At 36.6% G+C, this 72,089-nt stretch overlaps 1 protein-coding gene across 3 annotated transcripts; it reads left to right on the top strand.

Moving 5' to 3' along the window:
- The first annotated feature begins 22,362 nt into the window (after positions 1-22,362).
- Positions 22,363-61,175, top strand: LOC149842643 (uncharacterized). 3 transcript variants are annotated; one of them, XM_089999340.1, is made up of 7 exons: positions 22,363-22,453; positions 22,700-22,956; positions 23,180-23,382; positions 27,582-27,689; positions 59,006-60,303; positions 60,486-60,558; positions 60,879-61,175. In XM_089999340.1, exons 2-7 carry the CDS (start codon positions 22,830-22,832, stop codon positions 61,035-61,037), a joined length of 1,968 nt encoding a protein of 655 aa, XP_089855466.1. In that variant the 5' UTR covers positions 22,363-22,453; positions 22,700-22,829; the 3' UTR covers positions 61,038-61,175. The 3 variants fall into 3 exon arrangements, with proteins under 3 accessions (XP_089855466.1, XP_089855467.1, XP_089855468.1); XM_089999341.1 differs by having other exon boundaries at positions 22,372-22,453; positions 22,653-22,956; XM_089999342.1 differs by lacking the exon at positions 22,363-22,453 and having other exon boundaries at positions 22,584-22,956; positions 60,486-60,593; positions 60,879-61,021.
- Positions 61,176-72,089: the final 10,914 nt, after the last annotated feature.

The following is a 72,089-nucleotide window of genomic DNA, read 5'->3' as shown; positions in this document are numbered from 1 at the left end:
TTTGACAAAGTTATGAAAGATTTGGACATGTAGAAAAACTTCAAACTTATGTCTAAGGAAGTAAATTCAATAATATCTAAAGAAATCATCCACAAATATTATATAATATACATATCCACATTTTGACATAATCGGTGTTGAACCTCAAACATCCGAATGTACTAACTCAAGTGGTTTAGTGGAAACATAAATCCTCTTTTGAAATGGTATTTTTTTCATTTTATTAAGAATACAATATTTACAAGTGAAATTTTCAACATTATAAAAAAAATCAAATTTTAAAAAATATTGAATTTTGGATACATTTAGATGACCTAATCTTTTGTATCATAAATCCAAATCCAATTTTTGAACATTACAACAAAGTTTATTCTTGAGTATTTAAAAAAAAATCATGTAGTAAAGGCCTCCTTCTCTATGCCCTCTAATCAACTTCCCTGACTGGCAATCTTTCTCTCAACAACCATCTAATGAGAAGGCGACATTGCATCCATGGTCCGAAATTTGAAAAGCAGACAAAAGATTTAAATTTAGTTTAGAAAGATATCTAATTTTTGAAATTGAATTTTTTTTGGAGTTTTGAAGATTGTTTTCAAAATTTCCTATTCCTTTGATCTCCAAAAATGTACCATCAGCAATGAAGATATTTGAAATGTTTGAGTTAGTATGACATTCAGATAAAATATTAAGGTTGGGAGTCATATGAAATGATGCACCAGAATCTAGAAGCCAAGTAGGCTTATCGGAATCAGAGCAAGATGAGACCCTGGCTCCAATTGAGGAAAATGATCCTCTAAGAAAAGGTTGAAGTGCCTCCACCAATTAAGATAACAACATGTTTTCAATTAATGTGTCTTGTGGATTGCTCAAGTCGTTAGTCTCTTGAGGTGAACCAACTGAACCCATATTTTTTTCCTCTCTTCTTTCAATTTGGAACATAATGACTTGATGTGTCTCGATTCATGGCAACAATGATAAATCATTTTCTCTTGTTAGAAGTGCTCCATATCAACTTGTTTTTGTTGAAGCTCGATGTTCAAAGGGCAATGCCACTTGAGTTCAAGAATGGGGCCAATTTTTCTCAAAGTTCGAATAGAGCATTGTAATATTCTCTAATGCTCACACTCCCTTGTGTCATGATTCTAATTTTATCTTGAAGGTTGCACACATCTACAGTATCCTTGAGAGAATACATGTTATTTAGGTATTCTCATACATCATTGGCATGCTCAAATTTAGCTATACTATAGCACTTCTTAATGTCTATGCTATTAATGAGTCAAGACATGATCTTTGCATGGCCCAATCTCCATTCCTTCAATTTTTTCTTATAGTTGTTTATGGCTTTGGTCATCTCATCATCTTGTAGTGCAACGTTCTTCTTATTCTCTATTTTAGTGAGAAGTAGCTTAGGATCTGGATCGGACCCATCCACTAATCCTCATAAACCTTTGCCTCATACGTGGAGCTTCATAATTGAAAACCATATTACATAATTAATATCATTTAGCTTAATGGGGACAATGGTAATACTCACCTTGTCCTCCATGTTTATAAAAGAGAAGTGAGAGGAAAGAGAAAAAGAAAGAAAAAGAGAGAGGTAGATCGAGAGGAACATGTCCACTTGAGTCACCACGAATGCCACGAATACACAAACACTTTTGGAAGCTTTCCCACGAACACGTGATGGCCAATCTTCAAAAGTTCAAGAGCATTATGGCTTTGATACCATGTAAAAAATAGAGAGCCTTCAAGCATGAACTAAACACCTACAAAAGAATCCAAAGTGGACAAGCACAAATGCCACTGAGGGCACACACACACAAATGACACACAAAGTAGGCACAAAGAATATAAAAAGTAATATTTTATTGATCCACAAGTATGCAAAATGCATACCTACAATAGGGTAAACATCCCTTGTTTATACACAAGAGTGAGCAAACTAGTTGTTAGAGAGGTTCTAACAACTAGTCAACAGCCTATTGACCATAGAAAATACAAGAAAAATAAAAGAAAAATAAAATACAAAAAGGATACTATATATATGTATATATCTATATGTTAAAATATATTGTATATATATAATTGATATATGTATATTTTGGTCTTTGTGTATATACAGTCTAATAGGGGCTATATTATACACTTTATTTTCTTTTTAGTCTTTTTATTTTTGTTTTTGTTTTTTATTTTGGATTTTAGTTTATTGTTGAGAAGTAGTCCAACTATTCGTTTAACTGCTTCCAACGATCATATTTCTAACCATTGGAGGCAATCTAACGACTGTTGGACTGCCTCCCTTTTTCACCCCTTTGTGTTGTGTGTATTGCTCTATAAATAGAGCCCATTGTAAAGAGTTAAATATGCTTTTTAAGCATATGAGTTGTGAATACAAAAAATCTCTTATTTCTATTGTGTTTCTGTGAGATTTATTTTCTTTGTGAGATTGTATCCAGTCCATTAGAGGCCATATTGTGATCGTGTACTTGTATAGCCCTTTGTTGGCATTGTGATTGTGCACTTTTTGTTTCATTTCATGGTATCAGAGTCTTTGGATCTTGTAGTATTGAAAATTGTCTTAAGTGTGCTCATTTTTGTGGTGGTGGTCTTTTTCAAACTTTGTTCTTCAATTACAAGTTTTATTTTTCAACATGAGTGAAAGAGAATCCGCCTTTGTCATCTCCTACAAGCTTAACGAAAACCACTACTTGATGTGGGCTACCGCAATAGAAAACCATATCAAGGGGGAAAAGCTTTGGGGTTTTGTTAGTGGAACCACTCATGAACCTCAACTAAAGCTAACGAGAAGAGGAGATCAAGTCAAAGTCCTTCCTGAAGAAGAAAATAGAAGGTCTTGCAAGAATATCAAGAAAAAATAGAGGATTGGGAGGCCAATAATGCTCAAATACTCTCATAGTTTATTAATACCATGGAGTTCAAGATTGCAACTAACATCATTAAGTTAAAAAAGGCTTGTGATTCATGGATCTTTTTAAGTAGCACATTCATCCAAAAAGATATGGCGAGACTATGTTATCTCCAAGACAAGGTACGTACTACCAAATAAGGAGATAAGAGAGTAAGAGATTATTATGGTCTTGGAGAAAAAATTGAGGATTGAGAGGCCAATAATGCTCAAATACTCTCATGGTTTATGAATATTATGAAGTTCAACATTGCAACTAACATCATTAAGTTCAAAAAGGCTTGTGATGCATGAATCTTCTTAAGGATCACATTCATCCAAAAAGATGTGGTGAGACTATATTATCTTGAAGATAAAGTACATACTACCAAACAAGGAAATAAGAGCATAAGAGATTATTATGGTCTCTTATCTCATATTTGGGATGAGTTGGCTATGTTGGAACCAAAATGGGAAGGCCCGACTATTGAAATGAGAAAACAACAAGTTGAAAGATAAAATCTTTTCTTTCTTATATAGTTTTCGACCGGAACTTAAGCAAGTTCGGTCCTCTTTACTTCATAGGACCTCTGCTTCCTCTATAAGTGATGCTCTTGCCCAAATATGCCAAGAAACTATACTTAGAATGCATAAGTCTAGTGATGAGATGCTTGTCGTATCAAGACTTGGAAGTTTTATAAAAACCTATAAATCTCCCCACTTTGAGAAAAAATATAATGAAGGACATAATGGGAGAGTATATAAAGAAGGATATAAGGGAGGAATGATTGTTTGTCACTATTGTAAAGAATCGGAACACATTGTCCCAAATTCAAAAAAGTAGCCACGGTAAGTGAAGAGTCCCAAGAGTCAAAGAAAGGGAGCAACTTCAATGATTTATCAATTGCTCAAATTGCGGAGGTCATTTCTCAAATACTAAAAGCCACTACCTCTATATCCGGTGTCACCATCTCTTCCTCTTCTTTTCCAGGTAAGTTCTCTTGGATTTTGGATTCGGAAGTGTTTTTTCATATGACTCATAATGAGTCTCAATTATCCTATTGCACTAAATCATATTTTTTATGTGTGTCAACCGTCGATGGTACTTCTTTAAAAGTTAAAAGTATAGGAAATCTTAGTAATGATTCAAGAAAAATTTTGTTTCAAATATTAGGGTTATTTTAAAACTTGATTTAAATCTTTTTTTGGTTTCTCAAATTTTTGATTATGGGTGTAAAGTAGTTTTCTCATCTAAGGCTTGTTGGGTGCAGGATGTAATGCCCACAAAATCTTGGACTTATAACTTTTTAGGAAAATGTTGAAAGCCTTGTAATCAATCCTTTATCACAATTTGAAATAGCAGTTCAACAGAAAATAATGTTTGAAATAACAAGTCCACGGACCTTGGGCGCATTACAGATGAACCTCTTTCATTATACAACGGATTTGTAACTACATACATACATTGAAACCAAATAGATTCAAAGCAAGGTTTTGAAGTTTATACGAAAAATAAAATCTCAAAGAATCCTTATACCAAGTTACAACAATGTCCTTAGCAGTGAAATGTTAGGGAAAGAGTCTCATCTTGACATCATTACACCATCCTGCCATCACTTGTCGTATCGACCTAATCATCACCTATACCTATGAAACGGGGTCAGATCGATAAAAATATGGTAGGTGCATAGATATAACAATTCATAATAAGACTAACACATGCGTAGTTTCATTCGTGATATGCAGTTGAACATAAATAAAATGAACATGAAAACATTGTTTTGATACTAATTGTCTTGAGAGTATGCATAGAAGAAACGTAGAAACAACTGAGAGTGCCCAGAGGTTTGTTATTCTATATATTTTGATACCCTGGACAACTAGCTGAGTCAGCTTCTAAGGGGAAAACCTATGACTGAAAGACAATTCTCCAAATGCCACTTATTCAAGGGGATGCATCCATACTTTTGCAAAAGTCATTGGGACCTACCACCTAGGATAATTTTGGTAGCCCAATCCCCTAACTCCGATGATTGGGAACACCGAGTCATTTGCTCGAGGAGTGTAGTTGGTAAGAACCTTTCCATCAGAGTTTTTGTACCATCTCATTATCTCCCTTGACGAAACTAAAGAGACTAATGAGTATGTCAGGTTTTACTTTAACTGACAACCCAACATTTTGCCTGTGAAGGCGATCATCACTATTTATGTGATTTTTCTTTCATCATTGTGCATTTGCATGCTACAAGGTTATCATAAACCTCTTATCCAATCGTCGTAGTACTAACATGTTGTGCATGTCTGATAGTACTGCTACGATAAGAGGGGTATCAATTTCTCAGAAAGAAACCTCAATTTTATTGTGTTGTGAAAGAAATGATGTAACCATTTTAGTTTAATTTGACATGCTCTGGTCTTTCAAATCAACTCGAGCATCTTGCCTATGAAAGCGATTATCACTATTTATGTGATTACCACTTTTATATCATTGTGTAATTTGAATGTTATGAGGTCGCTATGAACCTCTCATCCAATTATCGTAGTACCAACATGTCGTACATGTCTGGTGATACTACTTACGATAAAAGGGTATTGGTTTCTCAGAAGAAACCCCAACTTTAGCAATTTTTATTTTTCCGTGCTCTCGACTGGGGTTATCGAGGTCATATCGGATATCATACAAAAGTTCGTAAGTACTTCTTCATGTCGCGCCAGTTTAGGGAAAAATTAGTTGTAAACAGGCAAACTTCAGGTGTTCATTTTTGCTTTTCAAAACCATGCATATTCAAATACTGAAATCTCGCAAGATATCTCTTTTTCTTTAAAGCTTTGGCGAACATGCACGAATCTGCATCTTTAAAAAGAACAAACGTAATACAAGGTAGGGAAGAGTACACAAAATTGTGTACCTTACAAGGTTGTATATATATATGTATTATATATATATCACAAAGTGCAAGTCTGTGCACCTTTCAATACGATGGCAATATATAAAGCAAGACTCAATGTGCAAAACCACACATCAATTTTAATGAATTGTGTACACAGTGCACAAGGTACGAAACCATGCCTTCGCTAAATAAAATGTGTAAGTAGTATATGAGGTACAAAACTGTACCTCAGCTAAATAAATGCGTAAGCAGTGCATGAGGTATGAAACTGTATCTCAACTAAATAAATGCGTAAGCATTAGCCTGTGCATATAACAGTGCGGCGACAAAGTAAATGACATAAAGCAAGACTCGATATGTAAAACCACACATTAAGTTAAATAAATTTTGTAAGTAGTGCATGAGGTACAAAACTGTATCTAAGCTAAATAAATGCATAAGCAATGCATAAGGTATGAAACCATACCTCAGCTAAATAAATGTGTCAGCAGTAGCCTGTGTATGTAACAACATAGCAGCAAAGTAAATAACATAAAGCAAGACTTGATGTGTGAAACCACATATCAAGTTAAATATATTGCATAAGCAGTGCATGAGGTACGAAACCATACCTCAGCTAAATAAATGCGTAAGCAGTAGCATATGCACGTAACAGCATGGTGTCAAAGTAAATGACATAAAGGTAAATGGACAAGGATTCACAAAATTGTGTCCTTGAGTTAAAAGCATGAATATATATGTGTGTGTGTGTGTGCTTATACATACGTTTTAGAATTGTCCTGCTATTATCTTGTTATGTAACTTTCCCCTAGCTTGGAGATTGTCGGATTTGCTGACAATTTCGAGCATAGGTTATAAATGGCTCATGCCTTGGTGCGCATGTTGAGCCTGTTGCACCGATGGGGTGCGTTCAAAGTATTTATCCTACTACAAAAATAAGAATAAGGGAATTCCTTTTTAAAATTACACATTTGTGCCAGGTTTGTGTCGCAGGGGTTAAACCCGACCCTAATTCGAGTCGACTGGCTGAAACAGGTCCAGAATCGAGGTGAGTTGAGTACAGACCCGATGTTAGCTAGGTTTGGCTCTGCTGAGTCTGACTGGCCACAGGCGGGGAGGGACCAAGTTGGGCTCAGTAAAGATCAAACTCAACTCGATCGAGTGGGTTGGGCGTGCCACAACCGGCCCAAACTCGGTTGGACCCCCAACCGAGCTGGTTTCAGTTCTGATTGTCTGAAGAGAGAAAAAGAAGGGGAAAGGGGTGGGCTCAGCTGCTAGGCCGAGCCTGGCCCTATCCTTGGATGGGACCAAACTTATGCTCAGTCTTCTGAGATAGAGGACCGGGTTGGGTTCGGTCTAGCTGTCGAGCCTGACCCTGTCCCTAGACGGGATTGAGCTTAGGCTCATTCCTCTGAGATAGAGGACCCGGTTGGGCTCAGTCTGGCTAAGATAACAAACTAGGTTGGGCTTGGTTTAGACCGAGCCCAACTTGGGGTGCCCTCTCAATTGCAGCATCCTGCTGCAACTGAAAGGGTTTGGAAAAAACACGGGGGCAAAAAGGCCGCCCCTCCTGCTTGCACAAATAGAGGGGGAAAGGAGGGGCAGAAGGGTCGGTGCCCTCCTATCGGCATCATACCGAAGAGGAAAAAAAAAGGTAGCAGGATCGGTGTCGTCCAAAAGAGAAGGGGAGGCAAGAGGGTTGGCACCCTCCTGTCGGCGCCGCTTAGGGGAAACGGGGAAAGGCAAAAGGGCAGGCACCCTCCTGCCGGCGTCGTTGCCGGGGAGAAGAAGGAAAGGGGGGGAAGACGTACCTAGAGGGTAGAGGTCAGCTGCTCCCGACAAAGGGGCTTCGGCGAATGAGAGGGGGGAATGGAAAGTAGAGAGAGAGAGAGAGAGAGAGAGAGAGAGAGAGAGAGATGGGAGAGAGTGAGAGAGACAGAAGAGTGTAGGGAGAGAGTGAGATCGGGGAGAAAAGACGAAGGGAGAGGAACGAGGTCATAGGGGGAGGCAGGTTTTGCGTCTTTGTTTTTAACCAACCCCCCCTTGTGGGGGTGTTTAAATAAGGCACTCGGGGGGGCGGGGGGGGGGGGGTATTGGACTTGAATCAGGGTTGGATCCAAACATTCATTTTTTTTTTGAAAAACCTGAATCTTATACAGGATCTCCAGTCAATGAAGTTGATTAGACATGGCCATAGAAGAGGAGACCTTTACTACCTAGATTCTTTATGTCTACCTAAAGAATCCTTTTGTAACTATATCCAAGAAATTAACTTGGATCTTTGGCATAAAAGACTAGGACATGCAAGTGTATTCAAACTATCACTTTTTTTGTTTTTGAAAAAAAAAATGTAAGGAAAGAGAATTCGTATGTAATGATTATATACTTAGAAAATGCAAATGATACCTTTTGGATCTAGAAGTTTCTTAACTAATGAAAATTTTGAATTAGTGCATTCGGATGTATGGCATTTCGCTCCTGTTATGTCAAAAGGTGGTTATTCATACTATGTTATATTCATAGATGATTATAGTAGGCACACTTGAATCTACTTCCTTAGACTCAAATCTGAAGTTTTTTTCGTGTTTGAAAAAAAATTATAATCTTGTTAAAAATCAATTCAACACAAAAATTAAAACCTTTCACTTCGACTCAGGAGGAGAGTTCCTTACAAATGATTTACAATCATATTTAAAAACTCATGGTATTCTACATCAAAAATCTTGTCCAAGGACTCCTCAACAAAATGGAATTCCCGAAAGAAAATATCCTCATATTATTAAAACTACTAGAACTTTAGTTATTTCAAAAGAAGTTTTGGGCAGAAGTCGCCCTCACCACGGTTTGTTTAATAAATAGAACGTCTTCTCAAATTTTAGAAAATAAATCTCCAATTGAAAAACTCTTTAAAATTTTACTCGATTTGAAAAGATTAAGAGTTTTCGGATGTAAGTGTTTTGTACTTCTTAAAAAATACAACAAACTCTCTCCTAAAGTTGTTGAATGTGTTTTTCTTGGGTATGCTAAAAATAAAAAAGGTTATCGATGTTATGATTCTAAAAATGATAAACTTTATGTATCTAGAAATGTTACATTTCTAGAAAAAAAGGGATTTGATCTTGAAAAAACTAAAGAAGAATCCAAATATGCCTTCTTGTTTGATTTATTGCCTAAATCTATCATTGAAAATGATGGTGAAGATAATGATAATGTTGAGTCAAATAATGAATCAAATGAAGAAAGAGAACCAAGTCATAACATTATACAATACTCTAGATGTGATAATGGGGAACATCCATGTGCTTTTGAGAAGTATAGTCAACCAAAAAATGTAGAAGAATGTAGTATTAGAAGATCTACAGGTACTTCGCTGATCATTTTGCTCTTGTATGTTGATGATATGATCATCACTGAGAATGATAAAAGAAAAATTAAAGAAATTAAAATTATGCTTAAAAAATCTTTTGATATGACTGACCTTGGTTTTTTTAGATATTTTCTAGGTATTGAAGTAGCATACTCACCAAGATGATACATTTTGTCTCAAATAAAGTTTGCAGTTGATATTGTTATGCGATCGGGAATCACAAACATAAAAATATGTTGACACTCCTAAAGTAATAAATGCTAAAATGAGAGAGGATGATGGAGTTTTACTAGATGATTCGACTCTTTATCGACAACTTATTGGGTCACTAATGTACTTATCCATTACTGCAAATTAGTTTCAACATGCGCTCATGTTTGTTCATATGAGTGTTGTGTTAAGAATAGTTCGATACATCAAGAAGACTATATCTAAAGGTCTACTTTTATCCTCTTCATCATCTTTAAATCTTATTACTTATACTGATTCTAACTAGGGAGGAGATCCCAATAATCGATACTCAATCACAAGTTTTTGTGTGTTTTTAGGTGATTCTCTCATTTCTTAGTGATGCAAAAAGCAACAGAAAGTATCTTTATCCTCCATAGAAGGTTAATATAGAGCAATGGCTACAACAACAACCGAGGTCGTGTGGATAAGATCTTTACTCTCAGACATATGTGTTGATATTTCAGAATCTTCAAAGTTATACTGTGACAACAAAAGTGCCATATATATCTCCAACAACCATACATTTCATGAAAGAACAAAACATATCGAGATGGATTGCAACTACGTTCGAGAAGAATACTTGAAGGGGATGATTATTTCACCATATGTTCAGTTCGAGTTTCAGATTGCAGACTTCTTAATTAAAGTTCTTCCTCTACCTCGATTTTTGTTTCTTCTTAACAAACTTTTGGTGATCTCACCGTAAGTTTGAGGGGCAATATTAAAATACATTGTACAACAACAACTACGCCTTCATCCCAAAACAATTGGGGTCAGCGATATGAACCAAAAAAGAAAATCATTCTGGGTCTTCCACATGAATCCTTCTCCTCCAATCATTTCTAACCAATGCCATGTCCTCGGTGAGGTTCAAAGCATTCATAGTCTTTCCTATCATCTTCATTTATGTCTTTCTAGGCCTACCTCGACCTCTTTTAACTAATATATTTTCCCATTTCTCCATCCTTCTAACTGGAGCATCATTAGACCTTCGTCGAATATGTCCAAACCACCGTAAATGATTTTCTCTCATCTTATTTTCAATGGGTGCAACGCCTACCTTCTTACGTATCTCCTCGTTTCGAATCTTATATTTTATTGTATTTCCACACATCCATCTAAGCATACGCATCTCAACTACACTCATTTTTTTAATATGATGTCTCTTGGCAGCCCAACATTCCGTACCATATAGTAAAGCGGGCCTAATAGTCATCCTATAAAACTTTCTCTTCAACCGCAATGGCATTCTACGATCGCACAACACTCCAGTTGCACATTTCCATTTCATCCACCCAACCTTTATCCTATGATTTACATCTTCATCATTTTCTCCATACTTTTGAATGATTGATCCCAAATATTTGAAACAATCATCCACCGGTATTTCTTGCTCACCAAGATTCACTACACTCCCATCACTGCTTTGTTGCTTACTAAACCGACATTTCATATATTTTGTCTTACTCTTACTCAACTTAAAAATCTCTTGCTTCCAATGTCTGTCTCCATAATTCTAACTTAGCATTAACCCCAGTTCTAGACTCATCAATCAAAACAATATCATCAACAAACAACATACACCACAACACATTTTCTTGAATTGATCTCGTAAGCTCATCCATCACTATAGCAAATAGGAAAGGGCTTAAAGCAGATCCTTGATGTAACCAACCGTTATAGGAAAATTGGTTGTCACCCCTCCATAAGTGCAGACATTGGTTACTACTCCTTCATACATATCTTTAATTATACTAATGTACTTGAGAGAAACACCTTTCTTCATCATTGTCCACCAGAGAACATCCTTAGGTACTCTATCGTATGCCTTTTCCAAATCAATAAAAACCATATGCAAATCTTTGTTCCTCTCTCTATTTCTCTCAATAAGTTGTCTAAGAAGATGTATAGCTTCCATAGTTGATCTTCCAGGCATAAAACCAAATTGATTCTCGGATATCATGACAACCTTCCTCAACCTAGACTCAATCACCCTCTCCCAAAGTTTCATAGTATGACTCATGAGTTTTATACCACGATAGTTTGTGCAATCTTGTATATCATCCTTATTCTTATATAGAGACACCAAAGTACTCTTCCTCCACTCATTAGGCATCTTATTTGTCCGCCAAATCTTGTTAAAAAGATTTGTCAATCATTCTAAACCTTTCTCTCCCAAGCATTTCCAAGCCTCAATAAGTATATCATCTGGGCCAACTGCCCTTCTTGATTTCATTTTCTTCAAAGCCTCTGCAATTTCTTTCTTTTGAATCTTGCGCATGAAGTCACGATTCATCTCATGAAAAGGAATAGAGAAGTCTCCAAGATCCTGAGCATGACTTCCATTAAATAGCTTATCAAAATAATTTTTCCATCTCTCCTTAATCGCCTCATCTTTGACTAGAACCCTTTGTGTTTCATCTTTGATACATCTAACCATACCCAAATCTCTCAATTTCCTATCTCTCATCTTTGCAAGCCTATAAATATCCTTCTCGCCCTCTTTGGTATCCAACTTGTCATAAACCTCCTTATATACCTTATCCCTCGCATTTCGAACTACTTTTTTAGCTTCCTTATTTGCTATCATATACTTCTCCAAATTCTCATTATCACGACTCTTACTTAGATTTTTATAACACTCTTTTTTAACCTTAATAGCTAATTTGACATCCTCGTTCCACCATGATGTATCTTTACCTAGCGGTGCACCGCCTTTAGACTCACCCAATACCTCCTTAGTTACCTTTCTCATGCCACCCACTGTCTTATTCCATATTGATTTTGAATCCTCCTTGAGACACCAATCAGCTTCCTTAACTATCTGCTCTACAAGAATTCCTTGTTTAGCTCCTTTCAGTGCCCGCCACTTAATTCTAGGATCTATCCTATGTCTATCTCTTTTGCGGCATTGTTTAATTCTAAGATCTAAAATTAAGACTCTATTCTATGTAGCTACACTTTCTTCCGGTATAACCTTACAATCGATGCAACAACCCCTATCTCTCTTTTTAAGTAGGAAAAAATCTAACTGACTCGTATTAACCCCACTTTTAAATGTTACTAGGTGAGACTCCATCTTTCTAAACCAAGTGTTTGCTAATATCATATCATAGGACAAACCAAAATCTAAAATCCTTTCTCCACTTTCGTTTCTTTCTGCTATACTATAGCCTCCATGGATACTCTCAAATCCATCCCTACTAATGCCTACATGTCCATTAAGGTCACCGCTGATGAAAAGCTTTTCTCCATAAGATATCTCTTGTAGTACTCCATCTAAATCTTTCCAAAATTGATGCTTAATAGAATCATCTAATCCTACTTGAGGTGCATAAACACTAATAATATTAATAATATTCGTACCTAATACTCATTTAATAAGTAAAATCCTATCACCCTTCCTACGGACCTCAACTACATTATCTATAAACTCATGACTCATAACAATCCCTACTTCATTTCTATTCCTATTTATTCCTGTATACCAAATCTTATATCCCCAAGGTTCTATCACTTTTGCCTTCTCACCTACCCATTTGGTCTCTTGTAGACATAAAATATCAATCTTTCTCCTACACATAACATCTACTAACTCTACCAACTTACCAGTTAAAGACCCTATGTTCCAAGTGGCTAACCTAATTTTATGGTCTTGGACTAACTTCTTTACCCCCACCCATCCAACAAAGTGAGGGAACCTTTCCTATTTGACACCACACCCGGATGCTGGTGTGACGCGTCGCTTTCGGGCGACGACCTAGCAACCCTTGCCCATTTATCACTGCCTCCGGGCCTATAGAGTACAGTGTGTCGCTCAGTAGGGAACACCCCAACAAAAATCTCATATTGGTTCATATTTATAGGGTATGACTAAGTTTTTATGCTGGCTGTCACTGGCCTACCGCAACCCTCCTCCTTTATCCGGGCTTGGGACCGGCAATGTATAACTAAACAGTTATACACAGGCGGAGTTATATATATATATATATATATATATATATATATATATATATATATATTGTATAAATATATGTATATTAAGTGCATTTTGATCTTTGTGTATATACCGTCCAAGAGGGGCTATATTATACACTTTATTTTCTTTTTAGTCTTTTTATTTTTCTTTTTGCTTTTTTTTTTTTTTGGATTTTAGTTGACTGCTTGCAGTCTGCTTCCAACAGTCTTTTTCACCCCTTTGTGTTGTGTATTGCTCTATAAATAGAGCCCATTGTAAAGAGTTAAGTATGTTTTTTAAGCATATGAGTTGTGAATACAAAAAGGCTCTTATTTCTATTGTGTTCTTGCGAGATTTATTCTCTTTGTGAGATTGTATTCGATCCTTTAGAGGCCATATTGTGATCGTTAACTTGTGTAGCCTTTTGTTGGCATTATGATTGTGCACTTGTTTTATTTCACTATACATGTATACATATAGATAAATACATACATATATATAATATATATACATTTTAACAATCAACACGTCCTCCATTAATAGCAATGACAACAAAATGAGGCATCCTATCACCACAAAGCAAACATTAAGTTCATTGCCTAGAAAAACATGAAATAATATCATACAAAAAAAGGAAACATACAGAATCACAAACATTCAAACTACAAAACTATTAGAGCAAACACAAGAAGAGAAGTTGGCAAGAGAGGGATTAGGGCAAGTTATTGAACTTCATTCATCTTCCACAAATGAGAGAAAACAACATTATATGGGGGTTGACCCCTCCCGACAGAAAAAGAAAAAAATTCTTGACTCAACACCTAACTAATATACACAGACAAGAATACCCCTATAAATAATAGTGTATACCATAGTCACAGTTATCAGCGATATTTTGAAAATATCGAGATATTATCGCACTATGTTCATTAAACACTATTATAGATAAAATATCACGATATTATGAAAATATCGAGATATTATCGCACTATGTTCATCAAACAATATTATGGGTAAAATATCATGATATTTTGAAAATATCACCAATTTGATAATATTATGATATTATCAATTATTGTTATTGTTTTTACTTATTTTCTATATCTTAAATGTGTTTTTCTTCTTTATTTTGTATTTTTTACTTATTTCTTTTAGTATATATGTGTTTTATTAATTAAAAATGATATTTTCTTACTTAATTTTGTTCTTATATATATATATTTTTTATTTTTTTATGCCTCAAGATTTTTTCAAGATTTATCACCAAACCTATAATATCACGAGAAATATCCTCGCCGAGATATAGCTGATATTGATATTTGTGACTATGGTATATACGTAAGAGAGGGCAAGAACAAAAATAACATGTAAAAGAACATATTACATTTCAACACTCCCCCTCAAACTTGAGAAGATGCTAACGGATTCATTCCATGTTTGGAGAGAAATGTTATAAAGTGAGTTAAAGGAAGACTTTGTGAATACGTCGTCAATTTGTTCTTTGGACCCCATATGCATGAGAGAGATGATTCCATCTTCATAAGTGTTTCTTGTAAAATAACAATCAATCTCAATATGATTTGTTCTCTCATGAAATTTAGGATTTTTGGCAATGTGAATTGCATTCATATTATCATAGAATAGGCAGATTTTTTCATGAATAACACCAAGATATTTTAGCAACCATCTAATCCATATGAGCTCAATTGTAACTTGGGTCATAGCTGTGCACTGTGCCTCGACTGCAAATAAAACCACCCTTTGTTGTTTCTCGCTCTTCCATGAAATTGATGAGTTCCTAAGAAACGTACAAAATCCAATGATAGATAATCTATCTCTAGTAGAGCCTTCAAAATTCTCATCACAATAGGCTCTAAGATCATACAAAGTGGAGGAGGAGAACATCCCATATTGCATAGTATCCCTAACATACCTAATTATTCTCAAAATTGATGTAAGATGCACTAACCTTGGTGCACTCATAGATTGAATGACGGTGCAAACAACATAAGAAATATTTGACATGGTTATTGCTTAGGTATATCAAGCTACCAACCAATTGCCTGTATAAAACAGGATCATCTAGTGCTTCTCCATCCAAAGCCTTTAACTTTGCATTGGCTTCCATAGGGGAGTCCACCTTCTTAGTATCATCAATAAGTTTTGCTTTTGGCACTAATTTTGTAGCATATTTATGTTGAATGCCACCTCAAGACCTAAGTACTTCAGAATTCTCAAATATTTTAGCAAGCTTTATTTTTATGTTTTTAATCTTTTGAACATCATCCCCTATGATAATCATATCATCTACATATAAAAGAAGTATGCATTCATCTTGACTTGAAGATAATACAAAATTACAAATAATGTTGGATCATGTTGACTTTGCTCAAAACCAAGTGATTTAACTACTAAGCTGAATTTTTTAAACCAAGTTCTTGGAGCTTGTTTAAGCTTTGACCCCTTACTTTTACTATTTTTTGGGCAATGTGTAAGTTGATGATGCAATATGCTTGTAGTGGTGCCAGGACGGATGTCATCGCTCTCTTCTCGAATACTTGGCACACACTAGAGTCATCTTTAGGATGAGAGTTGTGTGTATTTCTACCCTTTTTTCCTCTTGTAAATCTTTATATATATGTATTCAATTTAGTTTATTTCAATGAAGTTTATTCAGAGATTTCTCTAAGCTTCATTCTTGGCTTGTGTTTTTATTTTCTAAGAAAATATATTTCTCTCTCGCATCTTCTTCCACTCTCAGTATCAACCCGGAGGAAACACTTTTTCTTCCTCCCTTGTCATCGACCCTCCATCCATCTCATGCTTCTCTATACAATCGATTAGGAGAGAGAATCTCTCTTCCCCAACTTTGCATGTCCCTCCTTCACATGGTGTGTGTCCCTCTCCCGAGCCACATCTTGCTTTGTGTGCCCAGATTCGTAAAACTGATCTCCATGAGAGATCAACTTCTAACAGTGGTATTAGAGCACCGTTCCTGAAAACCATGGCGATCAATCAGCTGTAAGGACTTTCGGCAATAAGGTCCCAAGCCCTTCACAACTTTGCATGACAGATCCAATCACAATCAATGATGATCTGCATCAACTGCGATGATCTGCATCAACTGCAATGATTTACACCCCAAAATCTTTTCTCTGATCATTCCAAAGAGATCACATCGACATCAGGTTTTTCAATCTGTGTACTTCTAAATTATTTTCTGAATTGTTAGAATCCAACCTCTGGTGAACCTGATCTGACTTTTGAAAGTCAAGACAAATTTTTCATGTTCTTGGGAAGGATCGGTGCATGCCTGCATCCAAGCCTGACTTTTCAAAATTCATTAAACCCTCTAACAGTCCCAAAAAAATCTCAAAAAATTACCATAGTTAGTCCTATCTATCCTAAACTAAACTTAATTTACAAATAAAAAAAATCAGATCCTGATCTGTAGATGTCATTTTACCGAAACCTATCAGATCCAATATTAGATTCTAACGACCTAATGTTTTTTAAACTTCAAAAAAAATCCTAGATCTGATCCTAAGCCCTAACATCCTGAAATTTTTATTTTAAGAAAGTTAGCTTTTAAACTCAATTTATAGATCTTAAAAATTCATTTGGATGGCTGAGATCTGGTCCGATCTTTGGAACTTGTCAGAACCAAGAAAAATTAACTGAACCTATAACATCCTGACCTAACCCAGAAATTAATTAATCCTGACCTTAGAAAATCCGGAAAAAATTTCCAAAAATTTGTTTTTAAATACTTGATACCTCAAACTTAGAACCTCCTTTAAACCCTAGCCTACCGCTTTGCACCACCAAAACATGTTGCATGTTATACTAACATGGAGGAAAATCACATTGTCTTCATACACAAATTTCACCTCATTCAAACCCAACTCTCTTGGTTTCTTTTACAGCTGAGAACATGAGATTTAGACCTCTTACCAGAGGATATTGAGTTTGCTATGAAACAAATCCAAGAGTTGTATGAGTCTATTAAAGAACGTTGACTTTATGATAATGATATCAACACGGTAAGGTATATTGGTGCCATCGATAACACCTTATAAAGAGTTCATTGGACTCTTTCTAGTGTGTAGTTAATGAAATAGATTACTGCAGTACAAATCTTAACCAAGAAACATGAGATGTTAATCATCACACTCAAGGCTTATGAGGATCAATGTGCACACCTAAACCTGGGTGAAGATTTTATGCAAGAAGGGCTAAAAATTGTCACCTCTTAAGTGTTCGATAAAATGCCCGAGTTGCTTCCCATAGTTGCTATGAGTGATGACTCATCAACCATTGCCAAGACAGTCAAGTCTGATGGAGATCAGTGTGAAGGGATGGAAAAAGGCATGACTGAAGGACAACCCCCAATGATCGTTGTGTGTGCACCGAAATGCAAGAGCACGATTCAGTTGTGGGCAAAATGAGTATTGATCTAACCTTGCTGATTGTTTCTTCTATCGAGCATCATGACTAGTTAGTGAAGGTCATCATGCTCCATATCTTCAACACATCTGGACTAGATCAAGCTCCTTCAAAATGGATCTATATTTTGTCTCAACTAGTCATTTTAAATTTGTTTGACATGTTCTACTTTGGAGGTTTTTCACATGACTTTGGTTGGATCAGAAAGAATGTTCACGACTTCAGTACACAAGCTAAGGTAGATCCTGCTTGATTCATTCAATTTATAGAGCAGCCCTGAGATCTGGTTTCATATTATGAACCCATAACCCACAAGGTAAAACAAGATTAAAAAAAGAGGAGGAGGACCGGGTAACAACTCAGTGCCCAGAGTTCTCGCCTTGAGGGCAAGGCAATTTTGAGAATGGTAGTTTGTTGCAAACACTTTCCTACCCTAGGTCTAACCAACCAGATCCACCCTAGCCAAGACCCATCCAACTAAAGTCCCGCCCAGTTGGGCCTGCACAGAGAGAGTTTTTGTTTCTCCTAAGACAACAAAGAAACCCGCCCAGCCTAGAGTCTTGCCCAGGTTGGGACTCTGGTGGGATGCCCCCTAGAGTCCTCTCTAAGATAGAAATTGTGTGTATTTTTATTTTTTTACCCTCTTATAAATCTATATATAGATGTATCATATTTTGTTTCTTTTCAATAAAGTTTATTTTAAGATTTCTCTAAGCTTCATTCTTGGCTCATGTTCTTGTTCTCTAAGGGAACATATTTCTCTCACCTCTTTTTTCATGCTTGTCATTGACCTAGAGGAAATGATTTTTCTCTCTCCCTTGTTGTTGACCTTCCATCTGCCTCACGCTTCCCTGTAGAACTAATCAAGAGAGACAAATCTCTCTCTCTTAATGTTGTACATCCCTCCTTCACATGGTGCATGTCCCTCTTCTGAGATGTTCCTTGCTTCGTGTGGCTAGATTCATAAAATTGATCTCCATGGGAGCTCGTATTTTAACATGGGGGCATGTCCAAGACCTATCATAGGCTGAAAGCTCTCTTTTATTGGTCGAACAAGGAGGGTTGTATTTAAAATACATACATCAATATATGGTCTGTCAGGCCAATAATTATGAGGCGATAAAACTGCCCAGGTTGTTGCGGCCTTTGCCGATCCCCGAGCATACATAGCAGGATATCTCTATGGACTTCACAAAAGCCCTGTCCTCATGTGTGCATAAGAAGATCATTTTTATAGTGGTGGATATGTTTTCAAAGTACACTCACTTTATCATATTGCCACTAGAGTATACTGCTCAAATGATAGTGAAGCTATGTGTGAGTTATGTGGTGAAACTCCACGAGATGCCCAAGAGTATAGTAAGCATTCGGGATTTGATATTCTTGAGTCGGTTTTGGTCTACCTACTTTGATCTACAAAAAACGGACTATAACACCACCCACCACCCTTAAACGGATGAGCAAACATAGATCATGAACAAGGTGTTAGAGACTTACGTTTGTTGCTTCGTAGGAGACCGACCAAACAAGTTATACAACTTTTTGCTATGGACAGAGTATGCCTACAACACTAGTCATCACTCTTCCATATAGATGACTCAGTTCGAGGCATTATATGGGTTTTCTCCCTCATCGATGGCAACATACGAGCACAAGTATATTGCATTTTTCGAAGTGGACCACAATTTGAAGTTGCGAGATGAGATTTTTGCCACATTGAGGCAAAATAGAGCAAAGGCCCAACAACACATGAAGCAGATCTAAGACATGGTCATTTCAATTGGGTGCGGTTAAAACGAAGGCATAGGGATCAAAAGACTCTCTTGGGCCAAGAATTTCACAAACTTGTGCTAAAATACTATGAACTATACTGGGTTGAATAGTGAGTAGGGAAGTTACCCTATCATCTGGCACTCCCTGAAGAGGTAAAAATGCATCCGGCCTTTCATGCATCTCACCTCAAACCATTCAATGTTGAGCCTCCAACCCTTGTGGATGTGCCTCATGAGGAAGACCGTGTACTCCAGCCGACTGCTATCCTGAAGACTAAGAGGTTGGAAAAATATGATCGGATGATGCGATAACATCTAGTTGAATAAGATCACAGTGTAAAAAACTCAACAACGTGAGAATGAGAATTTGACCTGAAAAGAAGGTTCCCAAACTTTGGACCTTGGGGGCATAGTGTATTGGAGCATGGTGGAGCTGTTATGGTCCTAGATCTAAAGAAGATGACAAAATCATTGCTCCAAGATTCAAATGTCACCTCATCAATTCAAAGGGTATTTCCAACTCTGAGTAAGGCCCAAGGAAGAAATGTGGCAACTAATATGACTCTTTTCTTAGAAGAAAAGTCAATGGACACATGTCTACACCAAAGTGAAGGAGAACAAACTAGTGGGGCCAATATGGAGGCACCATCTTGGAAGAAGGAAAGTGGGGGACGTCTTCTCCTCTCTAAAAAACATCTCCTCTTTCGAGAAAAAAAGAAAAGGAGATAGAGTCTAGCCAAAACATGATTTCTTTTTCTTAATTTTTATTTTTAATTTTCAGTAACCAGGCCTAGTGAAAGTCCTATTAGAAACAGACTAGAATCTCTTATTTAGTTTAGTTCTGGTTGCCAATTAGGATAACTTTTGGCAACTAAAGGGTGCTTAGGTTAATTGGGTTAGCTTTTATTTTTTTATTAGAATTGGACTCTAATTCATGCCAAAAGCTATAAATAAATGTTTGGGATCCCCTTGTGAATTATTATAATTTTGGAATAGGAATTCTCCCTCTCTCCCATCTTTCTCTTAGGCATCTAAGATGTGTCTCTCTCTTTCTCTTCTCTTCTTTCTTTCCATCTTCTTGATTTACGTGAAGACCAGGCCCTCTAGACTGGTTGGTCATCCCTTCTGAAGAGCCCAAGCTCTTAACGCCTAGGCTTGTGCGATCTCATTTTCTTGGCAACCCGACCGGTGTTCTTTTGCTGTGAACAGAATGCCAACACTCCAGAATGTGTGAGTCTCTTTCCCAACTAGGTACATACCCGTAAGTGTTTCCTTGCCTCATACCTTAGCCTCAGCCAAGCCCTCACCTATTTTTTCAGACTGAAAACCCCAAACTACATCTTGCATATTAGAAAATATGTGTAGTCTTGACCTCACCAGCCCACTCCAAAGCCTTACCTACTATCCCAGACCTCTACACATATCCCACGTCAAACCTAAAACCCCTAAACCAAATTCTATAAGTTTTGGATAAAGACTCCTAGCTGAAACACTCATTAAACCCAAATCTTACCTACCTAGCTAATCAATTGACCTAGTCCTACCGTTCCTCTTTGTTCGTAACAACGAGGAACCTATGACCACTTCTCCACCGTGTGGACAAGGGGGATGAGCCAAAGATATGCAACACATAGGCTACATGGCGCCTCACAGGTTTGATCCGCTCGAGTCTGTAGGACTCCAATTAAGGAACTCATCCATTGCAAATCTGGATCTCCCAAGTATGGCCCATCCACTCCAAAAAATTCGGAGGGTGCAAAAATCATTTTTTTTCAATTTAGTGTACTTTCTAATTTACATCCAAACAAACCCATCACAATGAAGTTGCAGATCCAACTGAAATATGAATTGCCTTATACTTGATTTGCTGAAAACAAATGAAATCTTTTGGTTTTCAAGTGAAATGGATTGTTGCTAGAGTCATTTCAGATCTAAAAGTTAGAGCCAACTCAATGCAATCTCATTTGTGTTTGAGTTTGATTATCACGGGCAAAAATTTTCTATGAGCCAGTGCGGTGCCAAACAACCAAATATGGCTAGCCTAATAGCCTAGGTCTCACACAAACTCCTTTTGCTACTATCAAAACGATAATTGGCACTGTGCACCACCCCCATTCACAACTGCTTAAATGGATGTCTAGCCTCACGCACCACCCCATGCACAATGACCTAGCTCAAACAACACCATCACACATTTTCTTTATATGCAAGCCATAACAGTCTTCAATGAAGTGCAAAAGTGGTCATTGTTCGAGTTTCGAGGAGGGGGCGACGCTCACGCCCCTTCGAACCAATAACCCAAATTCAATATCAATGTCGTGCCCCCATGATCATGACACAATTTCCTGAAAACGTCACTCAAAATAGGTTGCAAAGATCATAACGGATGGAGAAAAGATCATTTTCTAACCCTCAGCCTTGCATCCAAATGATAGTTATACATCATAATAAGCAATAATACCCAAATCACTTACCGACGCCTAATCATTCACTCGCCTAGCCACACATCACCATATGCGGTTGGAAATACCTAATGTAATCCCTTGAGAAATTAACCCTGGCTCATATGTACCCTCATGTGAACCAAACGCTAAGCGTGAGATATCTTATTCAAATAAAGAGATACTTAACCAAATCTTTAAATGCAACTATCTTCTCATCCATTGGCTTAACACTTTACCCAACACTCTGCTAGACGGACCGAGCCACTCGACCCGATAGCCACCTGTCCAAAATTAACCGAGTCAACCCAGACGAGATAAATGCTCGGCTCACACTCAGGGTTCCCCGAGTCCCGAGGCGAATCTTGCTGCACAAGGAGAGGAGAGGGCTCGACTGTTTGAACTTCCTCAGTGAATATTTTTCTCTATAAAATAGAAGGTGCCATTTTGTTTAATTTTCCCTCTTCGTTTTTTTTTTTTGAATTTTTGGTGCACAGACTCTTCCAACTCGAAATTTCGGTTTTTTTAGGTTTTCGTTCTCTTTCTGAGCTTCAAATGTTGCGAAGATCTTTTTTTTATATTTTTGTATTTATTTTTTGCCATTCTTTTTCTCTTTTGTTCCCCCAATTTTCTCGAAGAATTTCATCAACTAGATGATTATCTTCTTCCCCATTTTGGTTAATAGCGATTAGTAAAGAGGGGTATGGAAATTTCGAGCTCCAGAGGGTCGCCGAGACGAATTTCGTGAGGAGGAGAAGTAGAAGTATAAGTAGGAGGAATTCGTGTGAGAAACTCGGTTTTCTTGTTCCAATTCCATGGAAGGAGGGAGGGAGAAAGACGCCGGATTCTTCGCCGTGCCCAACGAAAACTTATCCCTTGCGTGGTCGTGGATCCTCGAAACCCTAGCCGACGCGAAGGAGGTCGAAGTCCCGCTGCTTCAAGGCAAATCGTGTTCCTGAATCTCTAACTCTCCTTCTTTCCTTTCAATCTTGAATTGTGTCTGCATTTCTTGTGCTTTCAAATCCTTGTTTATTGAGTTGGGTTTTGTGGGAGTTCCTTTGTTGCTTAATGGTGTTCAAATTCAATGCCCTTCTCCTATTTGGAATGCTGTTATTTTTTTCTTCATTGCCCTGGAATGCGAATTGACTCAAGTTGTTTGCCCCAGCTTTGGTTTCTAGGGTTCCGGGATTCGAGAAAGATTTGTTTAGTAATGCCAGGGAAAGGATTTCTTTGAGATGTTTGGAGGAATTATCACATTCAAGATCTCCGAATTCTGGTCGTAATCGGTGTGAGCTGCCAGCTTTGAATTTGGACAGAATTGGTGCCTCCGAACGATGCGAGGATGCTGTTCTTCGCTTTTCCAAAGAGGTAAACATGAAATCCGTTCTATTATGCTTTTTATTTCTTCCCCATTCTGTTCCAAATCGGGTTTTACGGTCGATTGCTTGAATTTTCTGTACTCTATAGCTATTGATTGTTGTCGTGGATAAAAGAACCAATGTTCTGTTGTTTGCTAGAATGGTCTGTTTGAACCTAGTTGATTGTGGTATTCATGGGAGAAGAAAAATATTGATAGCATGGTTGCCTGGATTAGTTTTTCTCTACGAATTGATTAATTAAAGAGAAAACATTGCAAAAGTTTGAGCTGTCACAGGTAAATGTTGGCAGATTTTTCCAACAGTCTCCATCTTTCTTGTTAAACCGCTGCCGACCATGCATGTCAGAATCACCATGCTGGCTTGAAGTCTAGATCTTATACACAGTCACCGTATCACTGTTCGATCAAAAGGCTTACTTTTGACCTTGAATGAGGCGTGCATCCATGTGGGCACGTCCAGTTTGTTATACGGCATAAGACCCATTTACCTGTTCTGAAGGTTAAAGGGGTTCTTCTCAATCATATTCAAAGATTGTTTTTGGATGTTTTATACTTCTTGTCTGAAGAAATTATCACATTGCCAAAATCTCCCTTACTGGTAGACCCTTTCCATATTAGATGCCCTCAACCTATGTTGAAGTTTAGTAGTAACACATAGAAGTGGAGATTAAGGATGCAACAACATCAATTCATATTCAGGTAGTAAACCTAATGCTCATTACATCTTTACATGTAACATTGGTTCAAGCAAAAGGAGCCTAAACCTTTCGGCATAGCCAAAGGTGCTAGGCAATGCTTAGGGGGTGTTTGATCGTGTGTCGGACGTGCAGGACACCACGACAATCAAACGTTGGACGTGCGGAAGGTGCGGCCGTCGTGTCCATGGAACAGTGAATCACCGTTACACCCCTCCCCCTATTACGTCTTGAACAGGACGACGGGGACGCTAAAAAAAAGGCGGGGGTGGGGTGGGGTGGGGTGGGGGGGGGGGGAACTCGACCCCCTCTCTCTCTGTTCCCTGTACATCAGCCGGACAATGAGGCTGGCTCTTTCTCTCTCTCCCCCTTTTTCTTTTTCCTTTACCTTCTTCGTTCCTTTCTCTCTCTCTCTCTCTCTCTCCTTCTTTATTTTTGATTAGGGTTTTGATGAGGGATGATTAGGGCTTTGATTAAGGTTTTCTTTTTTGCTGATTAGGCTTTGAATCAAATAGGGTTTTCCTTTGTTTTGATTAAGGTTTTTTTTCTTCAATTTTCTTTGATTAAAGATTTGAATCAAATATCTTTAATTAGGGCTTTTGATATTTAATTTGGTTAGGGGTTTTCTTTGATTTGATTAGTTTTTTTTCTTTGATTAGGGCTTTCAATCAAATTTCTTTAATTAGGGTTTCTTATAGTTAATTTGATTAGGGCTTTTCTTGTATTTGATTAGAGTTGTTTTCTTTGATTAAGGTTTGAATTAGGGCTTTTTATATTTAATTTTATGGTTTATTTATGGTTTCTTTGATTTTATTATTTATTTTCTTGTAGTTTATGGTTTTTTGGTTTATTTACAATTTATTTATGACTTATTTTCTTGCATTTTAAGTTTTTATGATTTATTTGTGGTTTTTTCATTCGTATATAATAAAAGATGAATTCTTATTTTTTTCTCAAATTATTCAAAATTTGAAACATTTTTTCATACTTGGATCCAGTTTGAGATTTGTAGTCGAGAGTAAAATCCACAATTTTTTGATAAACTTTCATAATTAATTCTAATATGACACTGATTAAAACATTTATATAATTATATATCAAAAAATATCAATTCTTATTTTTTCTCAAATTACCCAAAATCTAAACATTTTTTGTTTTTAGATCCATATCCGGATCTAAAATCCATAATAAACATGTGAAAACACTCAATGTGGGAAAATCAAGTCGTACAATCCAAAATGAAGTTATTTGACCCATTATCCATATGTGTCCAAGTTCGCACATCAAAAAAATCTAACGTCGGGCACAAGGAACACAACTTCTTGTCCAGCCGAAACAAACGTTGGACGTAGTACAATTGTTACATAATAGATAGAACATGTGTTCTGTCTATTATGTTCTTCTGTTCCGTCTAATCTTGGATAAGCAATCAAACACACCCTTAGGCTTCTAGGAGGGACATATATGACACTAACAAAATAGAAAATTAATTTCTAATTAACATTTTCTTCTCATTAGATGCACGATCAAGATATAGTATTATAAGAAGTTAGAGACTGTTATAACATTCATAACATCTTGTACGATCTATGATGATGATGTGTGTGTGTGTGTGTGTGTGTGTGTGTGTGTGTGTGTGCATCTAAGAAGACAAGAGTTGACATTAATCTAGAAATGTGTAGTTTTATAAACAAGTCTATGAAATGCTGAATAAAATTTATGATTTAAATAAAGAAAGGTTGAAGAAAATTTGTTATGATTACCATGATTTCCTCCAATCTTAATATCCTTTGCCTTTTTCTTTTCCATAGCCACCTATCTTTTGTCCTTTATTGAAGTGAAACCGTCACTCTGGCTCCTTTCCTATGCAATGCAGTTTCAAACTATTTGAGAGTACAGAGTAATCAGAAATTAGCCAAAATAGCTCCTTGTTATCAGATTTCTGCAGCATCTATGCCTAACATTGAAATACAGACACCATCTAAGAAGCACCTGTTCTTTTTGTAAGTGACTATTGTGACAAAGTGAACAGGGTTGTGTTTTTGCACCTCAATAGCTGATTAATTGGTTAAATGCACTGTAGGTTGCCTTATACTTCATTGTGTGACACCTTGTCACCTTCCCTATTTGCTATTTGTCTTTGATAAAGCTTTCCTTTTATCCATTTTATGGAACCTGGAAAATATCATAGGCATTTTATTGGACTTTACTAACTATCAATTTAGGAAAAACAAAGAATTTAGGGAACACGGTAGGAAAATATGAGTGCTGGATTGAATGACAACATATTGATCCCCAAGTATTGTTTTGTAATGGTGTTATGTCCATTACATTCGGATAATAATATAGGTTCTTGAATATCATTCTCTTAGTCTTTTTTTGTAGGTGTCCTGATGACCTTGATCATGTCCAAGGGCTACTTTCTGATGGTTTTCTAACAGTGGATAATAGATGGAGAAACAAACTTTGGAATGAGGAAGACAAAAGTCAAGTAGAAGCTCTGCCTATATGAGTGCTTTTATCAATAGTATTTTGTTGGTTGTGTTAAATTATGTACCTAAATCTTGTAATCTTGTATATTTTATATATATAAAGGATGATGCATATACATATATGATATATATGTATATGTATCTATCCACTTATATATATAATATATATATATATATATATATATATATATATATATATTTCCTTATTTTAGTCATAGGAGTAATTTAGTTTTTTTTACACTTTTACGCACATTCATTTTCTTGAATGTGATTGTAATTTTCTTTTTCTTTTCTTTCTTTTTCTTTTTATTTTTGTTTTTTCCCAAAAGTCACCTTGGGGGCCCCCACTCAAATAGACGTTGGGCCCCTCCAACGGTCACATTTGTGACCGTTGGAGGGGCTCCAACGTCTATGAGTGGAGCCCCTCCAAGGCTCCTTTTTGGATTTTATAAATAGGGGTTCTCCCCTTGTAATTCTTAAGGCTTTGGGTCAAAGCCCAAGTGATTAATAAAGATTTCCTATTCTTTTATGCTTTTGAGCATTTGTGAGATTTAGTGGGTTGTGCTTTTGTGCACAAGTGTTCTAAGAGTTCTTATTGTGCATGACTGCAAGTGTTCTATCATCAAGAATAATAAGGTCTTGATCATAGTATCTTATTGAAGATACTTTCACAGGTTGTGCCATGGTTTTTTGTTGAAATTTGTACTTTATGAATACATTTGCAAGTCACTATGTCCTTGTTGGTTGGATGGCAAATGATAGTCGGCATGACTTTATTGAGTGCTGCAAATGTCTGGTTCACAGAATTGGTCTATTATGGGTCTCTAGAAACTTGTTGAACAGTGCAAATTTTGAAAATAGCCATGGGAAATCTCACAAGTTTGGTCCAAAACTTGGGGATTGTTGGATATTAATCCTTTTTTCTAGAGTTTTAATCAGTTTTTTATTCTCTCATCCATTATTGTGAGCTTACTAAGTTTCCTGTGGATATGATTGCATCAGGTAATCAGGCTAACTGATAAGCAAAAGCAGTTGGAGCTACTCAAACCTGACCTCCACCAGTTTATTCACCAAAGAAGAACTTGCTTTGGCAAATCTCCTCTAGAGAAGGTAATGTGGCATTTATAAGCTAATTCTGATTACTGAGGTTGTTAGCTCGAATGAAAAAATGATGCAGCTTGAGATGATCTCTGGTGCAAATGCAATCAATTCTAGCTCTTTAGCTCGCACACACGTTAGAGGCTTCTTAACAGACCTGCGTGTCATACACCGGAATCCGACACAAACACCGGCGATCAGTCAACTTTCCATCAGCGCTCCTGTCCTAATTCGAAGATCCAGGGGATGAGGATCAGATCTAAGAAATCCCCGCCGGAGAATTTGATCTGAGGCGGCGAAAATTTATGCAAAATGGACAGAAAATAGTCTATCACAACTGCAGCGAGGCCAGGGTTATGTGTGCATGGGACGATCGTGCAGGGGACAACGAATCACCTTTGTTTGAATCAAGGGGTAGATCAATGCTTTGGATGCCTCTAATCTCAAAGGAAGGAACTCCGCCAGTGAATTTTGCTGGCGTTGGATGGGATTGGCCCGTAATGGTCAAAAGTGACCTGTCGGTTGCTATTAGGGACTGCACTTGGGGATGAACACACGATCTCTTGTGCATTTGAGCAATTTTCTCAGCATACCTGAGCTAGATCTTCTCAAGATCAAAATTAAGAGAGATTCGCACGATCTCTGCTTGAGAAATTGGTCTCTGGTGGCAGGGGATAGATCAATATAAGGAGATCGACCGACTGCGGTTAGCGGCAAGGCCTTGGAAGGGTCTATCTATGAATCTGACGCATGATCCACAAATTCTCTTGACACTCTACCTTCTGATTACCTTCTTCAATCAAGGATGATCAAGCCCAAGTCTATTGGAGGAATTGTTAGAATCCGGCAAGTAGCAAGTAGGAACGATGATCGGCCTAGGCGCGGCAGCAGCAGGCTTGCGGCATGCTCAATGCCTATCGGCAGAGCTCTGACAAAGCTTCGGCGATAAGAGAGATCTCAAGCTAGTCCAGAGAGTGCTCAATTGAGCTCTCAATCTTGGGGATTCTACACTAAAGGATTTTTGGGATTTTTATCTCAATTATTTAAATTTTCAAAAGATACAAGAGTTGGCGCCAAGCAACCTTATATAGGTGCATGCCCAATTAGCAGGTTTGGATCACCACGGGTCGTGTCTTGGCCCAAAATGATCTAAATGGATCGATGTACAAGAGAAGTAGGCTGAGCTCAAGGTTCTATTGAACCAAGCCACTTAGGCTCAAGGCATCAAGTGTCGAGCCACCGGGTGCGGCCATAACAGTTTCACCACGCTTCCCATCCACTTGCCCACAAGTGTTGAAGTGGGGATACTTCTTTCTTAGTTGATCTTCCCATATCCAATCCAGATCGTCCATGTCCCATTCAATGAGTTACTTCCTCCACATTCTCCTGGTTCAATTCATTTGTTTCATCTTGAGCACCCTCACAGGTTGGGGTCTTGCAACTTCCTCTAATGGCACTTCTTTTCCTTGTCAAGGAGAGTCTCCATGGTATGGTTTAAGCTGGCTTACATGAAATACAGGGTGTACCATGGCTGTTGGAAGCAATTAGAGTCTATAGGCTGACTTTCCAAGCCTTTTCTCCATCTTGTAAGGCCCATAGTACTTAGGCAATGGTTTGGAGTAGGGTTGGTCAAAGAGAGACTTTTGCCCTTTAGGTAGTCTCTTTAATAGGACCTAATCACCTTCTTTGATCTCTCGATCAGCCCTTTCTCTATTGTAATCTTGTTCCATTTGTTGTTGAGATTTGGAGGGATTCCTTTTCACAACTTGCATGATTTCATCTCTTGTGCACAATTGTTTGTTGACCTCATTACTCTTGAGCTTCCATGCTCATAAGTAAGCCAATCCGGTGGAGGTTGCCCAAAATGTGCCTCATATAGGGACATTCCAAGGCTTCAATGAACTCTAGTGTTGTAGGCATATTCTGCCTAAGCCAAGTATTGTCTCCATTTCTTAGGCTTCTCACTCGCCTAGCATCTTAGGTAGGTCTTTAGAGTGCAATTTTATGACCTCTGAGGATGGTTGGCCGAATTGTAGCACATTTGTGTCCCTATGAGAATAAAGTATTCTCTCCAAAATGAGCTAATGAAGGTGTGATCTTGGTCATGTATGGTTTGTGGGATTCCATAAAGCTTTCCCACATTCTCCATGAAGGCCTCGACAATCGATTTCACCGTGTATGTGCTTGGTAAGCCAATAGCGTGCGAACTTTGTCAATCTATCAACCACTACATCGATCACCTCCTTCTTGTTTGAATTGGGAAGGAACTCCACAAAGTCCATAAATATGTCTTTCTAAGCCCTATCAGGAATGGGCAAGGGATTGAGGTGACCGGGAGGCTTTGTTGCCTCATACTTGTTGTGTTGGCATACCGGGCACTCGTGCACATATGCCCTTACATCTCTTTTGATCCTTCTCCAATAAAAGTGGGATTTAACCTGACATCCCCATGTGTCCATCCATTGGAGAGTTATGGTACTCTCTTAGCAAATCCAAAATGAGTGTGGAGTCTTTTGGAAGCCATATGCGCTCCTTGTAGAGCACTGGGTTGGTTCCCTTGCACTCTATGGTGGGGCTGCAGGTTAGGGTCCTCTTTGAGGTCCCTTCTTATTGGATTTCACTGTTTGTCCTTTGATCATTACATGTGCAACTTATTACATTGGTAGCAATAGAGGAAAGAGTAAGGAGCCACCCATCTTCATGGCACCTTGAAAGTGCATCGGCCATGATGTTTTCTTTACCCTTCTTGTACTTAAGTTCAAAGTGATAACCGAGTAGCTTGGCCAAATATTTTTGTTATAGGGGTATGGAGATCCTTTGCTCTATTAGATATTTAAGGCTTCTATAGTCTGTCTTCACAATGAAGTGCCCTCCTAAGAGGTAGGGCCTCTATTTCTCAATGGCATAGACTATGGCTATCATTTCTTTGTCATAGGTTGAGAGCCCCTTCTTAGTAGTTGGGAGAGCCTTGCTTAGAAAAGCAAGTGGGTGCGCTCCTTGGCTGAGAACCACCCCAATTCGAACCTCACATGCATCTGTTTCAACTTCAAATTCTTTGAAGTCGGATAAGGAAAGCATGGGGGGCTTCACTCATGGTCTTGAGCTTTCCAAAGTCTTGCTCGGCTTGAGGTTTCCATGTGAAGGTCTTCTTGAGCATCTTCGTGAGGGGAGCTGCAATACATCCATAGGACCTTATGAACCTTTAGGCTCTTCCAAAACATTTGAGAATTGACTGAGCAAGGATTGAATCTCGGTTGGAACAGTTTTCTTACACTCACATGGTGTGGTTTGGCTAACCGGTTGCACCACAAATAATGCAGCTTCACCCAACCCTTTGTACAAGTTTAGCGCTCCCTTAGCTTTCACCTCACTAGTAGAGGGAGGAAGGCTTATTAGCCCTCAACTATGTCACATGGGTGCGGGGGTGCAGCACTTTCAAAAACCTTGGGTGCGAGGGTGCAGCAGGGAAAAAATGTAAAAAATTATATATATATATATAATTTTGAAGTTTTAATAGTTAACATTGTTATAATATCATTCATCATGCATGCAATATATCAACTTAAATATCAATCAAATAAGTAAATCAATTACATAAATCAACCTAAATATCAATCAAATAAGTAAAGCAAAAAAGAACTAAATTAGATACCAAAAGTATATCCTACAATGTATATGACGATGAAGTAATGAATCTTAATAATTTTCTTCTTCATCATCAAATGCATCATTAGAAGGAATACTGGGCTAAGCTAAATCCATGTTTGTCATGTTAAAATTATGCTCTCCCTCGAAGTCACACTTTTCTGGGTTTATATCTCAAAATTTGGATGTTCCTTGTCTGCGTTACAAACCTAATTTGAAAATGTTAAATACAATACAAGTATATTTAAATGAAAAATTAAGAAATAATCAAATAACTAAGAGAGCAAATTAGTACATGTATTCATCATTGGTTCACGAAAGTAATCGAAGATTTGAATGAACATATACTAAATCCTTTGCACGCTTGCTGGTGAGTTTGTTTCTCTTCATGTTGTGGATTTGAGAATATGTGCTCTAATTTCTTTCACAACAAGATGAACTAACAGGCTGCGATAGCAATCTTAATGCAAGACGTTGGAGAAGAGGTGTTTCTGATCCAAATGTTGACCATCATGTGATAGGATCTATATTATCCTCCTCTCTCACGAATAATGCTGGTCCATATAATCTCGAAGATGAAAACTTTCCAAACTCTTGTGTGACTTGATGTAGAAGATATGCTTCTGAAAAAAGTCTTGTCATACACATATTTCTATGTCTTGATAGCTCTGGGTCTAAATTTGGAGGGACACGACCAATACCACCTGCCCACCACTTATTTGCATAATATTTTGGATTAAGAGAATGTGCAATGCAATGCAAAGGAGTGTTGCTCTTATCCCATCTTTTGACTAAAATTGAATGAATATGGTTAAAAAATTATGAATCATCCAATGCAAGATTTTTTTCTTAATGCTTGAAAACTATAACTTGTATTTTTTCAATCGTATTATCCCATATTTCATAAACTCTGTGAAGCATGAGCTCATCCTTATCAACTTCTCTTAACATTTTCCAAATAGGTTGCGTAAATTGAAGGAAGTATATTACTCTATCCCAAAACTCATCATCAAGAATGAATTTCTTAATTTCTTAAGCTTTGATATCATCATTAGCATGATAAAATGTCAAATTTTCATCAGTCACCGTGTTAATCAAAGCATTCTTCATTTTTTTAATCATCTTCACCATCACAATGATGGGCGCAAAGCGTGTTTCAGCGACCTTCAACAATTTCAGGTCAGAATGCTTATTAAATATAGCATTAGCATGATGGTGGTTAACAACAAAATTCCTAATGCTTTTGACATTTCTTTCTAAATCTTCATTCCATGAACAAAAAGCATATGCTTATGAATTTTCTTCTTCTTTGAGGTTGCAGATGCTCTTTAGGGTCAGATTTAAGTTGTGTGCTACACAGGGAGTCCAAAAAATATGAGGCTATTCACTCTCCAAACTCAACGCTGCACTTTTACAAACTGAAGCGTTGTCTGTAAGGATTTGTACTACTTTCTGATCACCCACTTCTTTTATGACTTTTATAAACAACTCCTTCAAATACTCTGCATTTTTTATATTCCCTAGATGCATCAACTGCTTTCAAGAATATTGGGCCACTAAACGAACAAGCAATGAAATTGATCGGTAGCCGCCTTTGAATATCTGTTCATCCATAAAAAACAATAGAAACTCCATTTTGCTCCCATGAATATTTTTTAATCTCCAACAACCTCTTCACATTTGCCCTCTCTTCTGCAAGAAGTGTGGTTCGTATTTTTTATGAGCTTGGAGGCACATAGCCACTCAAATTACAATTTGCCAAAGATGTTACTAAATCCTTCCAATAAGGATTTCTAGCCGCATTAAATAGGAGTGAACTAAAATAAAAATACCTCCCTACTTTTCTATCCATATCCTCCCTCTACCTTCTACATTGACTTTTTTTTTTCCAGCATCTTCTTGGTGGCTTGCAAATGACACACTAATTGCACAAGAATCACTCATTGTCCTTCTCTTCTCATATTCTTCTTGTATTTTCTTGTATTGTCTTCGCATTGCCTCGTTAACTTTTCTACATCCTGAAACGCCATGTCTGGTATCTTCAACAAATGAGCCTTCACTCTTGTGTAAGACCCAACAAAATCTCTTTCACAGAGCTTGCATCAAAATCTCTTGTTTCCACCACCTCCTTCTCCAGTTTTTGCAAACTTATCTACATGTACCTATAGTGGCCCTACATCATCACTCTCACTACAGTTATCAACACAACTAGCAGCATAACTCACATGTGAGGATGAAGATGACGCAAGTCCTTTCCCTTTATTCGTCATTTTGTCCTGACAACACAAAAAAAATTATATTAAAATAAATTATGCAGACAATCAAGATTTATAATATCGAGTCCAATGATGAGTTGTGGAGCCTGATTCAGAGTTTTTGCCCTTACTAGGGGGTTCGGGGGCTCCCCCCTCCCCCAATACGGGTCTTGCTGCGCGTTCAGCAGGCAGGGCTCATAGGGGGGCAACCCCCCCCCCCCGGGAGAAATTTTTTTTTGGGAGGGGCTTGCCCCCTCCCCTGAAATCAGAGGGAGCAGGCTGGGGGGCTCGGCCCCTCCCTTGAAATCAGAGGGAGCAGGGAGGGGGCTCGGCCCCTCCCCTGCCGACCCAACAAGAGAGTGAGAGGGAGCGGGGGGGGGGGGGGGGGCTCGGCCCCTCCCCTGCCGACCCAACAAGAGAGCGAGAGGGTACCTGCGACGAGGGAGAGGAGGAGGTGGCGTCGGGCTCCCCTATGAGACATCGAGAGGAGTCGAGCGAGAGAGCGGAGCTGCGTGGGAGAGGAGAGGAGAGAAAATTTTGCCCTAATCCTCTTTCGCAATCCCTTTTAATTGGGCAACATAAAAATTTGTTTACGTTAAAAAATTGGATGAAAACGACCTTGGGTGTGTTGACCGCACCCGGGGTTGTGTTGACTGCACCGGGTGCCGCACGCGCACCCGCGTCACGTCACATCGACGCGGGTGCGGCACCTGCTTTGCCGAGTCCCTGTGACTTAGGCCCTCAATGTGACTTGTGACTTAGGCTCTCAATGTGATTGTAGCACCACCCTTTTGTAACACCATGTGCATCCTATCAAAATCCCATGTAATCGTGCCTAGTGATCTTAGCCAACTCATGCCTAAGACCACATGGCTAAGACCACATCAACTCCTTGCATAGGTAACATATAGAGGTCAACCTCAAACTCAACACTTTGGAGCTTTATAGTAGTGTCATGACACCTCAGAACACTTCAAATTGCTCCCATCACCCACCATGACATCAAAGGTGGGGTGCTCCTTAACCTGGCACCCAAGTGTGTGCACAAGCTTATTCCGAATGAAATTATATGTAGGCCCAGTGTCTATGAGCACATTAACCCGTTTGCTTCATCACACTCTCAATTCTCACGGAATGAGGTACCATAACCCCATACATGGCATGGTATGAGATACCCAAGCCTTGGTCTTCAAGCTCACTCAAATCAGGTTCATCATCATCAACCATATATTCGCCATATTCATCATCATCCACTACCACAAACATTCACACAGATTTACATTTGTGCCTCGGTTCCCATTTCTCATCACCAGAGAAACCAAACCCTTTTTTCCTCCTCTCATCCATGTTTGAACGCTTAATTTTCTTAGACATTGGATTTTTGAAAACCGGTTTGCAGTTGGGAGCTCACTCATTGCTTGAGCTAGCTCTGTCGTGCATCTCAAAGGGTCTAACTGGATTCTTAATGGCCATGATGTAATGAAATATGCGAAAAAACAAAAACAAGAGCCTCAATGGGCTTACAATAACATAAACACAAAGTGCACAATACAAGATGCCAACATAAGCAATATAAACAACCACTAAGGGCAATACGATGGTAAGATTAAAAATAAATAACATTTTATTCATAATATACTCATAAAATGAGTTAGAATGCTTTAGAAGAGCATTAAATAACAAAAGGGGGGTTCTCCCTATTTATACACAGGAGGTAGTCTCAAATAGAACTGCTGGACTGTTTCAATAGCTCTATTGACTAGTCAACTCTATGTTGACTAGTCCAAAAATAACCCAACAACTCTGTTTGATCTTTGACCAAATAGTTCTTACAAAAATAGAAAAGGACAAAAAGAACAAAATAAAGTAAAAGTATTAATGTGCCTCTAATGGGCACAACTTATTACAAGGACTAAAATGACCAAAATTCCCCTAATGGGTTTACTTATTGCATCATTATAAATATATATACATGCAACTTAACACTCCCTCTCAAACTTATATTGTGATAACCGAAAGTTTGAAAATGCAAGTCCTTGAAGGTCTTAATAAAGTCTTCAAAAGTTTTCATTAAATACAAGTCTTCATTGATAATCTTCACCAAATGCCTTCATAGGCTATCTTCATCTTCATGAAATGATGCATAAAAAACTGAATTTCTTTCTCAACCTATATCATCTTTAAGAACTTGCAGAGAGAATAAAAACAAAGGTTCCAACTAGACAAAGGAAGATATCCTAACTAAATAGTTTTGAAAGAAAACATTTTAATACAATAGTTAAAAAATAGTTATGTAAATAGTTTTAAAATATATTTTGAACCTATTTTAACACAAATTAAAGTAGATGGATATAATATTATAGTATATATATAAATATATATGGAATGAGGATGGTTAAGTTCCCCAACAAAATATAAAGGAACTATAAACTACACAATTTTTAAAAACAAGATATGCACCTTAAGCAATAATTCTAAAAGATTAGACAATCATTAAGAAAGACAAGAGTAGCATACCTCAAAGAGAAATTTTATGAAATCAAATTTAGACAATCATGAACCCAAAATCAACATATTTTTCAAGAAAACATAAACATTGATCATAAGAGAATGATATTTGCAAATCAACACCAATTTGCAAAAAATATGAAGAGATTTAAAATCTCACAAATATCAAGTGATATTTTGTAAAGCTCAACAATAGTTCGACTTCCACAAGCAATCACTTCACTAGACTTCAAAATCTCAAAATTCAAGTGTAAAACAAGAGCACAATCACAATACCACTTATGGGCTAAACAAACACACAAAAAGTATGAATAACCAATGGGTGCACATAACTCACCACATTGAAAAACATCTCTTGTCTACATAAGATGACAATCAAAATTCAAGTGTATCAGCTATTAGAATAAGAGCACAATCACAATGCTACTTATGGGCTAAACAAACACACAAAAAGTATGAATAACTAATAGGTGCACATAACTCACCGTATTGAAAAGAAACATCTCTTGTATACATAAAACAATACTTATATAAGAAGCATGATAGGAGAAAACACACGAGGTAAGAGAGTTTGTAATGAAAACAAGCTAATGTCACCAAGAAGAATAAATCTATCAATTTTAACAATCTTTCAAAACACCATGATTTCAAAAATAAATAGCCAACACAGATAAACATAATTATAAGCATCCAACAAAATAATAATGGCCAAATAAATAAACGAGTGATACAACACACTCATAAAACCAAAGATCAAACAATCATCAATTAGAGCCAAACTATAAGCCAACAATCTAAAATGACAAAAAAAAATGAGGTTCACACAACTAACCCCAACAAACATCTTTGGTTCGATCAAAGCCAACTTGAATTCAGAGGCCAATCAACTACCACTCAGGCCTAAGATAAGTAACAACGCGTCACTCATAACCTTTGGAAATCTAGACTGATAAGATGACAAGGTGTAGACATAACTCACCTCAACAGCTAACCCTGACCCAATAACAACAAGGCCAAAAATAAATGATGTATCATATAAAATTTTACGATGGACAAATCAAATGCCATAAAAAAGGCAATATGGGCTTATGAAAATCAATTTCCAAATAAGTGAGTTTATTTAAAAGAATTGATTTGAAAAACAAAGTTTCAAATAAAAACCAATGAAGGTAGATGAAACATAAAGTAATCATATGCAAACAAGATGTCAATTGATAATTTTTGATAAACCTTGTGTAAGCAAAGGCAATAAAGATCACATCAATAACTGTGAGCATGAACAATATAAGCAAGCTACATAGAGAAATATCTTGATCTAGATTAAAAACCAAGAGCCATTATGAGACAACAATGACATATAACATTAAAAAACGGCCAAAACACATAGAGATTCTCAAGGAACCATACAAAAAACGAAAAGTATAAATAAGTACAACTAATCATGAATACTCAAAAAGAGATCAAAATTCATGTATATGCAATAATCTAATAACTTTAAAGCCATATATCCTATACAAAAGCTATGGAGGATAAAATAAGATATGCATAGGAACACCATGATTTCACATAAGACTAACATACCCAAAATATATTTTGAATTAGCATGCCTACACAAGAGCCAATAAAACAATAGCTCACTTAAAAAGAGATTTTAAGAAAAAACTCTAATTTCAATTTAATTTGAGAACACATCCAATTTTTTAACCTAAATTACTCAAAACAATTTTGAAATGTCACAATCATTAATGACACATAAAAACATGCATAGACATATGTCCGCGACACATAAATATAAGGATGATATACCAATATAACAATCTCATAAGAGCATACAAAACATCTATGAACTTAAAATCATGATGACTCATGATATAAAACATACAAGAATTTAAAAATTCTTAAGGAGCACATCTCAATGAAAGCACCACATAGAATTCAACAACCATGCTTTGACACGTGTATAAAGTCACCAATAATCATAATGGTGTTAAAGAAACCCAAAATAAATAAATATATATATATACTGTGAATGAACACGTACCCAAGAACATATAATTATATATTTTCGTATTAAAAATAATAATAAGTTAAAGAGCCATTAAATAATATTTCATTAAAAGACATTTCATAAAAACTCTAATTCCGATTGAATTAAAAAACACATTTTACATACCCAAGAAATAACCATAATGTTTTAAACAAATTTTGAAAATATGTCAAAAATACCTTTTAAAGATTAAACAAGAGATACATACCAAAATACGAGAGCCTCAAGTCTAAGCCATATATCAATCCAAAATTTCCTTTCAAGGCACAAACTCGGACAAGATACCAAGATTTAGAATAAATAACATTTTATTCATAATATACTCATAAAATGAGTTAGAATGCTTTAGAAGAGCATTAAAGAACAAGAGGGGGTTCACCCTTATTTATACACAAGAGGCAGTCTCAAATAGAGTTGTTGGACTATTTCAACAATTATAAATATAGTTGTTGGACTATTCCAACCAGAGTTGCCAGTCGAGGAAGCGGGAGCGGGAAGCGATACGGGAAGCGGAAGCGGGAAGCGAGGCACTTCTAAAATTTTAGGAAGCGGGAAGCGTGGGACGACTTAGGAGCGAATCAGGAAGCGTCTCGGAAGCGAAGAAGAAAGCGACATAGGATTCGAGTGAGAAGTGAAAGGAAAACGAATAAGAATCGAAAGAGAAGTGAAAATATAATTATAATATTATATATTTTTATTTTATCAAAAAATAAGATTTATGTCATCATTAACAAAATAAAACATGTATCTAAGACAATAAATAATATAAGTTGTAATTATCTAACAAATGCATCATATTGCAACTGTCAAGCATTTAAAAAATCATACGTCAAGAGAAGATCATAATTCGCATTCTTGTTGCAACCATTTAACAAATGCATGCAAGCACTAAATAATGCATTAAGAAAACAATTAAATTTGATAAAAAAATGTACCTTTTTCAACGAAAGAATCAAATGACTTGTTATTTGATGTTGTGATTGTTGTAAATCTTGTCATCTCTGCAACATAGAAAATGATAAATCAATAAACTCAAAGATTACATAAAGATATGGTTAAATTTTTAATCTATAAATTCTAAACTGTAAATTATAAGCTACAAAGTTCTAAACTCTAAAATTAAAATTAACATAATCCACTACTTCACTTCATCATGCAAGATTCAAAATAAAAGTACATATCAAACCAACAAAATATTACAAACCATGACAAAAAAGTAACATAAAAGTTTTTAAGTTGGATTACTCCAACTACATCATCAAAAAAATAATTAATAATTCAAGAGTTCATTAATCTATCATCTTTCTCTTCCCCTTCAAGTCAACAATAGATCACGAACTTTCTGCATCATCACGTGTGTCTTGTCCTCCACAACCATGTCTTCTGTTCCTTCCTTCATTTCCTATAATGAATACGTTAAAAAATTAAAATGTTCGAAAATCATAATTTAAAATATAAAAAACACAATATCAACATACCTTGCTTAGGTCTCCTGTTAAAGAAACGATCAATCTGACCATGAGGAACTGATGGTCGCTCTTGTATATCTGCAGTTCTATTAGCTCTATTGGATTGATTTGTATCCTCTTCAACTTCATTTGTACGTATAATTATTGGAGGTAATGGAGCTCTTGTTTGTGCATCTTTAGGTTTGGATTTGGAAATAGTGCTTGATTGTTGTGCACTATCATCCAAATCTCTCAAACTTATGTCTTTCAATCTCAACGTATTTTCTTCTACAATAAGAAGTTTTGGATTGATATCCCATTTTCGACTAGGACCTTTTTTATAGCGATTGTTGCACCTTTTTATAACAAGAATATAAAATATGAATGGTAATAAATAATCAATGATAGAAAAAAAGAAAAAAAATGCCAAAACAAAAGTACAACATAATTTAATCATACCTGTCAATCAATCGAAGATTGGAATGAATATACACTAAGGTATCAACACGATCTTCATTGAGCCTATTTCTTTTAACATTGTGAATATAACTATAGGTGCTCCACACTCTTTCTGCAGAAGATGTGCTAATAGGTTGAGATAAAACCTTAATGGCTAATGCTCTCAACTCAGGTGTATCACCACCATAAAAACGCCACCAATTAAGCACCGACATTGTAGGATTCAGTGCATCTATTCTTGCTGCATTTCGGCTAAATCTTCCACTTCTTGATGCAAAAGCCATAAGTTGCGACCTATAAAGTGTAGATAGCTCTTCATTTTCAATAGATATCACTTCAAGCGCGAGCATTGCACCGTCTAAGATATCATTATCCTTTTCTGCAAAAAAAAATGTTTAATAACTATAACAAGAAAATGCAAATAAAATAATAAAATAATTAAATCGTTAAACTTTAAACTTTATTAAATAGATAGAATAAAATTTTTACTAGGAGAAACTCGTTTGACCCCTCCTGCTGCTGGGATCTTGAGATACTCCGACTTGTAATATTTTGGAGTAAGCATGTGGGCTAGACTATGGAGAGGCACATTCATTCTATCCTATCTATTTGAGACAATATTATGAATCTTTTCATACAAATCTGGTTGTCCTTTTAGATTGTCTTTGATTTCCCCCAACATGTTGTCCATGCCTTCATACACTTCACCAATTATAGGGCCTTCCTGATCACAAAATTTAATCATCTTATATATGGGTTTTGTAATCAATAATGCTAAACGTACATAATCCCAATATTCTTCGTCAAGAACAGTTGTTTCTGTTGTAACAACCCTTTTTTTCATAGTTTCATCCGTGCATGACTGCTTCCACTCACTCCATCTATCTGAAATTACTGTGAGCCTCAAGCTCTCCCTCACATCAAGCAAGCGCTTCAAAGTATTATAATGTGAAGCAAACCTTGTTTTTGCAATCTTTATTAACTCTAATTTTTCATTGCTTCTAAAGATTGCTAGTGCCTTTGAATGATTTGTAATATACTTCATAATTTTTTTACTCTGCAAATATGTTTCCCCCAACCAATGAAACTCATGTGTCAAATCCTTAAAGATCAAATTAAGTGTGTGCACAACACAAGGTGACCAAAAAATATACTTATACGTTTGTTTTAACTCTTCACCTGCTAACTTGCAATTTGCTGCATTGTCAGTAATCACTTGCACTACATTAGAAGGCCCCATAAGTCTAAATCCCGTCTTCAAAAAGTCGACAATGTTTGCAGCTGACTGTTGCACATTAGAAAAATCGCCTGCATATAAAAACATAGAGCCAAAACAGTTTGAGGCAAGTATATTTATCAAGTGTTTGTTCTTGATATTTGTCCAACCATCTGAGACAATGGAAACTCCAAACTCCTCAAACTTTTCTCGAAATTCATTTAACTCTATGTGAACACACTCTTTCTCACTGTCAAGCAACGTTGTTCGTGCTTTTTCATATGATGGGGGTTTATATCTAGGCACTTTACAAACTGCAGATATCATCTCTTCTCAATATGGTGATCGAAGCACATTGATAGGTATGCCATTTGCATACAAAAATCTGATAATTTTGTGATCTACATCATCTCTTTCTACCTTTTTAAAGGTATCACGAATATCAACTGTTTTTCGGCTTCCACTAGATGATGTAGTCATACTAATAGGCTTCTTCGGATTATCAATTCTTGATCTCCTCAACTCAAATGCACTTGATAAAACCTCCACTCTGCGAACTTGCCTCTTAATTTTTTTTGCCAATTCTGCATTTTTTACAACTACAGGGCAAAAGGCAATCCCAACACTTTGTCCCTTTAAAGATCCCATGAGATGTGCAAAAACTCGAGTATATGACCCATGATAAATATTTTTGCAGTGCCTGCACATAAAAACTTGGGTTTCACCTTGCTTTCTTTGCCCACTCTTCTTTTGTTTCAATACATGATGCCATAGCACTGTTGTTTTATGCATGCTGTGGTTCATCATCTTGGTCATCTTCAGAATAGTAGTCATATTCTTCTTCATCTTCCTCATCAAAACAATTTTCATTTCTGTCCTCAAACTCATATGGACAATCAGAAGACCTCTTGGTCTTTCCCTTTCTTGCATTGTCCTTCCCAACACCACTAGACGATTCATGCTCCAAATTGTACAAAGAATCATCATCGCATCATAATTATTGTGATCATAGCTTGTGATGGTCATTAATGAAGCAAAGAACAGGCAAATATACCTGCATCATAAAAGTATAGGAATCATTTTAGAACACTTTAAAAAAACTATTATTAACAACAAAAGATGGAGAGTGGAATGCGAAAACAAAAGATAAAAAAAGACTCAAAGTGAACCATGAACGCCCCTTGCAATCGAATTCCCGTAAAATACCGTGGGGTTTACTAAACAACTTCAGTGTCAGCGCACATAAACTAATCATGCTCATTTCTTAAAATAATCCAGACAATATGTATCACACACGGCTTCGCAGTCACAATCTAAATTTCAGAACTATGAAACCAATCAGATTTGCTTTTTCTAATAACATTAACACCCGTAATGAATACAGAGGAAAGCATCAAGCCTTAAAATTCAAGTTTAATCAAACTAAATCTCAAACAAACATGACAGTTGAAACTTGAAACACCACAAATTTAATTTAACCCAGGAAATCACAAATAGGTAGAAGCTGGATAAATCCAATCTAAAAAGAACTGCAGACTAGTTCTATTTATTCTTATCAGAATATGCCCATCAAATCAAACTTAACGAATCAGTACATGAATCAGCCAAGAGTCCAAGACTCAATGCATATAGCAAAATTTGTGAATCAGCCACATTTTTTTTGAGATAAAATAAAAAATGGCTACAATTATTAATAAAAATCTATTTCATATGGACAAATCGAACTATTTGCTGCAGTCAGGGCTGGGTAGGATTGGGCTGGGCTACAAAAATGGATAAAAATCTATTTCATATGGAATCAGGGCTGGGCTAGGACTGGGCTTTTAAAAAAAACAATAAATAACTATTACGGGAGCCTCCCGAAACAGTTATTTATTTTTTTTAAAGCCCAGTCCTAGCCCAGCACTGATTCCATATGAAATAGATTTTTATCCATTTTTGTAGCCCAGCCCAGTCCTACCCAGCCCTGACTGCAGCAAATAGTTCGATTTGTCCATATGAAATAGATTTTTATTAATAATTGTAGCCATTTTTTATTTTATTAAAAAAAAAAAATCGGGGACGCTGCCCCTGAACCCCCGACTCTCACACAAATTTTTTTTTGATCCATCATTTTTTTTTATGGATCCCTACAACTTGCTACTCACGAAACAAACCATTCACAGAGGTATGAATATCACTATCACTTTGATGGATCAACAATCTGAACACAAGAATGAATAGTGGATGAGACCTCGAGCGATTTGAAAGAGAGAGGTCGTCGGACGTCAGTGGAAGAGAGAGAAACATACCTGAACAGAGACATTGCCAATGTCGATCGAGGTCTTCGGATGTCAACAAAGGAGGAGGTCGCCGATCGTCGGAGGTAGCAGATCGGCGGAGGTAGCAGATCGTCGGAGGTCGCCGGTCGTCGGAGGTTGCTGGTCGCCGGTGGCCGAAAATGAGAGAGAGAGAGAGAGAGAGAGAGAGAGAGAGAGAGAGAGAGAGAGAGAGAGAGAGAGAGGAGTCAGGTGAAAAAGCAAAACCCTGAGCCTTCGTTCTTAAGTTTTCACGATTTTTTTAAAATGTCTTTTTTGCCCATATTCAGAATTTTTTTTTTAGTTTCTTGTTTTTCACGTGTCAATTTCGTTTTGAAAAAGGGTAAAATTGGTATTTCGTAAACGCGTCCCCCTTCAAAGGGGGATGCGCTTCCCTTTAAAGGGGGACGCGCTTCTTCCTTTTTACGTGCGCTTCCCTGTGCGTTTCGGAAGCGCATCTCGGGGAAGCGCACTTCCCCTTATGCATATGCGTTTCCGGTAACTCTAGTTTCAACAACTCTATTGATAGAGTTGACTAGTCCAAAAAGAACCTAACAACTCTATTTGGTCTTTAACCAAATAGTCCTTATAAAAACAGAAACGAAAAAAAAGAACAAAATAAAGTAAAAGTATTAATGTGCCTCTAATGGACATAACTTATTACAAAGGCTGAAATGACCAAAATACCCTTAATGGGTATTTACTATATGTATAAATATATATGTGTGTGTGAATACATACAAAGCATATATATATACAACTTAACACATAGCTGCCTATTTTTCTCTTCAATCCTTTTGGAGAGCCTATAACAGTCATTCAAAATGGTTGAATTGTGAAATTGCAGCTTAATGCTGATTTCATCCTTCAAGGCCTCCAAATACGCACCAACTAGCTTATGTTTCGGCCAACCATGCATCATGGAACTCAAGTCTTCAAATTCGACTTAGAATTCTTGGATATTTCCCTTTTGCCTCGGTTGTTTTAGTTCCACATCAAAATTCTCATGAGATGTGAGGTCAAAACACTACACAACAAGGTCCAAAAACTCAAGCCAAGTCGGCCTACCCACACTCCTAATACGCTATCTCAACCACCAAGAAGCCTCACCCTCCACACACATCACCACATAGTTCATCTTGTGCTCCTCAAGCACGAATTGGCTCTCAAAGAAATTAAGAGCCTTGAAACTAGTCATACACATCCACACTATTGATTTTTGGGAATTCGTATACGTGCATGTAGGCTTGTCTCGGTGTCACTGCATGAGCTAAGTTCGGTTGCACACGGTATGACATGTGAGCCACCTCGGTATAGAACCGGTTTTGTGGAACCTCTTGCCGGACATGCGACCTCTCTCCACACTATGAGGACCCCAGAATAAACTTTGGAACAATGTGCACAAGTCTCTTCTCCTGTTGTGCTTGCCACTTCTAGAATTGGTCCATATGAGCATCATTTCGGTCCAGCTAATGCTCAAGGGATGCTTTCATGTTGCCGATCATCTTGATCACGACTTTAACGCCGACTATGGAACTCTCGACGCTCTCATCGAATTGGTGAGCACCTCTTGTAGTTGCTCCATGTGCTCTGATACCAAACTATTTGGGCCCATGCTAATGCAATCAAATTCTATCTCTTTAGCTCACACATGCGATAGAGGCTTCTTAATAGGCCTGCATCTGCATGTCATACACTAGAATCCTACACAAATGCCGACGATAACTCAACTTTTCGTCGGTACCCCAGGGGATGCAAATTAGATCTAAGAAACCTCTATTGGAGGATTTAATCTAAGGCAACCGAAATTTATGTATGGTCGAAAAATGGTGTAACGACCCCAACTCATACCCGTTAAAAAGTGGCAATTTTTTTTTAACATTTGCAAAAACATTTCTAGAGACAGAGGCCTTTATAGTCATAACCAATCTACAACCACAAGGGATTTTACACCCATCATCAAAACCAAAATACCAACTTTATTAATTTAAAGTATAGAGTCTCAAAACATGCGTAAAGGAATATAAATGAATCATAATATGGAGCCACGTTGTCTCTAAGTAAAGTTATCAAGCAGTCGTGTAACACTCGTAGCTCCCCAAGTAGCAAGTCCTCTCACTAGGCCTCAGAGGCTGCGGAAAATACAAAAGTAAGGGTGTCAGAATCAAAGATCTTGCATACGAGTCTCTCTAATGAATCAAATAAGCAAAAAAAACATAAATAAGATTCATTCAATATTTTAAAGGACTACTATTGCAACAAATTGATAATCTAATTAATCATTTATGCATTAGAGAACTATTGCTAAACAAGAGAGAGCAACTAATAAGCAATAGAGAACATCAATTGAGCAATAAAAATATTTATCATGCAATATGGAACAAATATCATGCAATCACCAATACATCGCAAGTAAGAGAACATGTAAATATGCATGATCTAATACATAATAGGAATATGCATGACATCAATGTACATGCATGGATAAATTATTATGTTTTATTAGAGTTATCTTTTATATGCATGTCCTTATTAAATGCACACAAATTTTAGTTTCTCTTTTTATTAGCGTTGCCCGCGGATACTCAAAACGAGTAAACAATTCTCGAGGTCAAGTTAGGTTCTTAGTTGTAGCTTAACACATAATTTGTATTTTATTATTGGGTTTTACACTTAGCCCTCGACTGATATCAGGAATCAACACCATCTATCAAAATATTAGAAATCAACATCTAATGTGGGGACACCAAGGAAATCAACATCCACTGATGCCACTTTCTTGGTATACCAAAAACCACAGCTGTGTGTACACATCACCTCCAGGAAAAGTGGTGGAATTTCCCTAAAACTATGGTCGGGAGGTGAACCTCTATATCAAGTTCAATGGCACAACATGCACATAAAGTTTTAGTATCCTCACAGTTTTTCAAAACTGCAAGTTCAGGATTCTCACACTAAAGAAGGGACATCCAAGAAGCGTAAATTACACTGTTCTCTTATTTTATATTTTATTATTTCAATTTCTTCATTTTGCAAATCAACATGCAAAAATCAATATGTTTCGCAAATCAACATGCGAAACTCATCATAGGACCAGAGTCCATGGCAATATAGAACAGTGCAATTAGAGAGTAATAATATAAAGTTTGATTTTTGCGATGCATAAAAACAATTAAAACAAGGAGCAATACATGCTCAAGGCTCACATGGCTTACAATGATTCACATTTGACCATCGATGCATCCAAATGCAAAAATCATAAAGAACATGCCACTTATGCATTCATTTCACATGTTTTTCAATGCACATTCATATATGCTAATCCCTATTCATATATGCTAATTAAGGATGTGCATGAACAACAATACTTGTATGCATGTGTTCACAAAATCTTAACATTTACATACTTCCATTCCTGAATAAACTCAACTAAGCATGTGAATACTCATGCAATTATGCACACGCCAAAACACATAAATTTCAGGTTTGCACATGCACTTGAAAGTAAATTTGCATTAATATCTTGATCAAGCATGATATATCAAGTCTAGGCATGTGAAAATTTTCATTCTTAGTATGCCTCAAGTCAAATCTAATACATTAAGCAAATCTGAAAAATTTTAGTTCATCCAGTTGAACATGCTCAAATCAATGCATTTCATGTGCAAAAATATGAACATTCATCATGCTTGAAATTGAACCTCAACTACACATAAATCTAAATATAAACCATGGAATTCGAAGCATGAACAGTCCCATTTTAGCAGTCATAAAGAATCACATGATTATACATTCAAACAGTCCGTGAATCGAGCTCATACAAGCTGAAATATATAGCTCAGAAAACAAACAGTGCAAGGCCAGGTCTGACCAGGCTTGGCCAGCCGAACTGAGTTCGTCTGGTCTGCCGACCAGACCACACTAAAAACTTTTTGTTTTTCTTTATAGGCAATGACCTGCCCAGCAGGCCTGGCAGACTTGGCCAGTCGGGCTCGGTCCTGCTGGGCCTGGCAAAACTCGGTTCTGCTGGGCTGCCTGCCAGCCCATCCAATGACCAAAAAAAAAATATTTTTGTTTGTTTCAATTTATTTTTCTTTGAAAATATGTTTTATATATTTTTTTGTATGCTGGCTATCTTTTTTTTTTACACTAATTTTTTTTTGTTAAACAACCAGCCCATATGTGATGGGCCTGGCAGCCTGCACTTGCCCAGCCGACTACTCGGCTGGGCCTGGCAGGTGATGGACCTTGGCTGGGCTGCCAGTCAACCCAGCAACGTTACACCAAAAAAAAAATGCAAAACTTCAAATGTGCAGGAACTAATTATGTTCTGTTTCGGATATGCATCCATAACAAATTCATATGGCCAATATTCATACATGTTCAGATTTTATGTTCCTGTATGCATATGAATACCAATTCACAGTCATGCATATGTAGATTTTCGTTTCGGTGAGCATATGTAAACAAATAATCTTGCAAATAAGCATGCATATGTTGATTTTACATTCAGCTTCCACCTAAGCCCAGTGCACAACCATTTGCCATGAAATATGCAAATAAACGTACTGTCCTAACATGGTAAAAATTCTATTTTAATATAAGAATAGTCATAAGAAAAAAATATGCATAAAAAGGGTACAACTATATGCAGATCGCAGACATGCTTCTTTCCAAACTATAGTGCTCTAGATCTGGACCAGATCTGCACATTAAAAACATGGCAGATCGGTCCAGCTGTAGGGATCTGTGGCACTTTATAATCTCTCTCTCTCTCTCTATATATATATATATATATATTCCCAAGAAAAGTAAGCCCCAAAAGGGGAAGCTCATTAATCCCATCCGTGCATATGAGAATAAATATTCAGATTTACTCTTTTCCCATAGATTTTCACTAAAACCTTGCATGAAAATCCAATCCATGTTCTTTTTCTCATTCGAATCAAGAGAAAAACTCGTACCTTATTCATAGATTGATAGAAAACTAAGAATTGATGGTTGAAACGGCGGATGGCCGGAGGTGAAGAGGCCTCTCTTGCTCTTCTTCCCTCTTCCCTTCTCTTTCTTCTCTCTTTTTTCTTCTCTTTTATCTCTCTCTTTTTTTTTATCTTTATATAGAGAATAAGGGAGGTGACACCCCCTATTATCCATCTAGCCCTTCTAGAGAGGGTTGGAGGCCAAATCCTAATTGGGACTCTCTCTCTCTCACTCTTCTTTCAAAAAATTTTAAAACTCTTTTATGTTGACTTTTTCCAATCTTCTTTCCTAATCTAATTAGACTTTCTCAAACCTTCTTTACTTTCCTTAAGTCCATTAAGGACTCTTCTAAGGAGTCTCAACTAATTAACAAAAGTAAAATTCAGAATTAATTAAAAATATTTATTTATTTATTAATAATTAAATATCTAGAAACTTTCAGAGGTTACCTTATTCCTCTAGGAGTCTTTTTAACTCTAATTAACTTTAATTTAAAAATAAAATTGAATTTAAAGTTGGATTTTTGCTAGGCAAGGGTTTTGGATCTGGATCCAGATCTAAGATTCAAATTCATATCCAAAATCCAATTGGGTCTTGGATAGAGTCCAAATTTATATTAATTTGGATCATAAGCATTGGATCCAGTCCGATCCAAATTCGGGCTCAGCCTGAAAGGGTGGTCCTTTTTTGAAAAATTATGATTTTCGGGCCAACCGTAACCCGAATTCAGAAAAGTAAAATATTGTTACGCTCAGAATTTTGAGACGCATCCGACGATATATAACTCAAATTTTGTTTCTGAATTTTGCCAGAAAATTACCCGAATTTCGCTCGAATATAAAGGTTGAAAATAAAACTTTTTCTCACGTTTTAAGTAACTCGTTTAGGCCTTGTCGATGAGACCTGGGCCAAGCCCAGACTCAAAAGCATCAGACTAAAATCGCGAATCTACCGATTTTTTCTCTATACTTAGCCAAATTTTCGAAAAATCTCAAAATGACTAAGTGTGAAAATACGCGATATTACAAATGGTCTACCACAGTTGCAGCGAGACTAGGGTTGTGCATGCATGGGGTGATTGTGCATGCAATGGCGGATGCTCAACGCTCAAGGGGTAGATTGAGACTTTGGATGCCTTTGATCCCGAAGAAACTCCATTGATGAATTTTGTCTGTGTTGGCCCACAATGGTCGAAAGTGACTTGTCGGCTGCTGTTAGTGGGCACACTAGGGCTGAGCACATGATCGAGTGATCGCTTGTGCATTTGAACGATTTGCTTTGTGTGCCTGAGCTAGATTTTCTCAAGATCGAAATTGAGAGATTCACATGATCTTCGTTGAAGAAATTGGGCTTTTGTGATCGGTGATTGATCAAATAGGGAGATCGGCCAACTGCGGCAAGCGATAGGGCCTTGGTGTAATGAAATAGCGGAAGATGCAAAAAACAATGCCAAGAAGGGTTTGCAAGGTCACAATCACAAAAGTGCACAAGCACAAACCAATGCCACTAACGATTTCCAAGATCACAATCACAATGTGCACAAGCACACGTCCACTATGGGACAATACAATAGCCAATAAAGGGCAACGCAAAAAGATAAAAAATATGATTTTATTGAGTGAATGCTTGAGCTGAAAAGCATAAAGCAATAGGGGGAACACACCCCTGTATATACTATATACAAAATAAAGGAGAGAAGAGGGGGGCATTGGGAGCTCCCAACAACTCTATGGTCATTTTGACCATAGAGCCCTTAATGGCTCTACTAAATTACACAATAAAAAATAAAACTAAAACAAGAGAAAAATAACCGTTTAATAAACAATTTTTATTACAAGTGAAATGACTAAAATGCCCTATAGAGCATTGACCTATATAACTATATATATATATATGAATATATGTATGTATATATAAGTATATACATACATGTATGCATATATTTTAACACTACCCCTCAAACTTACAGTGAAATAACTGAAAGTATGTTAAGGAGAAAAATAAAATAAAGTGCATGAAGAGCTTTGGTGGAAAAATTCGCAAGCTGGTACTCTGATGTGACATACAACAACATAATTGTTTCTCTCATATATTCATTTATGACATTAATGACAATCCATCTCAATGTGTTTGGTATGCTCATGGAAGGTGTGGTTGATTGCAATGTAGATCACACTCTTATTATCACAACTTCAAAGACTTTGAGATGATTACTCTTATATCTTTGAGAAGACTTCGCAACCATACAAGTTCGATTGTTGTCGTGGCCATTGCACGATATTCAACTTTAATTAGAGAATCTCCTAAACACACACAAAAACCTGTAGTTGAGATTCTATTGTTGGAATTTTCTCCTCAATCAACATCAATATAAGCAAGGAAATCTAAAGAAGATGAGGATAAAAAAACCCTTTATTATGGTATTCTTGATGTATCTGATAATTCTTAACACAACACTCACGTGCACAGTGGTTGGAGCATGCTGAAACTTAATGACAGAATGAATTGCATGAGTTATATCTGGTTTGGTGATGGATAAGTAGGTGAGTGCCCCGATTAGTTGTCGATAGAGTGTAGGATCTTCAAGGAGAGTCCCATCTTTAAGCCTTAAATTAACATTGATCACTTTAGAGGTTTCTACTTTCTTGCTATCTGAAATGCTAGAATTAGCGCAAATGTTAGCAACAAGCTTCATCTGAGACAAAATGTATATTCTGGGAGAATAGGCAACTTTAATGCCTAAGAAATATCTCAAAAAACCCAAGTCAGACATGTCAAAATTTTCTTTTAAAACATTTTTAATATCACTAACTCCCTATTTGTCACTCCCAGTGATTATCATATCATTTACATAAAGTAGAACTATGACTACTTTAGTACCTATACTTTTAACAAAAGGAGCAGTGTTAGAATAACATGAATAAAAATCCAAAGAAGACATGACACTATTAAATCTATCATAGTTTAAGACCATATAAGGCCTTCTGAAGTATGAAAATTTTACTATTTTCAATACTAAATCCTAGTAGAGGGTTCATATAGACCTCCTCATTTAATTATCTGTCAAGAAAAACAATTTTTATATAAAGTTGATATATTGGCCATTTTTGAATGGATGCTACTTCTATGAGGGTCCTAACGTTGGTCATCTTAGCTACTGGTGCAAAGGTTTTTTCATAGTCAATTTCATATTCTTGAGAATATCCTTTGATGACTAACCTAGCTTTATATCTTTTTAGAGTCCCATCACTCTTGGTTTTAACCTTAAAATCTCATATACATCCTATAGCTTTATTTCCTAAGGGTAATGAAGTTTCTTCTCAAGTTTTAGCCTTTTTGAGAGCATATAATTCTACATTCATTGCTTCAACCCAATCTGGAATATTTTTAGCTTCATTATAGTGTGATGGTTCATAGTAAGAATGTAAAGCTATTAAACATGCTCTATAATTTGGTGTCAAAGTATCATATGGTACAAACCTACTACGTGAGATGGAGACCCGATTGAATCTTCTAAGTGGGTTTTCTTCTATGGAGGAATCATGTGTATATTTTTCTAATGCACTTGGATGATTTCTTTGCTCACACCGGGTATTCACTTGTATTGATTTATTAATAATATCATCATTACTTGATAGTGATTCAACAATTTCAACATTTGAATGCTCATTATTATCGCCATTTTCACTCAAAGACTTATCATTTGAAGAAACATTACAAGAGGTTAATTTTTCTTGTGGCAAGAAATCAAATAATAAGTTATAATTTGCTTCCTCTTTTTCCTTAGTTTTCTCAAGTCCATTTTCATTTTCTAAAAAGGTCACATCTTTAGAAACATAAAGTTTGTTATTCTTGAAGTCAAAACATCTATAGCCTTTTTGGTTTTCACCATAACCCATAAAGGCATATTCAATGACTTTTGAAGATAATTTATCTATTTTATGTAAGAGGACAAAACACTTGCAACAAAAAATTCTCAAACATTTATAATCAGGGGTTCTTTCAAATAAATTTTTATATGGGAAAACATTTTGTAAGGATGAAAAGGGCATTCTATTTATCAAGTTGATGTTAGAATGGTCTCGACCCAAAAACCTTTTGGAATATTTTTAAAGATAAGTAGGGTCCTAGTGGTTTCCATAATATGTCTATATTTTCTTTCGGCGAACCCATTTTGTTAAGGAGTTCTTGAACAAGATTTTTGGTGAAAAATCCTATTTTGTTTTAAGTAATTTTGAAATTCATTCGATAGGTATTTACCACCCGAGCCGGATCTAAGTACAAAAATATTATTTTGAAATTGATTTTTAATAATCACATGGAATTCTTTAAAGTAAGAGAATACATCGGATTTGAGATTAAGGAAGTAAATCCACATATATCTTGTGAAATCATCAATAAATATAACATAATATGAATATCCTCCTTTCGATATGACCGAGGAAGACCCTCAAACATCGGAATGCACTAATTCAAAAGGTCTTTTAGAGACATGTTCTATTTGAAAATGGAATAGCTTTCATTTTTTTAAAAATACAATCCTTGCAAATTAAATATTTTTTGTTACAAAATTTTTTCCCAAACGGGAAAAGATACATATTTGAATAGCTTATATGTCCAAGTCTCTTGTGCCAATTTTCAATATCTTTATTTTGGACATAGTTACAAAATGATTTTGATGGGAGATTTAAAGAATCCATGAAATAGAGATCTCCTCTGCTATGGCCTTGCTGAATCCGCTTCCCGGATCAGAGATCTTACACAAAACAACCTTGAGATGAGAAAGAGATTTTACATCCATAATCGAATATTTGAGAAACCGAAAAAATAAATAAATTTAATTTTGGAACAATTCTAATTTTTGGAACAAAAAAGTTTTGAGAAGAATCTAAAGTTCCAATACTTTTAATTTGCACGGATGTTCCATCGGCGATGGAAACATAAGAAGTTTTTAAATTAGTGCATACATTGAATAAACCATTTTCATGTAGAGTAATGAAAAGAAGCTCCCGAATCAAGGATCCAAGAGCACGTACTTGGAGGAGAGGATGATGCTACCGCACCTCCGTAGTTGATAGAGATTTAAGTAGTTGTTGGAGTGCCTCCGATAGTTGAGTAAGTGAAAAAGTATCTCCTTGTCTAATTGATTCATCTCTCTTTAGTGTAGTCTATTCAACGGAAGCTACTTTGTTTTTAGAGGTATCATTGTGTTTGGGACAATTAGGCCTTATGTGTAATGGTGATAAATAACTTTTCTATACCCACCATTGTAGGTATTTTGCCTCTCAAAGTATGGAGGTTTGTAAGATTTTACATGGTTGTAGGGTTTAAAAACGACTGATACTTCATCTTCTCCTTTAACCATACCAAGACGAGTTTCTTTTTGGCATACTTCAGCAACCACATCTTCCTGGAAGATGTTTAGATCTATGAAAGAGAGAAAATCTAACTTGCTCAAATTCAGGCCTAAGCCCATATAAAATTTGAAAAAAATGTTCTTTTTTCATTTGGACGGTTCTTAGCTCTACATCTTCACTGCCAACTCACTTGGGTTCAAGAAGAGACAATTCATCTCATAATGAAGATAGAGAGCTAAAATAATTTCATCTTGTTTGATGGTTCGTATATTGTCTTATAAAAAAAGTTATCTTGCAAGGTATTTTGGGTATACATACCCTTCAAAAAGAAAGTCTCATTGGCTTTACGAAATTCCGCAATGTTGACACATATCTTGAGCTCAACATTGTTCATAAACTAAGTCACAGGGACTCGGCAAAGCAGGTGCTGCACTCACGTCGATGCGACGCGACGCGGGTGCTCATGCAGGCGCGGTCAATACGACTCTGGGTGCGGTCAACGCACCTAGGGTAATTTTCGTCCATGTTTCGGACGTTAAAAAAAAAGAAAAACCCCCGACGAAAAGGAGGATTAGGGCAAAAAATTTTTTTGCCCTAATCTCTCCTCTCCTCTCCCGCGCAGCTCAGCTCGAGCTCTCTCCTCCCAACGCCACCTCCTAGGCTCCTCCTCTCCTTTCGCAGGTACGTACCCTCTGGCTCCCTCTCGCTCTCTTCTTGTGTCGACAGGGGAGGGGCCGATCCCCCTCCTGCGCCTTCTCGCTCTCTTGTTGGGTCGGCAGGGGAGGGGCCGAGCCCCCCCTCTCACTCTCTTGTTTGGTCGACAGGGGAGGGGCCGAGCCCCTCCTCCCTCTCGCTCTCTTGTTGGGTCGGCAGGGGAGGGGTTGAGCCCCCCCTGCTCCCTCTGTTTTCGGCAGGGGAGGGGTTGAGCCCCTCCCCCCTCTCGCTCTCTTGTTGGGTCGGCAGGGGAGAGGCCCACTCCCTCTGTTTTCGGCAGGGAAGGGGGTCGAGCCCTCGTCCCTGCTACCTCTTATTTCAGGGGATTGGCTGCGCCCCTCCTTGTTTTTGGCAATGGAGGGGCAGATTTCCCCTCCTTGCTCCTGATTTTATATATATTTTTATATCAAGATAATGTCTGTATAATTGATTTGAAATTTTGAATGTATTTTTTTTTTGTGTTTTCAGGATAAAAATAACGGATAAAGGAGGACTTATGTCATCCTTATCCCAACATGCAAGTTCGGCTGCTAATTTTGCTGATAGTTGTAGTGGGATTGATGATGTGGGGCCACTATGGGTACATGTGGATAAACTTGCAAAAAATGGAGAAAAGTGGTGAAAACAAGAGATTTCGATGCAAGATCTGCGAAAGAGATTTTGTTGGGTCTTACATAAGAGTGAATGCTTATTTGTTAAAGATACCAAAACATGGCATTTCAGGATGCAGAAAAGTTGATGAGGCAATGCGAAGACAATACAAGAAAATACAAGAAGAATATGAGAAGAGAAAGACAATGGCCGATTCTTGTGCAGTTAGTGTGCCATTTGCAAGCCACCAAGAAGATGCTGAAAAGAAAAGAAAAGTCAATGTAGGTGGTAGAGGAACGATACAAGCAACATTCAATACATATGGAAGAAAAGAATTGAATAGAAAAGTTGAGGGGTATTTTTATTCTAGTTCACTCCCATTTAATGCGGCTAGAAATCTTTATTAGAAGGATTTAGTAACATCCTTGGTAAATTGTAATTTCAGTGGCTATGTGCCTCTAAGTTCAGAAAAAATATGAACCACACTTCTTACAGAAGAGAGGGCAAATGCGGAGAGGTTGTTGGAGATTAAAAAATATTCATAAAAGAAGTGGGTGATCAGAAAGTAGTACAAATCCTTACAAACAACGCTTCAGCTTGTAAAAGTGCAACGTTGAGTTTGGAGAGTGAATAGCCTCATATTTTTTGGACTCCCTGTGTAGCACACAACTTAAATCTGACCCTAAAGAGCATCGGCAACCCCAAAGAAGAAGAAAATTCACAAGCATATGCTTTTTGTTCATGGATTGAAGATTTAGAAAGAAATGTCAAAAGCATTAGGAATTTTGTTGTTAACCACCATCATGCTAATGCTATATTTAATAAGCATTCTGACCTGAAATTGTTGAAGGTCGCTGAAACACGTTTTGTGTCCATCATTGTGATGGTGAAGAAGATTAAAAGAGTGAAGAATGCTTTGATTAACATGGTGACTGATGAAAATTGGACATTCTATCGTGCTGATGATGATATCAAGGCTTAAAAAATTAAGAAATTCATTCTTGATGATGAGTTTTGGGACAGAGTCGTATACTTTCTTCAATTTACGCAACCTAATTGGGAAATGTTAAGAGAAGTTGATAAGGATGAGCCCATGCTTCACAGAGTTTATGAAATATGGGATAATATGATTGAAAAAAATACAAGTTATAGTTTTCAAGCATGAAGAAAAAAATCCTGCATTGGATGATTCCGAAATTTTTAATCATATTCATTCAATTTTAGTTAAAAGATGGGATAAGAACAACACTCATTTGCATTGCATGACACATTCTCTTAATCCAAAATATTATGCAAATAAGTGGCGGGCTGGTGGTATTGGTCGTGTTTCTCCAAATTTAAACCCAGAGCTATCAAGACATAGAAATATGTGTATGACAAGACTTTTTTCAGAAGCATATTTTCTACATCAAGTCACACAAGATTTTGAAAAATTTTCATCTTTGAGATTATATGGACCGTCATTATTCGCGAGAGAAGAGGATAATATAGATCCTATCACATGGTGGTCAACATTTGGATCAGAAACACCTCTTCTCCAACGTCTTGCATTAAGATTGCTATCGCAGCCTGCTAGTTCATCTTGTTGTGAAATAAATTTGATCACATATTCTCAAATCCACAACATGAAGAGAAACAAACTCACCAGCAAACGTGCAGAGGATTTAGTATATGTTCATTCAAATCTTCGATTACTTTCACGAACCAATGATGGATACAGGTACTAATTTGCTCTCTTAGTTATTTGATTATTTCTTAGTTTTTCATTTAAATATACTTGTATTGTATTTAACATTTTCAAATTGGGTTTGTAACACAGACAAGGAACATCTAAATTTTGGGATGTAAACCCAGAAGAGTGTGACTTCGAGGGAGCGCATGATTTTAACATAACAAACATGGATTTAGCTGAGCCCAATATTTCTTCTAATGATGCATTTGATGATGAAGAAGAAAATTATTAAGATCTATTACTTTATCAGGATATACTTTGGTATGTAATTTAGTTCTTTTCTGCTTTACTTATTTGATTGATATTTAGGTTGATTTATGTAATTGCTTTACTTATTTGATTGATATTTAGGTTGATATATTGCATGCATGATGAATGATATTATAACAATGTTAACTGTTAAAACTTCAAAATTATATATATATATATATATATATAAATTTTTTTTTTTACATTTTTGCCCTTGTCGCACCCCCGCACCCAAGGTTTTTGAAAGTGTCGCACCCGCACCCATGTGACAGTTCATAAACCATGCAAGAATCTTGGCATGGTTACATTCTCAATCCTCTACCTTAGTTTGGTGGTCTTGAATGACTTTCATACGTGCATCACCTTCTAAGGCTTTCTGTTGATCTCCTTCTCTTTTGGTGAGCTTGAGTTGCAGCTCCGAGATAGTGCCCATCATATATTCTCAAAGTTTTTTTTCTTTAAGATTATTTTTCATAGGGGATGCCGATACCATGTAATTTGTGCCATTTAACTTGAAGAAGAGATCAATTTTTTGTTCATGTTCCATTTTTGAAGAAAGGGATAGAAAGCAGAATAAAAAGAGGAAATAGTGTGCAAGAGCACGTTTGAAGAAGCTTTTTCTCACTTTGAATCACTACGAACACATACCACGTAATGCAATAGCAGAAGATGCAAAAAACAATGCCACTAAGGGCTTACAAGGTTGCAATCACAAAAGTGCATAAGCACAAACCAATGCCACAAAGGGCTTCCAAGATCACAATCACAATGTGCACAAGCACAAGTCCACTATGGGACAATACAATAGCCAACAAAGGGCAATACAAGAAGATAAAAAATATGATTTTATTGAGTTAATGTTTGAACTAAAAAGAATAAAGGAATAGGGGGAAACACCCCTGTATATACAAAATAAAGGAGATAAGAGGGGGGCCATTGGGAGCTCCCATTAGAGTCGTTGGGGGCCCCAACGACTCTATTGTCATTTGACCATAGAGCCCCTAATGGCTCTACTAAATTACACAATAAAATAAAATAAAACAAGAGAAAAATAACCGTTTAATAAACATTTTTTATTAAAAGTAAAATGACTAAAATGCCCCTACAGGGCATTGACCTATATAACTATATATATGTATGTATATATAGGTATATATATACATGTATTGTATACATATATTTTAACACTTGGAAGGGTCTATCTGCGAATCTGACATGGGATCCACCAATTCTCTCGATGCTCTCCCTTCCAATCGTCTCAAGCCCAAGTCTGCACGAGGAATCGTTGCGAGTAGCAGGTAGGAAAGGTGATTGGCCTGGGCATGGCAGCAACATGCTTGCGGCATGCTCATTGCCTATTGGCAGAGCTCCAGCAAGGCTTACAGGCTTTGGACGACACTTCGGCGAGAAGAGGGATCTCAAGCCGGTCCAGAGAATGCTCAATTGAGCCCTCAATCTGGGAGGATTCTGCACTAAAGGATTTTTGAGAATTTTGATCTTAATTATTCAAATGGCCAAAAGATACAAGAGTTGGCACCAAGCAGCCTTATATAGGCGCGCGCCCAATTGTCGGATCCAGATCACCACAAGCCGGGTCTCGACCCAATTTGATCCAAATGGATCAAGGTACAAGAGAAGTAGGCTGAGCTCAAGGTTCTATTGAACCGAGCTACTTAGGCTAAAGGCATCAAGTGCCGAGCCACCGGGTGGGGTGGTAACTCTCTCTCTCTCTCATGTGTGTTCTTGTATATGCACAACAAAGGTTTTTCAAGTCACTTGTGTACTTCATTATTATTATTATTATTAATTATTTTTTTTTCTAAATTCCAGCTGAAAGATTCCATTCTTGAAGGCCACCATCAATCTACTTTATCTTCAGGTTCGGGAGGTGTTCTGGATAAGGAAAATGAGTGCCATTTGACGAGCAATGAAAGAATTTCCACAGACACAGATGGGCTTAGACTTTCAAAAGGGTGTAAAACCTGTCCCACTTATGGTGATATCCAGCCCTTGAAGGAGGCTGCCGCTGCATCTCCCAGACTTGATATTTCCACAGACACAGATGGACTTAGGCCTTCCAAAAGGGGTGATGACATCCAGCTCGTAAAAGAGATCACTGCTGCACCTGTTCTTAGTATGGGGCTTGGCATTCCACGGAGTGGACAGTCTAATCAACAGTGTCTGTGTAATGGTGATAATGCCACCAACATTATGCTGGCAGGTAAAATCAGCATCGACAATGAGAAAACACAGTTTTTCAAACAGGATGCTACGGCAGGGGCACCTAACAGGGGCGATTTGTTGTCTGAAGCTCCTACTACTAAGAACCAGAAATCTCTGCAAGATGCTTGTGATGATGGGAGATCACATGATAAAGATGCTATCCCAGAAACTTCAATCAGCGGTGATGGCTATTCTGATGCAGTTCCTGATCCGAACCAATCCACTGGAAGGATTTGCACATTACCAAGTTTACTGGGCCCAATCAATCTTGATTCTATTGGAACAGTTAGGAGTGAACAAACATTTTGCATCAAGTGCTGCGAGGGTGAGAATTTACTCTGCTGTAATGGTATTGGATGTCCAATTTCAGTGCACGAGTCTTGCTTGGGTTCACCTGCCAATTTTGATGATAGGGGCAAATTCTACTGCCCATACTGTGTATACAGACAAGCTGCAGCTGCATATAGGAAATCCAAGGGGAAAGCTTCACTGGCTCGAAAAGCATTATCATCTTTCATGGGGAAAGGTCTGGCTGACTGGTATCCACAAAAGAGACAGCTACACATGGAAGTTAACCGTCCTGCCCAAGAGGAAGCACCGGATGACATTCGATTTTGTAATAAGAATGGTGCACATAAGCAACAAAGAGGAGAAGACTGCCAACGTTCTGGAGCTGTTGCCAACAGTAATAATGGTAGATCATCTTGTGAAGGAGCAGAGAACAGTAACCTTAACCAACTTAGATTTGATGGCCAAACAGGTAGTACAGAAGTGGTTCCAAATCAGCCTGAGTCACTTCAAGATGTAGACAAGATCGCAGAGAACACTGTTGAAAACCTCAAGGAAGAAAACAAGTCCCCCTTCAACAGTCTGAAAATATCTCGTAGAGGGCATGCTAAGCCTTAGTAAGTTCTTTAGGAATATTTTTCTATCTACTGGTGATATTCTCTGAAATTTCAGATCATCTTATCATGTTGAAACTTGTATTCTGGTCCATAACAATGAGCTTATCTTGATTTGTTGGATTTGGAGGCTCAGGAAGTCCGCTTATGCTGATCTATTTTTGGTTTTCATTTTTATCTTGCAGTTCCAACAGTATGTTCCTTTATGCGAGACGAAAGGCACTCCCCTGGACTAAAGAAGAGGAGGAAGCATTGAAGGTTTGTCACATAAAGCATTTCTATTTGGTTATCTTGTAAGTAAATAATTAATAATTTTGGGTTCTTTGAAAGCGTTATTAGATTGGCAAATTGTATTTGTATGTTTTGGGGGTTAGAAGAGAATTCTTTTGGTTTAGAACTTGAACACATATCGTTACATTATTCCAAAGCAGCAACTTCTGCTAGTTTCCTTTGGTTTACTTTGTTTAGACTGCGGTCTGTGGATAGCGCCTCTCTTTTCTTATACTTTTGTCATTAAGGATTCTGAAGTTTTTGTTTTGCAATTCCCATGTACCTGATGCACGCTTTTACTGATGCAGGAAGGAGTGAAGATATTTCCAGCTGTGAATGGTAGTGGCTATCCATGGACTAAGATATTGGAACATGGTCGTCTCATATTTCACAAAACTAGAACACGTGTCGATCTAAAGGACAAATGGAGGAACATTCAGCGCAGAGAACATTCCAATCCAGGGTGATAGCTAGCGTCTTTCAGTTAAGAGAAGCAGTGTAGCTGTAGATGTAATTTTGTTGTATGATTTCTTCAAGCATTGTAAATTAATGAGAATATTGTGGTAGATGGTTCAGAATTTCCTTTTAATGCATAAGTTTTTTTTTCCCCTCGAGGTCTCTTTCGGACAGATTTTAGGCGTTGGGGCCTTACTGTTTAGGACTTGCAAAATTTGTGATTGTGACCAAGGTCATAAGTGTACACAAGGAATACCAGTAATGGCATGTGATTAATGATCATATGCATAATAGCAGTAGTAGCAGCAGATCAGTAATAAAAAAATAAAACAACAACAATAATAATAATAATAAATCAAATGTTAATACCTATTACTTCAGCTAATATCATATGGACTTGTTAGGGTTCCCTAATTTTGAAAGTGACATTCATAATTAAAGCAAAAAATGATCCTATTTCATGGGTAATTTGACCCGATTTCTTAAAAACCTAACAATTTTTTATATTATCTCAGTGTCCAAAATAAAAAAATATCTGATATCATTAGGATACTTTTTTCCTTCGCAACTATGAATTCAAGCCTTTTGTGATAAAATTTTACCGCCAGTCGAATATGTTCAACACTCACTTAAATCTAGAATCATAGGTTTTTTTTTATGTGAATTTAGATTTCATGAACTTGCATAAATTTATTTGCAAAATCTCGGTGAAACTGAAACTATTAAAATTACAAGTATCTTACTCTTTCGCATATAGTATTTTGCATAAACATATTTATGAAGCATTTATCACTAATTTTGTAAATATCTTATTTTTTTGCACATATTGAATGCTCCTGTAAGAAGTTATTTGTGAATCTCTAGATATCATAAATATTGTATTTAAATATTTATAAAATTATGATAAATATGTGATATTTTTTATTTTTTATGAATTTCTAGAATCATATATAAACCTTGTGTGAATTTTTGCATATAACAACCCAAATAACAGGAAAGTGAATGTAAGCAAATAGACATTCAAATCATTTAAATAATTAAAAATATATATAAACAATTACATTATATACAAATCATTCAACCATACTTTCATTTTAAACGTTTAAATCATTTAAACATTCAATGGTGCTTTCAGTTTAAATATTCAACAATGGTTTTAATTTTACATTCAAATCATTTAAACATTCAATCAATAATAGTATATACAAATAAATGACAAATAAACGATTTTATATAATTCATTCATAGAAACATTTATATGACATTATATACAAATCAATGAGTTATAATATTGATATTTGAATATACATAAAAAATAAAAATAATAAAATGAATTTTTACGGTTGAGGATGATGTGATTGCCATAATCATAGCTCCTTGATGACCTTATTTGCATTTTTCGAAAAGTCAACTTGAGTACATATCATATCTTTTTTAGTACGTATCATATTCTTCTTCATGCAGATTTTTTCAAGTGCAAGAGCTAGCTTATCTTTCGATCCACTTATGGTCTTTATGTCCTTCTCTTTAACTTTATTCTCCCTCTAAAAGGCCCTATTTGTTGTTAAAGAACATGCAACCTGTTGGGCGGCTACAAAATCGTCATTGATGATATATTTCATAGACGACAAACTGATATTTTTGCCGCCCTCGTGCCAGACTTGAAGTTCAGAGAAGACTATTGTAGGGTAATTCTTCATTCAATCCTTCGTGGCATATAATAGAAATTTTCTAATTGCGTGAGGGTGACTGGTTGATTGCTAAACAAACCCTAACTGTTGAACAACTCGGTTAGCCATTTGACACTCAACTTTATTCATGTTATGCATCCAAATATCCTTCCTGATGATATCTTTCACCTCCACAACATTCTCCTCCTCCTCCAATGCACTTTCATAACCCGCATAATAATGATTAACAAAGATTAATACACAATATTTATTAAAACATGATATATAAGTATATGAATAACTATAAATCAAAAGCTTAGGTATAAATACCTCCAACAACACTAATATCCTGGTAAGTTTTTTTTTCTCCTCGTGCTACTCAAACTTGTATACATGTGTGCAAGTGTGACTGCTCTCCAAGCATATTGATCAAGGTCTTTCAACAATTTGATGTACAATGCATAGATCGACTTGTCACCATTGTCGATAAATAAATATGAGTCAAAGAAGTATAGCAAGACTGCTCTCACCATCTTGTCCACCTTACTACCACCCTTCCCTCTAACACATGATAGTTTCGCCTTCATCCTTCTCACCTTATCGGGGTCATAATTGCTCATAAGCCATGAAAACATGATCTTATCCAACTTTGAACACATCATCATCTACTTGCAAATAAATATCACACAACTGTTAGAAATTTCTCTACCGTTGTCTACTAACCGACTTTCCATGACACTTCAGTCTGATTATTCGTGTCACATCCTCCAACATGATGGTCATCTCAAAATCTTTGAACTGGAATGTGTTGGTTGCCGGATTCCAAAACTGCATAACGACTTATAAGGGGGGGTGACTAATATTTCATGGTGTGATCTCAAAGAATTTGCAAAAATGCATTCGATCCAACAACTCTTTTGCTTCCTCCGTTAGTGTTAAAAACCATTGGTGTGCTTGGTTCTAATAGAACCTATGCACACAGGATATTAGCTCTTCTAAATTAATTGGCTAAGAATCTTGCAATCCAAATTAATTTTACTCAAATCAATCAGTTTCAATGAATTCATGTATAGTAGTAATATATATATAGTAATATATATATATATATTTAATCAATAAAATAAGTCAATTGAAATGAATTTTTACATGTTGCACATATACATAACAATCAATGAAATAAGTCAATTGCATTGATTTTTCACATGTTGCACACATACATAACAAAGTAATCAATTACATTAATGTATAGTAACAATATATATCATAATTTAATCAATAAAATTAGTCAATTACAATCAATTTTTATATTTTGCATACATACATAACAAAGTAATCAATTACATTAATATATAGTAGCAATATATATATATATCTTAATTTAATCAATAAAATTAGTCAATTGCAATCAATTTTTATATTTTGCACACATACGTGACAAACAAATCAATTGTATTAATGTGCAGTAATATATATATATATATATATATATATATATATATATATATATATATATATATATATATATATATATATATATATCGATTTAATCAATAAAATCAACTAATTGCAATGAATTTCTATATTTTGTACACACTCATAACAAACTAATAAATTGCATTCATGTATAGTAGCAATATATATATATATCAATTTAATCAATAAAATAAGTTAATTATAATAAATTTCTATATTTTGCACACATACATGACAAACTAATCAATTGCATTCATGTATAGTAGTAATATATATATATCAATTTAATCAATAAAATAAGATAATTACTATAAATTTCTATGTTTTGTACACATTCATGACAAACTAAACAATTGCATTCATGTATAGTAGCAATATATATATATATATATATATATATATATATATATATATATATATATATATATATCAATGAAATTAGTCAATTGCAATAAATTTTTATCTGTCCACGAGCACCGAACCTTCTTTCTCGCTATAGCGTCTTCGTCGAATCATGAACTTTTTCCTATGCATGGAGAGCAACATCGAGTTTCTGGGTATTGTTCGCATCCGACCCAACCACGTGACCCTCACTTACATCTACTTTTTGAGGAGGGTTCACATTAACATCAACCCCTTGGTGAGGTACTTTCTTTGTCCTTTTGTCACTGCCACTATAGGTGACCGCATCTTCAACTTTATTTATCCGGGCATTGAGGTTAGCAATAACCTTATAGCTATCCAATGGGTTACCTTCCTCCTTCTTACATACTTTCAGGATGAGAGATAAGACTGTACCTATAAAAATGCTTAACTTTTTCTGCACATTCTGCCTTAAATACGAGTCACTTTGAAACTTGTAGTTGTTCATTATACGACAATTCATGTTGTGCATCCAGCTCACTACTTGAACACATCTGTATGTGATTATTGATGGTGTATTTTTTGTAAAAAATGTTAAACACCTACATTTTTTGCAATGGATGTGGATCCCTCTTTACCCACTTATGCACACTAAGTCGTGCTTTCAAATTACCAGAATTACCCAGTTCATAGTTCTTCGTTAGCTTTTGTTGTTCAGATGATGTAAGTGTGGTCTCCATCTTATTAGTCATATTATATTAATAAACATATTCAAATTTTTCTACAATAACAATACAGGGAATATTGAACAAGTATTACAAAAAATAAACAACATATTTGCATTTAAAAAACATTTAAAAAAACAAAAGTAAACATTATTTCATTTTCCATTAAACAAAATAGAACAATGTTTGATTCGATCGTTAAACAAAATGGAACAGTGTTTGATTTAACCGTTAAACAAAAAGGCACACTGTACTTACCAGAAAAACATCTTGTCGATGGTTAGATAACGATGAAATGCCTATGATAAATAGTCGCTGAAAGTAGTTGCTGAAAATATTTGACAAAATTAGTTATCGAAAGGGAAGCATGTTAGGGATAAAAGAGAAAAAAACCTTAAATTATGCAAAAATAATCAGGTTGAGGACCACAATGAGTTTATACATCATTAAAGAAAATATTTCGCAACAAATAAACAATACCACATATGGGTCATGTTTTCACAAATAGTTAAGTATGATATATGTGATATTAAGCAATTCTCAAATTACGTGATGCGAGAACGTATAGTATATGCGAATAAGTAAGATATTTGCAAATTTAGTGGGGTTTCGCAAAATAGAACAGTGTTATAAATTTATGCGATATCGCATCATATATGAGAATAAGTAAAGTATTTACGAATTTGGTGGTAAGTGATAAGTGCATTTTCATAAATAAATTTATGCGATTTCGAGAAGTATATGTGAAAAAATATGATATTTGCGAATTTAGTGGTAAGTGATAAGTAGAGTTTCACACATATATTTTTGTAATTTTATTAACGTATATGCCAAAAAGTGGGATATTTGAGATTTTAGTGGTTTCAGTTTCATCAAGATTTCACAAATAAATTTATGAGAGTCGTGAGGTCTAAATTAGCATAAAAAATGTGCGATTCTTGATTTAAATGAGTGTTGAACATATTCGATGGGTGGTATAATTTTATCGCAAAAAGGCCTAAATTCATAGTTGTGAAGGGTAAAAATGTCCTAACAATGATGAATATTTGCAATTTTGGACATCGGGAGAATATCAGAAATTGTAAGGTTTTTAGGAAATCAGGTCAAATTGCCCACTAAGTACGGTCATTTTTGGTAATTAAAGAGCATGTTATAATGCAAGTGTTTAAGTGTGAATAACTAACTAACTAACAAAATAAGTGAATTTAGGGTTATTTGAAATTGCATTGCAACAAAGCTTAAGCTTTAGAAACAACTTCACAAAAATTTAAAAAGAAAATCATTTAAACCCAAGCATTTGTGCACAAGGAAAACACGACTGTATTCATACTGTCATTCTTTTTACATGATCAGTCTTGTTTTGAGTTGAAACCCACTTGTATACATGTGTTGAGTCTTGTTTCTTTCTTCCATATGTTCTTGTGGAACGTGCAACAGTGCACTGTGTTTGGTTTATTTTACATTGGACCTGACCAAAGAATCATCAGAGATTCAGACCATAGTCCAGTTTGGGCATCCTCGCCTGGAATTTGCTACAAGAAATAACATAATACATTCATGTTAAAAGCTGAAAAACTAGTCATTTGTGTAGAATTGTCCACAAATACCAACCAGTGTATGTTTTCTTTTATTTTCTGAAAGGCAAGCTGGGGTCAGGCAGACCCCTACCAGTTATACAACTATACCATTAGGTTTTGAACCTGCAACATCCCAACACAAACGTGAGCCCCCATTGGTGACCAGAGTATGTTTTCATTGCAATACAATCTGATGATGAATCCAACAGAGAAAAATAAAAGATGGTTCATATAACATGGAGAAGCCATATGAAGGCCGAGCAAGAAGTTCCTAACACATGCTTGGTGTGCGCTTCATTTGACTGCCCCGAGGGTGTTTGGCGCAGTGGGGGAGGCCTTGGCCGCTAGACGGGTGATTAGAGTTGGTTCCATTCCCATGAGTGTTAAGCCCCTTGCATTAATGAGAGCAACCGATAAGCCCTTGCTCAGCTGAAGCCGGGCGACTCCTTGAGCAAGGGGTGCACCACAGGTTTGCACTGTGGGACAGCGACTGCAAGTACAACAGACTTAGTTAGCACGACTAGGTCTTTGATCCTGAGGGTGGTTTCCCCATCCTTCATGAAAAAACAAAACTCTTCATGACACATGTAGATGCTAGCCAGGTGATAAACCTTTCACACTTGAATGGTTCTGTCTATTTACAGTCTAAGTAGAAACTAGCCCCAACTGGCTTTCATTGGAAAGGGGCTTGCACCAGACTTGCCAAAGACACGAACAAAAGATGCAACAGAAAACTGTCTTGACTTATCACCCTTCCAACAGATTGAGTTAGAGTTGGTGATGTGAGCTGTTGATGCTGAAGCTGGTTAAGGAGATGCACTCATTCTGCGATTTCTTGTATTGAGAGTAGGGTTGTGAACAGGTCTGGTTTGGTTTGGACCCATGTGGAACCAGACCTGGTTCTGATTTTCGGGTATGGTATCGGTTCCGGACTCAGGTCTAATCGAAGAGAAACCATAGCCAGACCTGATAAGAACTAGAAGAACCAAACTCGGTAAAATAATATTTTTAATCATTTTTACATTGAAAATTAGTGGGTCTTAATCGGAACTCGGGTCGGACTCGAGTCTAGTATAAAATTTCACAAACTATACCTGGATCCTTGTATTAATCAGACATTCAGGTCCACACCTGGGTCTTAATCGGGTCTTCTTATTGATCACCATACCCGGAACCTATAGGGTTCTGTATGGGTCAGGTCTGGGTAAACCCGACCTGTTGACACCCCTAATTGAGAGTAACCTTTTGAACTGAACATGCCAACCTTCACCCTCAGATCAACTAGGGCTGCCAACAGGTGGGTCAAGGTTGACCCGGACCCACCCATATAATTAATAACCGGGTTAGGGCTTGGATTCTGTCAGGTCATAATAATAGAATCCCAAACTCCGATCTGGATAATTTTAGAAATTTATTTTTATGAAAGATATATATAAAATACTTGGATCGGGCACGGGTCGGGTTGGGTACCCAATACAAACAGGACCAGTTGGCAGCCCTAAGACCAACAATCAATAACAAGTTGAGAATTGCCCCCTTATATAGGAGGGTGATTTTGCTGCAACTTTGTCAATTCTTTACTTTATTTTAAGTAGCAATAAACCGGTAGGGGTCTGTCAAACCCTAGCTTGACTATCGAGAAAAAAAGACTAGTCTGTTTTCTTCTTTGTATGGCAAAAAATGTGGCCCACACCAATAGACATCTCAAACTTTGGCTTGGTCGCACTTCAAACCCACTTCAATCATGGATGTGAAATCATCGAAAACTAGGTCCGATTGGACTTGGACTCAACATGGTATACTTCAAATTCAGATTGGGAACAGAATCCAGCTCAGGTCCAACCCATTGACAGCCATAGAGACATGGAATGTGAGCTCTATAATCCCCCAAGCAACCACTATTCAGTTTTACAAAGGTTTGGTTAACTTAGTATGTATTGGTCTTTGAACAGTTACCAAATAGTTGAGGTGTGGGGAGCTCCATCTCATTAGGGCAGTTGTGGATCAGTCAGTTGGATCCGATAAAGTTGTGCACATATCTTGACTCCTTTCTTTACAACTAGGACTTGAGCAATGGCCTAAAGCTGACCGCCAATGAGACCCAGCCTATGTTGGGCCAGACATGGCCCTTGCAAGCCAGAATACCATGCTTAGCAGGTCAAACAGGTGGGCCAGGATCAATGTTTGACCTGAACCCAATAACACCCAGACCTAAACCCAGCCCCAATGGTTATTAAACTTAGCCCTTGTCATGTTTAGGGATGATTTCTCACTGTTGTCAACCCTAATTTGGATTTCACTGGTCTTAGTCCAGCATTTATGCATTTGGTTAGTGGAACGTAGCATGATACATTACAAGGCCCAAATTTAATAACCATTCGGATCGTATGTTGCCAATATCATATTCGACTAATCGGATATTGGTTAAACGGATTCAAATTCAGATTCGGATGGTGAAAAGCAAGCTCATACTATATTCTCTTTTTTACATGTAAATGGATTAAAATGTCTGTCAATTTTGAATATTTATCAGATTCAATAGTAAAGGTCAAAACCATATCATCATCCAATTATGATGAGATATGGACTTGGCTTACCAATGTAACTAGGGAATAGAATTCTGTTGGATATCAGATAAAATCTGATTCATTGACATCCTTATTCATGTTCTAGCTGAACAGTTTATGTCCTTACTGGGTATGGGCCCTATGGGTCCAACCTGGACTAATGCCCACCCCTACTTACTACTAAGCCCGCTCAATTAAGGGTATCATGCTACGGTGGGTGGGTGGGTGGGTGGGTTTAGGGGGACAGCATTTAGGTTAGGGTGAGCACTGCCCACCCTGATCCAAAACCCCCTTATTGGTATTTAAAGGTAGACCACCTGCCTAGCGGCCTAGGTCCCATCCCACTACGCCAAACCCCTTTGGGCTAGTTAAGGCTCTGTTTGGGAGGGGTGATGATGGGGAAAATGAAATGGGCCGATTTCCCAACATCTTGGTGAGGATGTTGTTGAAATCTGCCCATCCCAACACCGCCCCGATTTTCGTCTCCTCTCCCAAAATCGCCAATTCTAATCAATGGAGCCAATGGGGATTCCCTTGGTTCCCCATCTTCGCTCCCAACAATGGCTCCGAAATTGAATTGTGATTCATCTATTTAATCTCCATTAAAAAAAAACATCCTTTTCAATAAAACTTAAAAAAAAAACAGTTAAAATGAACTCTTTTGAGAGAAATGTTTAAAACATGAAAATTCATATTAAAAAAAACTTTTCAAATGTACTCAAATCATGATTCCAATTAGATGGGATCTTTAGTTTGGATCACAATTGTTCTCAAATATGAATCTCACAGCTCCTATACCTAACTTGTTTTTCAAGGAAAAGTCCCATATAAATAACCGTTTGTTTATTCCATTTTATAAAATTAAAACTGAATTAAACTCGTATGTATTGTCTGTTATTTTTTTTTCACCTCGATATTTCATGCCATTTTTTAACGGTCTTTTTTTTAATGCAAAGCCTTTCAAATATCACATTCAATATTTAACTATTTTTGCCCTTTTTGTGTATTGGTGTTAACTAGGGGCCAGGCTAGATCAAATATCACATTCAATATCACAAGGGCTTGGCTCATCTGGGAGGGATGACTTGTGAATATCAACAAATTGACGGGACATCCCTTGCCGCAAGATCAAAGCTGGGTGTACTCTCTGATGTGTAGGAAGCACCTCAAAGGTTTGACCAATGTGCAGTTGGTGATTGGGGGTGGGGGTGTTCCCATGGACTGTCCAAAAAAAAAAAAAAGTGGGTCAGCTTAAGTTCAAAACCCACATGTGGTCGAAGTTGGGTGTAGTCTCTGGTGGACATGGGGGACCTCAAGGGTTTTACTAATCAGAGGCCAACCAATGTGGTATAAGTGATTTGGAGGGGCGGTTCCCTTGGGCTATAAAAAAACTATGGGCCAAACGGACACTGTACACTAATATAAGGTTATAAAAAAAAAAGCTATGACAGATGGAGGGACAATTTGTCTGACCCACTTGATTGCTCTCCTAGCACCATTCACATGCTTAACCCTTTTGGCAATGAAACTGAAATTAGGGCTCTCAATGAGTTGGACCATACTTATTAAGGTCAGATTGGGTTATTTCAGACCCCTGTAAAACGTGCATCCAGTTTGTCAATTCAAATCAAATCTAGATCTAAGGAAATTAGTAAAGGATGTTAAAAAAAAAAGAAACTTAAGGCAAATTGTTGACATATGGCTTGATGTGACTTGATTTGACATGAGTACATGTGATGTCATAACTTATAACTTATGTTACAAGACACTTATTACAAGTTTCCACTAAGAAAGGGCATGGTTGTTTGACTAGAACAATTAAGGAGTTTTTTTTTTTATTTTTTCATTTTGGGTTTAGGGTTCCGCTCATGTCGACTTGATGACCAAGGCTCATCGTGGGTGTCGATAGGTTGAAGAGAATGCCAAGCACTCGTGTAAGCTAATTTCATCAATGTTGTCTACCGATATGTATTCTTGCTATCACATACCGGTTTTGTTTTGATGAACGCCAAAACAAATCTCCGAACACATCAATATTATTTTAGAATTTTTAATAAATTTTAATAGCTTTAAATAACTTAAAGGGTTAAAGTTTGCTCTAATAGTTTGCATGTACAAATCTACATGTTTTGAGTGGGAACTGACTTTTGAATCGCTGGAATCTGATCTGTATACAAGTTTTTCTTATGCTCCAAAATGGACAATTGTAAATTTATCAAACTCTTTTTACTCAAAAAATCATATTTTTTCATAAAAAAAACATGATTCAAGAATCATTTTCTACTAAATCCGGCATGCGAAACTACGAGGTTAGAATGAGTCAAAACAGTTTGTATTGCAAGTTTCCAACTGATTGTGCCTATAATAGACTATATTAATATAAACCTTAACTTAAAACCTTTAATACTGATCAAAGGTTTATCATATGAAAAACTGTGTTCGAACAAGTAATATTATAATTTCCTTTATCTTGACCTTGATTAGAGATGGCACTGGAATGGGGAAAACGGGCCCCACCTCACCCCTGTAAATGGAGAATGAACTGGGGATGAAGGTTAAAATAAAAACCCTTGGCCAGATGGACTTACTCTTTCTCCTACCTTGTCCTGATCTCCATTAAGAAAATTATTATTATACCCTTATACATATTATAAAATCTTATATTTATATTTCTAACCCTAATATAAA

The sequence above is a fragment of the Nuphar pumila genome, chromosome 3 (assembly GCF_984573655.1).
Source record: "Nuphar pumila chromosome 3, dmNupPumi1.hap1.1, whole genome shotgun sequence".
NCBI lineage: Eukaryota > Viridiplantae > Streptophyta > Magnoliopsida > Nymphaeales > Nymphaeaceae > Nuphar > Nuphar pumila.
Note: the sequence above shows the minus strand (reverse complement) of the source record. Positions and strands in the feature narration are given on the sequence as shown.

What these genes read in the sequence shown, in the direction of transcription:
- LOC149842643 (XM_089999340.1), top strand. Translation starts at nt 22,830, where the DNA reads ATGGAAGGAGGGAGGGAGAAAGACGCCGGATTCTTCGCCGTGCCCAAC. An exon ending in CGAAGTCCCGCTGCTTCAAG is followed by an intron (nt 22,957 to 23,179) that starts GCAAATCGTGTT and finishes TGTTTGCCCCAG; the next exon opens with CTTTGGTTTCTAGGGTTCCG. An exon ending in AAGAGGAGGAAGCATTGAAG is followed by an intron (nt 60,559 to 60,878) that starts GTTTGTCACATA and finishes TTACTGATGCAG; the next exon opens with GAAGGAGTGAAGATATTTCC.